General features: G+C 52.2%; 1 protein-coding gene across 2 annotated transcripts; it reads left to right on the plus strand.

Moving 5' to 3' along the window:
* The first annotated feature begins 986 nt into the window (after positions 1-986).
* vegfd (vascular endothelial growth factor D) lies at positions 987-50,307 on the plus strand. Of its 2 annotated transcripts, none has more exons than XM_070873490.1 (7): positions 987-1,690; positions 36,557-36,749; positions 36,844-37,034; positions 39,649-39,791; positions 42,509-42,600; positions 42,702-42,843; positions 50,078-50,307. In XM_070873490.1, exons 1-7 carry the CDS (start codon positions 1,598-1,600, stop codon positions 50,226-50,228), a joined length of 1,005 nt encoding a protein of 334 aa, XP_070729591.1. In that variant the 5' UTR covers positions 987-1,597; the 3' UTR covers positions 50,229-50,307. The 2 variants fall into 2 exon arrangements, with proteins under 2 accessions (XP_070729591.1, XP_070729592.1); XM_070873491.1 differs by having other exon boundaries at positions 36,560-36,749.
* The last annotated feature ends 21,553 nt before the right edge of the window (positions 50,308-71,860 follow it).

The raw sequence follows: 71,860 nt of genomic DNA on the forward strand, positions 1-71,860 counted from the left end.
GGGTGATGTGGGTCACTGGATTCACTGTGAGGGTCAATCCTTGCTACAATGGGCACTGGATTCATTGTAAGGGTCAATCCTTGCTACACTGGGCACTGGATTCACTGTGAGGGTCGATCTTTCTGCACTGGGCGATGTGGGTCACTGGATTCACCATGTGGGTCAATCCTTGCTGCACTGGACACTGGATTCACTGCGAGGGTCAAACCTTGCTGCACTGGGCAATGTGGGTCACTGGATTCACTGCGAGGGTCAATCCTTGCTGCACTGGGTGATGTGGGTCACTGGATTCACTGCGAGGGTCAAACCTTGCTGCACTGGGTGATGTGGGTCACTGGATTCACTGCGAGGGTCAATCCTTGCTACACTGGGCACTGGATTCATTGTAAGGGTCAATCCTTGCTACACTGGGCACTGGATTCACTGTGAGGGTCGATCCTTCTGCACTGGGCGATGTGGGTCACTGGATTCACCATGTGGGTCAATCCTTGCTGCACTGGACACTGGATTCACTGTGTGGGTTGATCCTTGCTGCACTGGGCACTGGATTCACTGTGAGGATCGATGCTTGCTGCACTGGGCACTGGATTCACCATGTGGGTCAATCCTTGCTGCACTGGGCACTGGGTTCATTGTGTGGGTCGACCCTTGCTGCACTGGGCACTGGATTCACTGTGAGGAGTCGATCCTTGCTGCACTGGGCGATGTGGGTCACTGGATTCACTGTCTGGGTCGACCCTTGCTGCACTGGGCACTGGATTCACTGTGAGGATCGATGCTTGCTGCACTAGGCACTGGGTTCATTGTGTGGGTCGACCCTTGTTGCACTGGGCACTGGATTCACTGTGAGGAGTCGATCCTTGCTGCAGACAAGCACTGGTTTGATGTTTGGGTTATTTTTTGGGAGCAGTGCTGCTGCTGGGAGTGGTGTCGAGAAGGGCTTGGGTTGGAAGCCGGCCATGATTTGATTGCAGTCTCGGCCTGAGGTCTGGAACCCATTTAAACCATATGCTGCTGCAGTTTCTAATGAAGTTCCTGGAAGAGAAGATTTGAGACCAAGTTAGAGTCCAGCTGCCTGCAATCCACAAATCCGGTTTGTGAGAACCCAGTCTCCCAGCGCTAGCTTCAGAATGGAAGAGAGAAGTCACATTTAGTCCGAATCCTTTTCTGAGGAAAATGCAACGGAATCTCAAAGTTTGAGCAAGCCCAGGAGTAAATGCTCTCAGCAGTAGAGCAGCGACTGTCTGTTTCACACGACTAATACTGGCTGCACATGTTTGGTTCGGAATTTCTCTTTGGCACATGTTTACCGGGGACTACATCTGACAAGAAAACCAGCTGTGATGTTTAACTCCAGCCTTTCATCAATGGTTCAGTAAAACAGTTGGGTACTGGAGTGTATAACAAATCTCCTTTCTGGCTAACGATGATATGGTTACAGATTGCTGCAGAATTTCAGTAATTGGACTTAAAGTCAGAAGATCTGTGATTGTAGGTAGAGCAATGTGATGCTGAACTGTGATCGATTGAGCCTCTGTGTAAAACCAGCGAGCCTGAGCACAAAGCAACAGCAAGCTCTGCCGATCAAAGGGCCAGAATGAAAACGCATTATGGTGTTTGTCTGCACGTTCTCATGGTGTCCCTTCTCCAGCTGTTACAGGGGAACTACTCTGAGCACCACCCCAGACTGGTAGGTGAACTTGCATGTGTTGCTCGCTAAGTAAATGACTCCAATAACTTAAGTGGCTCGAGGAGCCGTATGGCCTACTCCTTCCTGTTTCTATTTCTTATGTTCTTATATAAGTGGACTGTTGCCAATGAATGTGATCTCATTGCAAGCATATATTTTAAAACCTGGAGGTAATGAAATGACCATTTGTTGTCTAAGTGCACGTGATGCTTTCTCATTTTAATACAGAAGAAAAGAAAGTGAATTTGTATTGTTTCCTATGTTTGGTGCAGGGCTCACAGAGAGCTGAGTGAGTCTGTCCAGGGCATAGCTGAGTTATAAAAAGGCAAGCTGACCATAATGCGGGTTCCCTTATTACATTTCTGCTGACTTTTTCCACTAATCAATAGAGGAAAACATGCCACACAGACCAAAACGAGGCACAGAATACAAGAGCAGGGAGGTTATGCTTGAACTGTTTAAAACACTAGTTAGGCCACAGCTAGAGTACTGTGTACAGTTCTGGTAGGGATCTGGAACTCACTGCCTGAAAGGGTGTTAGAGGCAGAAATCCTCACCACATTTAAAAAGTACTTGGATGTGCACCTGAAGTGCCGTAACCTGCAGGGCTACGGACCGAGAGCTGGAAAGTGGGATTAGGCTGGGTAGCTCTTGGTCGGTCGACGCGGACACGATGGGCCGAAATGGCCTCCTTCCGTGCTGTAAATGTCTATGGGGCCGAAATTGATGGCTGTACCACCCACTGCCGCCCACTGCCGCCCACTGCCACCGAGTTCCGCCGACATTCCTCCTTGAGTTCCATCCGGTGTCACTTTCGGGGCGGTCTGGAGAGGGGAGAGCCACCAGGAAGCGCCCGCTGACGTCAGCGGGCGGCCGAGTGGTGCAAGTGAGCTCAAATCGAGAAGTCAGGTTGGCGCGGGCGGAAGTCGGCGGGGCTCGGCGGGAGTCGGTGGAAGTTGGCAGGACTCGGCGGGAGTCGGCGGGAGTTGGCGGGACTCGGCGGGAGTCGGCGGGGCTCGGCGGGAGTCGGTGGAAGTTGGCAGGACTCGGCAGGACTCGGCGGGAGTCGGCGGGAGTCGGCGGGAGTCGGCGGGAGTTGGTGGGACTCGGCGGGACTCGGCGGGAGTCGGCGGGACTCGGCGGGAGTCGGCGGGACTCGGCGGGAGTCGGCGGGACTCGGCGGGACTCGGCGGGAGTCGGCGGGAGTTGGTGGGACTCGGCGGGAGTTGGTGGGACTCGGCGGGACTCTGTGGGACTCTGTGGGACTCTGTGGGACTCTGTGGGACTCTGTGGGACTCGGCGGGACTCTGTGGGACTCGGCGGGACTCTGTGGGACTCTGTGGGACTCTGTGGGACTCTGTGGGACTCGGCGGGACTCTGTGGGACTCTGTGGGACTCTGTGGGACTCGGCGGGAGTCGGCGGGAGTCGGCGGGACTCGGCGGGACTCGGCGGGAGTCGGCGGGACTCTGTGGGACTCTGTGGGACTCGGCGGGACTCGGCGGGACTCTGTGGGACTCTGTGGGACTCTGTGGGACTCTGTGGGACTCGGCGGGACTCGGCGGGACTCGGCGGGAGTCGGCGGGACTCGGCGGGACTCGGCGGGAGTCGGCGGGACTCTGTGGGACTCTGTGGGACTCGGCGGGACTTGGCCGGACTCGGCGGGAGTCGGCGGGACTCTGTGGGACTCTGTGGGACTCGGCGGGACTCTGTGGGACTCTGTGGGACTCTGTGGGACTCGGCGGGACTCTGTGGGACTCTGTGGGACTCTGTGGGACTCGGCGGGACTCTGTGGGACTCTGTGGGACTCTGTGGGACTCTGTGGGACTCTGTGGGACTCGGCGGGACTCGGCGGGACTCTGTGGGACTCTGTGGGACTCTGTGGGACTCGGCGGGACTCTGTGGGACTCGGCGGGACTCGGCGGGACTCTGCGGGACTCTGTGGGACTCTGTGGGACTCGGCGGGACTCTGTGGGACTCTGTGGGACTCTGTGGGACTCTGTGGGACTCGGCGGGACTCTGTGGGACTCTGTGGGACTCTGTGGGACTCTGTGGGACTCGGCGGGACTCTGTGGGACTCTGTGGGACTCTGTGGGACTCGGCGGGACTCGGCGGGACTCTGTGGGACTCTGTGGGACTCTGTGGGACTCGGCAGGACTCGGCGGGACTCTGTGGGACTCTGTGGGACTCTGTGGGACTCTGTGGGACTCTGTGGGACTCTGTGGGACTCGACGGGACTCTGTGGGACTCTGTGGGACTCTGTGGGACTCGGCGGGACTCGGCGGGACTCTGTGGGACTCTGTGGGACTCGGCGGGACTCGGCGGGACTCTGTAGGACTCTAGTGGGACTCGGCGGGACTCGGCGGGAGTTGGCGGGACTCTGTGGGACTCGGCGGGACTCTGTGGGACTCGGCGGGACTCTGTGGGACTCGGCGGGAGTTGGCGGGACTCTGTGGGACTCGGCGGGACTCTGTGGGACTCGGCGGGACTCTGTGGGACTCGGCGGGACTCGGCGGGAGTTGGCTGGACTCTGTGGGACTTGGCGGGACTCTGTAGGACTCTGTGGGACTCGGCGGGACTCTGTGGGACTCGGCGGGAGTTGGCGGGACTCTGTGGGACTCGGCGGGACTCTGTGGGACTCTGTGGGACTCGGCGGGACTCTGTGGGACTCGGCGGGACTCGGCGGGACTATGTGGGACTCGGCGGGACTCGGCGGGAGTCTGTGGGACTCGGCGGGACTCAGCGGGACTCTGTGGGACTCGGCGGGACTCTGTGGGACTCTGTGGGACTCTGTGGGACTCGGCGGGACTCTGTGGGACTCTGTGGGACTCGGCGGGAGTCGGCGGGACTCTGTGGGACTCTGTGGGACTCTGTGGGACTCGGCGGGAGTCGGCGGGGACTCTGTGGGACTCGGCGGGACTCTGTGGGACTCGGCGGGACTCTGTGGGACTCGGCGGGAGTCGGCGGGACTCTGTGGGACTCGGCGGGACTCTGTGGGACTCTGTGGGACTCGGCGGGAGTCGGCGGGACTCTGTGGGACTCTGTGGGACTCTGTGGGACTCGGCGGGACTCTGTGGGACTCTGTGGGACTCTGTGGGACTCTGTGGGACTCGGCGGGAGTCGGCGGGACTCTGTGGGACTCGGCGGGACTCTGTGGGACTCGGCGGGACTCTGTGGGACTCTGTGGGACTCGGCGGGAGTCGGCGGGACTCTGTGGGACTCTGTGGGACTCTGTGGGACTCGGCGGGAGTCGGCGGGACTCTGTGGGACTCTGTGGGACTCTGTGGGACTTGGCGGGACTCTGTGGGACTCGGCGGGAGTCGGCGGGACTCGGCGGGAGTCGGCGGGACTCGGCGGGAGTCGGCGGGAGTCGGCGGGAGTCGGTGGGAGTCGGTGGGACTCTGTGGGACTCGGCGGGACTCTGTGGGACTCGGCGGGAGTCGGCGGGACTCGGCGGGAGTCGGCGGGACTTGGTGGGAGTCGGCGGGAGTCGGCGGGACTTGGCGGGAGTCGGCGGGACTTGGCGGGATTCGGCGGGACTTGGTGGGAGTCGGCGGGAGTCGGCGGGACTTGGCGGGAGTCGGCGGGACTTGGCGGGATTCGGCGGGAGTCGGCGGGACTCGGCGGGATTCGGCGGGACTCGGCGGGACTTGGTGGGAGTCGGCGGGAGTCGGCGGGACTTGGCGGGAGTCGGCGGGACTTGGCGGGAGTCGGCGGGACTTGGCGGGATTCGGCGGGAGTCGGCGGGACTCGGCGGGATTCGGCGGGACTCGGCGGGACTTGGTGGGAGTCGGCGGGAGTCGGCGGGACTTGGCGGGAGTCGGCGGGAGTCGGCGGGACTCTGTGGGACTCGGCGGGAGCCGGCGGGAGTTGTCGGGAGTCGGCGCCAGGCTGGGGAAGGACCGCCGTGAGGAGGCTGCTCTGTCCCTGATGGTAAGGATGAAGACCTGCAAGAAAAGGTCAGTAAAGATTTTGTTTTAATTTTCTTTACAGCGACTTTCCTGGATTGGGTCCCCTGTCGGTGTTCCGATGGTTTTTTTTTGATGATTTTTATTTGCTGCTCTTTGACCCTCCGTGGGCCTGACTCCATCCTCGGCGGCACTTGGGCGGCAAGTGCCTCTGCTGCTGAGAATGAGAGCTCCCGCCCAGTGCCGTCCAGAGTGACGGCGTAAGTCCCTCTTTTGCTGCCGGCCGCCCTGTCAAAGGATCTTTTGCCAAAAAACCCACGCAGAGTACTGTCGGGTACCTCCTCAGCCATCGGCAGACCTTTGGGTGGCCCTTGGCCTTGAAACACATGTGAACGCATCCTTTTTTGGCATGGAAGCAAGTCATCCTCATTTGGAGGGACTGCCTATGACTATGACTTGGCCTTCACTGATTTGGGCCCCTGTGATTCTACTGTAAAACTTTGACAAGTTGCATCCTCTGTGCTGAGTTACATGATGTCACCTGGGTAGCAGACAAGATACTGCATCAGCCTCAGGGCCATGGCTTGGGGTTGAGAAGTGCCACTCCCAATTCTATCCACTGACCCATTTCTCAGTGTGTGCGTGCATGGCCATTGGCTGGGGATGGGCCGGGGCCAGCTCACAATGCCCACCGTTATCCAATAGGGGGTTGCCACATGAACAATGGCTCAAGGGGGAAGCTGTGGAGTCAGGGGAGCCAGGAAGGACATTGCTGAGGAAGGGTAACAAATCTTTGAGCATTTGTTTTGATATATAGTACAAATGTAAGGTGCTTTATCCTGCCTTTTCTGAAACCAGTTTATTAGAATTGTTCTCTTCACCATTATACTTGAACCCATGTTGTGGGGACCTCCAGGTGAGAGGAGACAGAACTAGATTATTCTCCGAAACAACTGTATTCCCATCATAGTCTATTGTTATGCATCACAAACCAGCTGATTATCTGTGTGACTCACTCACCTGGCATTGTGTCAGCTAAAAACACACCGACCTACAAGAACACAAACTGGGCTTTCCATACAAGATCACAAACTAGACTATCCCTTGCCAGTTTACAGCCAGTCCTATATGTTCTAAAACTATTTCGGGCAGTTGTTCATTATTTAGGAGTCAGCTGTGGCTCAGTGGGCAGCACTCTCGCCTCTGAGTCAGAAGGTTGTGGGTTCAAGTCCCACTCCAGGGCCTTGCATATTTAATCTAGGCTGACACCTCTCTACCTCTGTTAAAACGCTCCTTAAGAACTACCTCTGGTCATCTGCCGTAATATCTGCTTATGCGGCTTGGTGTCCAATCGTGTTTGAGAACGTTCCTGTGAAGCACTGCGGGAGGTTTTGTTGCATTAAAGGCGCTATATAAATACAAGCTGTTGTTATATTACTCCCACTGTTCTGTTTTTTCTGTCTGATGCAGGCGTTCACACGTCTCAGTAAAACAGCGAGGGCATCAATGCAATGTGGCTGTCACCAGAGCAAGAAGGGGCGGGCTTATTTTAATGGTTTTTGAGTATTATTCCTCACTGAATATTTCCCAGCAGGAACTCTGCATCATATTAGAATGAATTCTTGTTATTGTTGGACCAGACTTATGTTCACGTTACCAGGGTGAAAATGATTGTAGCTGGAATTGTATAACTTTTGGCAGATTTTAAAATGCTAATGATTCTAAAGTTAGTATTTGTAACACCCCATGAGAGATTGGCAGTTTGTCCTGAGTTATGGTCACATTTGAGCTGCTGGTTAAGATTGTCCAAAAATTGGCTCAGAGGCAGGAAGCAAAGGGTTGATGGGTGTTTTTGTGACTGGAAGGCTGTTTCCAGTAGGGTTCCACAGGGCTCAGTGTTGGGTCCCTTGCTTTTTGTGGTATACTTCAATTATCTAGACTTGAATGTAGGGGGTATGATTAAGAAGTTTGCAGATTAAGAAGTTAAAATAGGCTGTGTGGTTGATAATGAAGAAGAAATCTGTAGACTGCAGGAAGATATCAATGTACTGGTCAGGTAGGCAGAACAGTGGCAAATGGAATTCAATCCGGAGACGTGTGAGGTAATGCACTTTTGGAAGGGCTAACAAGGCAAGGGAATACACATTAAATGGTAGGACACTGAGAAGTGTAGAGGAACAAAGGGACCTTGGAGTGCAGGTCCACAGATCCCTGAAGGTAGCAGGCCAGGTAGATAAGGTGGTTAAGAAGGCATACGGAATATTTACCTTTATTAGTTGAGACATAGAATATAAGAGCAGGGAGGTTATGCTTGAACTGTATAAAACACTGGTTAGGCCGCAGCTAGAGTACTGCGTGCAGTTCTGGTCACCACATTACAGGATTGCACTGGAGAGGGTACAGAGGAGATTTACGAGGAAGTTGCCAGGACTGGAGAATTTTAACTATGAGGAAAGATTGGATAGGCTGGGTCTGTTTTCTTTGGAACAGAGGAGGCTGAGGGGAGACCTGATTGAGGTGTATAAAATTATGAGGGGCCTGGATATAGTGGATAGGAAGGATCCAGTTCCCTTAACAGAGGGGTTAACAACCAGGGGGTATTGATTTAAAGTAATTGGGGGGAGGTTTAGAGGGGATTTGAGGGGAAATTTCTTCACCCAGAGAGTGGTGGGGGTCTGGAACTCACTGCCTGAAAGGGTGGTAGAGGCAGAAACCCTCACCACATTTAAAAAGTACTTGGATGTGCACCTAAAGTGCCGTAACCTACAGGGCTACGGACCGAGAGCTGGAAAGCGGGATTAGGCTGGGTAGCTCTTGGTCGGCCGGCGTGGACTCGATGGGCCGAAATGGCCTCCTTCCGTGCTGCAAATGTCTGATTGTATGATGGGGTTATAGTATTGTCGCTCTCCCTCTCCCCATTGAATTCTTCGCATAGATCCATTACAAACAGCAGAGAGAAGATTCTTTCACCCCCTCAGTCAGGTTTGAATTTGAGCTGAGGTCGTGTGGGTGAACAAGAGTGTGTGAACCCACTGGGCCCTGTAGATTTCATGGGAATCGTGAGTTAACCTTAATTCTCCACTTGCGAATATGACCAAGCTTTTGAGATTCCCGACTAACAGTAAGTACAGTCAGGGTGCAGTTTACAGGCTGACAAGACTCCAAGAGCTGGTGAATAATCTGGTGTTAAACTGACCCCTGTTGGTATAACGAGAAAGTGAGACAGAAGTGAATCTGCCTCTGATGTACAGACTTTGTTTGGCTCACAAGAGTTTATTCTTAAACAAATCATAAAAATCTCTTATTACAAAGTTCACAGAAGCAATGAATGCAGTAATTGGGGATTTTGCTCGAATTGGATGAAATGGATGTTTGGAGTGAGAGGCACAACGTCCGATTAATGCTGCCCTCTGCTGCCTGAGAATATATGTCAGACGAGTTCCGGAATTGCAGAGAGCGTGACATACCTTCTCTAAACCTGTAATGACTCAAGAGTCTGGTTACTGTAAACTCACTTAGTGAAAACTTAACCATCTTTATTCCAGCCCAAGAGTGCCAACGTGACAAAGACACCCAGCTTATTTACAGGTGACCAAGCACACATGCCACAGGCGCACAGCCCGATGACCTCCGACCTCGGCGCCTTCTGGTGTCTGATGACCCCCAAGCATAAATACATAACAACATCCTCCTTTTAAAATCTTAACAACAGTCTTTTTACAAATTAAGATGGGGCTTTCCTTTCACGAGTTGATCGTCTCAGTTCAACTTTGGCTCTGGGCGAGCATTCTGAGTCCGTTGAGACTGAGGGCTGAGTTAACGGATCTGATGGGAGTGGTCATGACCATATCAGAGACTGAAGGTTCAGAGTCAGTAATGTCAGCAGAGTCCTCTGATGAGTGAACAATGGTTGGTTGGTCACTGACTGCATCTTCCTCACTCGGTTCCAGTTCATCCGTGTGCCGTAGTTTAACCTGTTCAAGGTGTTTCCTGCATGTTTGCCCATTCTTGAGCACGACAATAAACACTCTGTTACCCTCCTTGGCTGCAACAGTGCCAGCGATCCACTTTGGACCTTGACCATAGTTCAGTACATAAACCAGATCGTTGACCGAGATGTCACGTGACACAGCAACACAATCATGACACCATTGCTGACTTTGACGTCTGTTTTCAACACGATTATTCAAATCAGGATGAACAAGAGAAAGCCTGGTCTTCAGATTTCTCTTCATCGGTAGTTCAGCAGGAGGAACCCCAGTAAGCGTATGAGGTCTTGAGAGTTAGACGTTTCATACTTTGCTTGATCATTTGAACGGCACACTCTGCTTGACTATTAAAAGCAGGCTTGAATGGAGCTGATCTCACATGTCTGATGCCATTGAGTTTCATGAACTCCTGGTATTCAAGACTTGTGAAGCAAGATCCGTTGTCACTCACAACAATGTCAGGCAAACCATGAGTAGCAAACATGACACGAAGGCTCTCAATGGTAGCTGTAGATGTGCTGGATGACATAATAACACACTCTATCCACTTAGCATATGCATCCACTATGACAAAAAACATCTTTCCTAAGAACGGGCCTGCAAAATCGAGGTGGATCCTCGACCATGGTTTGGATGGTCACGACCAAAGACTCAGCAGAGATTCTGCTGGTAATTTATTTAGCTGCATGCAAGTATTGCACTGATGCACACATGATTCCAGATCAGAGTCAATTCCAGGCCGCCATATATGAGACCTAGCAATGGACAATACCAGGATGAGTGCTATGAAGTTCACATACAAATTTTTCTCTACCTTTCTTAGGCATGATTACACGATTACCCCACAGTAAACAGTCTGACTGAATGGACATCCTTGCGACGGTTGTAAGGTTTGGTCTCCTCACACATCTCCATAGGTATGACAGACCAATCACCTCTGAGTGCACACTGTTTCACAACCGATAAAATAGGGTCATGGCTGGTCCAGATCCTAACTTGTTGAGCAGTGACACTCTCAAAAGCCCCCATTACTAACAGTAGATCTGCAGGTTGAGGCATCTCCATATCAGGTGTGGGTAAGGGCAGACGACTCAGTGCATCAGCACAATTCTCAGTGCCAGGTCTACGACGGATGACATAATCATAGGCAGACAATGTCAGCGCCCACCTTTGAATACGGGACAATGCATTGGTATTAATACCTTTGTTTTCCGCAAACAATGAAATGAGTGGCTTTGATCCGTTTCTAGTTCAAAACAAAGACCAAACAGTTACTGGCACATTTTTTTTTACCCCATATACACAGGCCAAAGCTTCTTTCTCCACCATACTGTAAGCTCTTTCCGCTTTAGACAGACTTCTCGAAGCATACGCAACAGGTTGCAGCTTGCCTGATTCATTTGCTTGTTGGAGTATGCAGCCAACCCCATATGATGAAGTATTACAGGCCAATACAAGACGCTTACACGGATCATAATGAACAAGCAACTTGTTTGAACATAGCAGATTCTTAGCTTTCTCAAAGGCTCTATTTTGAGACGCACCCCAGACCCAGTTGTCGCCTTTTCTTAGAAACACATGTAGTGGCTCTAGCAAAGTGCTCAATCTGGGTAAGAAATGATCGAAGTAGTTGAGTAGACCCAGGAACAAATGCAGCTCCATCACATTCTGAGGCCTGGGTGCATTTTTGATGGCCTCGGTTTTCGAATCAGTGGGCCTGATGCCATCAGCAGCAATCTTTCTCCTGAGGAATTCGACTTCAGGTGCCATGAATACACACTTCGAGCATTTCAGCCTGAGTCCCACTTTGTCCAGACGCTGTAGGACTTCTTCAAGATTGTTCAGACGTTCAGCAGTGTCGCGACCTGTGACCAGAATGTCATCTTGAAACATGACAGTTCCAGGAACGGACTTCAGTAAACTCTCCATATTCCTCTGAAATATGGCTGCAGCTGAACGAATCTCAAAAGGACACCTGTTGTAGATGAACAGTCCTTTATGGGTGTTGATGCAGGTGAGTTTCTTTGAAGTGTCGACAAGCTCCTGGGTCATATAGGCCGACATCAGATCCAATTTCGTGAATGACTTTCCACCAGCTAGCATGGCGAACAGGTCATCAGACTTCGGTAACGGATACTGATCCTGTTTCGAAAATCGGTTAATCGTAACTTTGTAGTCTCCACAAATCCTGACAGTGCCATCATTCTTCAACACAGGAACAATGGGACTAGCCCACTCATTAAACTCGACCGGTGATATGATCCCTTCACGCTGCAGTCTATCAAGCTCAATTTCAACCTTCTCGCTCATCATGTATGGAACAGACTGAGCTTTGTGATAGACAGGCCTTGCATTGGAGTCCAGGTGAATCTGCACCTTGACTCCTGTAAAATTGCCAATGCCCGGTTCAAACAAAGAAGGAAACTTTTTCAATACTTGAGCACATGACGTGTCATCCACCGAGGACATCTTAACATCATTCCAGTTCAGCTTGATTTTCTCGAGCTAATTCCTGCTGAACAGCATTGGACCATTACCTGTAGCTCGTGAACCACACCGTCATATGACACCTCGATTGCTGCACTGCCGAGCACCGGTATGAGTTCCTTAGTGCAAGTACACAACCTGGCATTGACTGGACTCAGCTTCGGTTTCTCAGTCTTAGTGTCCCACAGCTTGTCGAATGCCCTTTGGCTGATTATTGACTAGCTCGCACCCGTGTCCAGCTCCATTGATACAGGCACGCCATTCAGCTTCACATTAATGACTATCGGCTAGCTCTTGCTCAGGAATGAATACAGTCAATTCACTTCCTCCTTGGATTGCGTATCCAGGCCATCTCTGAACTAGTCCTCATCAAACACGTAGTGAGCCGCACCACGCTTGCTCCGTTGTGGATACATCCTGTGAAGGTGCCCCACTTTCGAACATCCATTGCATGAGTATTGTCTAAACCGACACTGATGAGGCCAATGATTGCCTTCACAACGCCAACAGGGTGAAATCTGGTTCAAACCAGTTTGGCGGGCTCTGAGCAGCGGCAGGTTTCGCGTAAGCAGCTCAGCCCGAAGACGACGCCATCTTGTTTACAGTACTTGCCATGGAACTCCAACTCGTTGATGATATCTGCCTCAAATTATCATCCGTCGTCACGCATGCCTGGGCAGTCGCGATGGCCTTTTTCAAATCCAGCGTCTCTGCAGCCAACAGCTTCCTGAGGATCACATCATGGCTGATGCCTATCACGAAGACATCATGCAGCATGTCTTCCAGCATGTTCCTGAACTTACACGGCTCAGCAAGATGTCGCAGGTCGGCGACAACTCCCGACACGTCCTGGCCTTCAGCATGAACATGCGTGCAGGAACGGTAGCGTGATATGATGATCTCTTTTGGCTTCAGATGGTTACCCACCAACGTACACAATTCCTCGTACCCTTTTTCTGCTGGACGTATAGGCGAGAGAAGATTCTTCATGAAACCGTAAATTTTCGGACCACAAATGGTGAGGAGAGCTGCCTTGCGCGTAACTGCGTAGGCCTCTGCCTCCATGCCGTTGGCCACAAAATACTGATCCAGGCGGTCGACAAAATCTGCCCAATCCTCATCCTCCACGAATCTCTCCATGATTCCAAAAGTGCCCATTGTGCATGCGAAGGTTCTTAAATTACCTTGTCGCCAATTGTAATGACTCAAGAGCCTGGTTACTGTAAACTCACTCAGGTGCAACCTGATGCATCTTTATTCCAACCCAAGAGTGCCAGCGTGACAAAGACAACTAGCTTATATACAGGTAACCAAGCACATATGCCACATGCGTACAGCCCGATGACCTCCGACCGCACTGCCTCTAGTGTCTGGTGACCCCCAAACATTAATACATAACAAAACCTCACACCACAACCACTGACGTCACAATACCAACCCTGTGCTTCCCAGCCAGATGGCAGGTTTCCAGGGTTAGCGGGAATCAGTTGGTGCAGTAGAGGTGAAAGTCCACGTGTGCGTTAGAGCCAGCACGTGTGTGCTAGAGCCAACACATGTGCGTTAGTGTGTATCAATATGTCGTCATTTTGTACACTGGCAGTGACAGAGTATTGCCTCTTTTCCTCCACGTTCCTAAACTTATTTTTGGGAATATTCCTGTTTAACACACATGTTAATGGAAAGTCTTGGATTAAGGGTTTGTGGATCGTTACACCTCAATTAAAGGCAAACACACAAATGTTCTCATGATTGGCATTAAACCACCACACCACACTGCAGAGACACTGCAAAGGGTGCCAATCCCCGTGCTGGTGACACCTGGGTGTGCACCTAGCACTCTCTCACCATGTCTACCCCTGGGCTCCCTCTCACCATGTCTACCCCTGGGCACTCTCTCACCATGTCTACCCCTGGGCTCCCTCTCACCATGTCTACCCCTGGGCACTCTCTCACCATGTTTACTCCTGTGCACTCTCGTCCCATGTCTACCCCTGGGCTCCCTCTCACCATGTCTACCCCTGGGCACTCTCTCACCATGTCTACCCCTGGGCTCCCTCTCACCATGTCTACCCCTGGGCACTCTCTCACCATGTTTACTCCTGTGCACTCTCTCACCATGTCTACCCCTGGGCTCCCTCTCACCATGTCTACCCCTGGGCACTCTCTCACCATGTTTACTCCTGTGCACTCTCTCACCATGTCTACCCCTGTTACTGGGCACTCTCTCACCATGTCTACCCCTGGGCACTCTCTCACCATGTCTACCCCTGGGCTCCCTCTCACCATGTCTACCCCTGGGCACTCTCTCACCATGTTTACTCCTGTGCACTCTCTCACCATGTCTACCCCGGGCACTCTCTCACCATGTCTACCCCTGGGCACTGTCTCACCATGTCTACCCCTGGGCACTCTCTCACCATGTCTACCCCTGTTACTGGGCACTCTCTCACCATGTCTACCCCTGGGCACTCTCTCACCATGTCTACCCCTGGGCTCCCTCTCACCATGTTTACCGCTGTGCACTCTCTCACCATGTCTACCCCTGTGCACTCTCTCACCATGTCTACCCCTGGGCACTGTCTCACCATGTCTACCCCTGGGCACTCTCTCACCATGTCTACCCCTGGGCACTGTCCCACCATGTCTACCCCTGAGCACTCTCTCACCATGTCTACCCCTGGGCACTCTCTCACCATGTCTACCCCTGGGCACTCTCTCACCATGTCTACCCGTGAGCACTGTCTCACCAGGTCTACCCCAGGCACTCTCTCACCATGTCTACCGCTGGGCTCTCTCTCACCATGTCTACCCCTGCGCACTCTCTCACCATGTCTACCCCTGTTACTGGGCACTCTCTCACCATGTCTACCTCTGGGCACTCTCTCACCATGTCTACCCCTGGGCACTCTCTCACCATGTATACCCTTGGGCACTCTCTCACCATGTCTACCCCTGGGCTCCCTCTCACCATGTTTATCCCTGTGCACTCTCTCACCATATCTACCCCTGGGCTCCCTCTCACCATGTCTACCGTTGGGCTCTCTCTCACCATGTCTACCCCTGGGCTCCCTCTCACCATGCCTACCCTGGGCTCCCTCTCACCATGTTTACCCCTGGGCTCTCTCTCACCATATCTACCCCTGGGCTCTCTCACCATGTCTACCCCTGGGCTCTCTCTCATCATGTCTACCCCTGGGCTCTCTTTAACCTGTCTACCCCTGGGCTCTCTCACCATGTCTACCCCTGGGCTCTCTCTCACCATGTCTTCCCCTGGGTTCTCTCTCACCATGGATAGAGAATTGGTTGGCACACAGGAAGCAGAGAGTCGGGATAAACGGGTCCTTTTCTGAATGGCAAGCAGTGACTAGTGAGGTGCCGCAGGGCTCAGTGCAGGGACCCCAGCTATTTACAATATACATCAATGATTTGGATGAAGGAATTGAGTATAATATCTCCAAGTTTGCAGATCACACTAAGCTGGGTGGCGGTGTGAGCTGTGAGGAGGACGCTAAGAGGCTACAGGGTGATTTGGACAGGTTAGGTGAGTGGGCAAATGCATGGCAGATGCAGTATAATGTGGATAAATGTGAGGTTATCCACTTTGGGTGCAAAAACGCAAAGACAGAATATTTTATGAATGGTGGCAGATTAGGAAAAGGGGAGGTGCAATGAGACCTGGGTGTCATGGTTCATCAGTCATTGAAAGTTGCCATACACGTACAGCAGGCGGTGAAGAAGGCAAATGATATGTTGGCCTTCATAGCTAGGGGATTTGAGTATAGGAACAGGGAGGTCTTACTGCAGTTGTACAGGGCCTTGGTGAGGCCACACCTGGAATATTGTGTTCAGTTTTGGTCTCCTAATCTGAGGAAGGACTTTCTTGCGATTGAGGGAGTGCAGCGAAGGTTCACCAGACTGATTCCTGGGATGGCTGGACTGACATATGAGGAGAGACTGGATCAACTGGGCCCTTATACATTGGAGTTTAGAAGGAGGAGAGGGGATCTCATGGAAACATACAAGATTCTGACGGGAATGGACAAGTTCGATGCGGGTAGATTGTTCCCGATGTTGGGAAAGTCCAGATCCAGGCGACATTCTTAGGATAAGGGGTAGGCCATTTAGGACTGAGATGAGGTGAAACTTCTTCACTCAGAGAGTTGTTAACTTGTGGCATTCCCTGCCGCAGAGAGTTATTGATGCCAGTTCATTGGATATATTCAAGAGGGTGTTAGCTTACGGCTAAATGGATCAAGGGGTGTGGAGAGAAAGCAGGAAAGGGGTACTGAGGGAATGATCAGCCATGATCTTATCGAATTGTGGTGCAGGCTCGAAGGGCCGAATGTTTTTATATTTCTATATTTCTATGTTTCTATCTCTACCCCTGGGCACTCTCTCCCCATATCTACCCCAGTTACTGAGAACTCTCTCACCATGTCTACCCCTGTAACTCGGCACTCTCTCACCATGTCTACCCCTGGGCACTCTCTCACCATATCTACCCCAGTTACTGAGAACTCTCTCACCATGTCTACCCCTGTAACTCGGCACTCTCTCACCATGTCTACCCCTGGGCACTCTCTCACCATATCTACCCCAGTTACTGAGAACTCTCTCACGATATCTGCCCCTGTTACTGGGCACTCTCTCACCATGTCTACCCCTGTAACTGGGCTCTCTCTCGCCATGTCTACCACTGGGTACTCTCTCACCATGTCTACCCCTGGGCACTCTCTCACCATGTCGATTCCTGTTCCTGGGCACTGTATCATCATGTCTACCCCTGGGCACTCACTCACCATGCCTACCCCTGGGCATGCTCTCACCATGTCTACCCCTGGGCACTCTCTTACCATGTCTACCCCTGTTACTGGGCTCTCTCTCACCATGTCTATCCCGGGGCACTTTCTCACCATGTCTACCCCTGTTACTGGGCTCTCTCTCACCATGTCTACCGCTGGGCTCTCCCTCAACATGTCTACCCCTGGGCACTCTCTCACCATATCTACCTCTGGGCACTCTCTCACCATGTCTACCCATGAGCTCCCTCTCACCATGTTTACCCCTGGGCTCTCTCTCACCATGTCTAACCCTGGGCACTCTCTCACCATGTCTACCCCTGGGCACTCTCTCACCATGTCTACCCCTGGGCACTCTCTCACCATGTCTACCCCTGTAACTGGGCTCTCTCTCATGATGTCTACCCCTGGACACTCTCTCACCATGTCTACCCCTGGGCACTCTCTCACCATGTCTACCCCTGGGCACCCTCTCACCATGTCTACCCCTGGACACTCTCTCACCATGTCTACCCCTGTTACAGAGCGCTATCTCACCATGTCTACCCGTGTGCACTCTCTCACCATGTCTACCCCTGGGCTCCCTCTCACCATGTCTACCCCTGGGCACTCTCTCACCATGTCTACCCCTGGGCACTCTCTCACCATGTCTACACCTGGGCTCCCTCTCACCATGTTTACCCCTGTGCACTCTCTCACCATGTCTATCCCTGGGCACTCTCTCGCCATGTCTACCCCTGGGCACTCTCTCGCCATGTCTACCCTGAGCACTCTCTCATCATGTCTACCCCTGGGCACTCTCTCACCATGTCTACCCCTGGGCACTCTCTCACCATGTCTACTCATGGGCACTCTCTCACCATGTCTACCCCTGGGCTCTCTCTCACCATGTCTACCCCTGGGCTCTCTCTCACCATGTCTACCCCTGGGTACTCTCTCACCATGTCTACCCCTGGGCACTCTCTCACCATGTCTACCCCTTGGCTCCCTCTCACCATGTTTACCCCTGTGCACTCTCTCACCATATCTACCCCTGGGCTCCCTCTCACCATGTGTAATCCTGGGCTCCCTCTCATCATGTCTACCCCTGTGCACTCTCTCACCATGTCTACCCCTGGGCACTCTCTCGCCATGTCTACCCTGAGCACTTTCTCAACATGTCTACCCCTGGGCACTCTCTCACCATGTCTACCCCTGGGCACTCTCTCACCATGTCTACCCATGGGCTCTCTCTCACCATGTCTACCCCGGGCACTCTCTCACCATGTCTACCCCTGGGCTCTCTCTCACCATGTCTACCCTTGGGTACTCTCTCACCATGTCTACCCCTGGGCATTCTCTCACCATGTCTACCCCTGGGCACTCTCTCACCATGTCTACCCCTGGGCACTCTCTCACCATGTCTACCCCTTGGCTCCCTCTCACCATGTTTATCCCTGTGCACTCTCTCACCATATCTACTCCTGGGCTCCCTCTCACCATGTGTAATCCTGGGCTCCCTCTCACCATGTCTACCCCTGTGCACTCTCTCACCATGTCTACCCCTGGGCACTCTCTCACCATGTCTACCCTTGGGCTCTCTCTCACCATGTCTAACCCTGGGCTCTCTCTCACCATGTCTACCCCTGGGCACTCTCTCACCATGTCTACCCCTGGGCACTCACTCACCATGTCTACCCTTGGGCACTCTCTCACCATGTCTACCCCTGGGCTCTCTCTCACCATGTCTAACCCTGGGCTCTCTCTCACCATGTCTACCCCTGGGTACTCTCTCACCATATCTACCCCTGGGCTCCCTCTCACCATGTGTAATCCTGGGCTCCCTCTCACCGTGTCTACCCCTGTGCACTCTCTCACCATGTCTACCCCTGGGCACTCTCTCACCATGTCTAGCCCTGGGCTCTCTCTCACCATGTCTACCGCTGGGCTCTCCCTCAACATGTCTACCCCTGGGCACTCTCTCACCATATCTACCACTGGGCACTCTCTAACCATGTCTACCCCTGGGCTCTCTCTCACCATGTCTAACCCTGGGCACTCTCTCACCATGTCTACCCCTGGGCACTCTCTCACCATGTCTACCCTTGGGCACTCTCTCACCATGTCTACCCCTGTTACTGGGCACTCTCTCACCATGTCTACCCCTGGGCACTCTCTCATCATGTCTACCCCTGGGCACTCTCTCACCATGTCTACCACTTGCCTCCCTCTCACCATGTTTACCCCTGTGCACTCTCTCATCATATCTACCCCTGGGCTCCCTCTCACCATGTGTAATCCTGGGCTCCCTCTCACCATGTCTACCCCTGTGCACTCTCTCGCCATGTCTACCCCTGGGCACTCTCTCACCATGTCTACCCCTGGGCACTCTCTCACCATGTCTACCCCTTGGCTCCCTCTCACTATGTTTACCCCTGTGCACTCTCTAACCATATCTACCCCTGGGCTCCCTCTCACCATGTATAATCCTGGGCTCCCTCTCACCATGTATACTCTTGTGCACTCTCTCACCATGTCTACCCCTGGGCACTCTCTCACCATATCTACCCCTGGGCAATTTCTCACCATGTCTATCCTTGTTACTGGGCACTCTCTCACCATGTCTACCCCTGGGCACTCTCTCACCATGTCTACCCCTGAGCACTCTCTCACCATGTCTACCCCTGGGCTCCCTCTCACCATGTTTACCCCTGTGCACTCTCTCACCATGTCGAACCCTGGGCCCCCTCCCACCATGTCGACCCCTGGGCTCTCTCTCACCATGTCTACCCCTGTTCTCCCTCTCACCATGTTTAGCCCTGGGCTCCCTCTCACCATGTCTAACCCTGGGCACTCTCTCACCATGTCTACCCCGGGCACTCTCTCACCATGTCTACCCCTCGGCTCTCTTTAACCTGTCTACTCCTGGGCTCTCTCACCATGTCTACCCCTGGGCTCTACCTCACCATGTCTACCCCTGGGCTCTATCTAACCATGTCTACCCCTGGGCACTCTCTCACCATGTCTACCCCTGGGCTCTCTTTCATCATGTCTACCTCTGGGCTCTCTCACCATGTCTTCCCCTGGGCTCTCTCTCACCATGTCTACCCTTGGGCTCTCTCTCACCATGTCTACCCCTGGGCTCTCTCTCAACATGGATAGAGAACTGGTTGGCAGACAAGAAGCAGAGAGTCGGGATAAATGGGTCCTTTTCAGAATGGCAAGCAGTGACTCGTGGAGTGCCGCAGGGCTATTTACAATATACATCAATGATTTAGATGAAGGAATTCAGTGTAATATCTCCACGTTTGCAGACGACACTAAGCTGGGTGGTGGTGTGAGCTGTGAGGGGGACGCTAAGAGGCTGCAGGGTGATTTGGACAGGTTAGGTGAGTGGGCAGATGCATGGCAGATGCAGTATAATGTGGATAAATGTGAGGTTATCCACTTTGGGGACAAAAAACGCGAAGACAGAATATTTTATAAATGGTGGCAGATTAGGAAAAGGGGAGGTGCAATGAGACCTGGGTGTCATGGTTCATCAGTCATTGAAAGTTGGCATACAGGTACAGCAGGCGGTGAAGAAGGCAAATGGTATGTTGGCCTTCATAGCTAGGGGATTTGAGTATAGGAGCAGGGATGTCTTACTGCACTTGTACAGGGCCTTGGTGAGGCCTCACCTGGAATATTGTGTTCAGTTTTGGTCTCCTAGTCTGAGGAAGGACTTTCTTGCGATTGAGGGAGTGCAGCGAAGGTTCACTAGACTGATTCCTGGGATGGCTGGACTGACATATGAGGAGAGACATGTCTACCCCTGGGCACTCTCTCACCATGTCTACCCCTGGGCACAGTCTCACCATATCTACCCCGGGCTCTCTCTCACCATGTCTACCCCTGGGCACTCTCTCACCAGGTCTACCCCTGTTATTGGGCACTCTCTCACCATGTCTACCCCTGGGCACTCTCTCACCATGTCTACCCCTTGGCTCCCTCTCACCATGTTTACCCCTGTGCACTCTCTCACCATATCTACCCCTGGGCTCCCTCTCACCATGTGTAATCCTGGGCTCCCTTTCACCATGTCTACCCCTGGGCACTCTCTCACCATGTCTACCCCTGGGCACTCTCTCACCATGTCTAACCCTGGGCACTCTCTCACCATGTCTACCCCTGGGCACTCTCTCACCATGTCTACCCTTGGGCACTCTCTCACCATGTCTACACCTGTTACTTGGCACTCTCTCACCATGTCTACCCCTGGGCACTCTCTCACCATGTCTACCCCTGGGCACTCTCTCACCATGTCTACCCCTTGCCTCCCTCTCACCATGTTTACCCCTGTGCACTCTCTCATCATATCTACCCCTGGGCTCCCTCTCACCATGTGTAATCCTGGGCTCCCTCTCACCATGTCTACCCCTGTGCACTCTCTCGCCATGTCTACCCCTGGGCACTCTCTCACCATGTCTACCCCTGGGCACTCTCTCACCATGTCTACCCCTGGGCACTCTCTCACCATGTCTACCCCTGTAACTGGGCTCTCTCTCACCATGTCTACCCCTGGACACTCTCTCACCATGTCTACCCCTGGGCACTCTCTCACCATGTCAACCCCTGGGCACTCTCTCACCATGTCTATCCCTGTTCCTGGGCACACTCTCACCATGTGAAGAGAAAAAGATTAGTGGAGACCAATGTAGGTCGCTTGCAGTCAGAGTCAGGTGAATTTATAAAGGGAAACAAAGAAATGGCAGACCAATTGAACAAATACTTTTGTTCTTTCTTCACTAAGGAAGACACAAATAACCTTCTTGAAATACTAGGGGACCAAGGGTCTAGCGAGAAGCAGAAACTGAAGGAAATCCTTATTAGTCAGGAAATTGTGTCAGGGAAATTGATGGGATTGAAGGCCGATAAATTCCCAGGGCCTGATAGTCTGCATCCCAGAGTACTTAAGGAAGTGGCCCTAGAACTAGTGGATGCATTGGTGGTCATTTTCCAACATTCTATCGATTCTGGATCAGTTCCTATGGATTGGAGGGTAGCTAATGTAACCCCACTTTTAAAAAAAGGAGGGAGAGAGAAAACGGTTAGCCTGACGTCGGTAGTGGGGAAAATGTTTGAATCAATTATTAAAGATGTAATAGCAGCGCATTTGGAAAGCAGTGACGGGATCGGTCCAAGTCAGCATGGATTTATGAAAGGGAAATCATGCTTGACAAATCTTCTAGAATTTTTTGAAGATATAACTAGTAGAGTGGACAAGGGAGAACCAGTGGATGTGGTGTATTTGGACTTTAAAAATGCTTTTGACAAGGTCCCACACAAGAGATTGGTGTGCAAAATTAAAGCACATGGTATTGGGAGTAATGTATTGACGTGGATAGAGAACTGGTTGGCAGACAGGAAGCAAAGAGTAGGAATAAACGGGTCCTTTTCAGAATGGCAGGCAATGACTAGTGGGGTACCACAGGGCTCAGTGCTGGGACCCCAGCTATTTACAATATGCATTAATGATTTAGACAAAGGAATTGAATGTAATATCTCCAAGTTTGCAGATGACACTAAGCTGGGGGGCAATGTGAGCTGTGAGAAGGATGCTAAAAGGCTGCAGGGTGACTTGGACAGGTTAGGTGAATGGACAAATGCATGGCAGATGCAGTATAATGTAGATAAATGTGAGGTTATCTACTTTGGTGGCAAAATATTATCTGAATGGTGACAGATTAGGAAAAGGGGAGGTGCACCGAGACCTGGGTGTCATGGTACATCAGTCATTGAAAGTTGGCATGCAGGTCCAGCAGGCAGTGAAGCAGGCAAATGGCATGTTGGCCTTCGTAGTGAGAGGTTTTGAGTATAGGAGCAGGGAGGTCTTACTGCAGTCGTACAGGGCCTTGGTGAGGCCACACCTTCAATATTGTGTACAGTTTTGGTCTCCTAATCTGAGGAAGGACATTCTTGCTATTGAAGGAGTGCAGCGAAGGTTCACCAGACTGATTCCCGGGATGACAGAACTGACATATGAGGAAAGATTGGATCGACTAGGCTTATATTCACTGGAAGTTAGAAGAATGAGAGGGGATCTCATAGAAACATATAAAATTCTGACGGGATTGGACTGGTTAGATGCAGGAAGAATGTTCCCGATGTTGGGGAAGTCCAGAACCAAGAGTCACAGTCTAAGGGTAAGGGGTAAGTCATTTAGGACCGAGATGAGGAGAAACTTCTTCACTCAGAGAATGGTGTAACTGTGGAATTCTCCACCACAGAAAGTTGTTGAGGACAGTTCGTTAGATATATTCAATTAGGGTTAGGGTTAGGGTTAGGGTTAGGGTTAGGGTGTGGAGTTAGATGTGGCCGTTACGGCTAAAGGGATCAAGGGGTATGGAGAGAAAGCAGGAATGGGGTACTAAAGATGCAAAAATGATCAGCCATTGAATAGTGCAGGCTCGAAGGGCAGAATGGCCTACTCCTGCACCTATTTTCTATGTTTCTATGTCTACCCCTGTTACTGGGCACTCTCTCACCATGTCTACCCCTGGGCACTCTCTCACCATGTCTACCCCTGGGCTCCCTCTCACCATGTCTACCCCTGGGCACTCTCTCAACATGTCTACCCCTGGGCTCTCTCACCATGTCTACCCCTGGGCACTCTCTCACCATGTCTACCCCTGGGCACTCTCTCACCATGTCTACCCCTGTTACTGGGCACTCTCTCACCATATCTACCCCTGGGCTCTCTCTCACCATGTCTACCCCTGGGCACTCTCTCACCATGTCTACCCCTGGGCTCCTTCTCACCATGTCTACCCCTGGGCAATCTCTCAACATGTCTACCCCTGGGCTCTCTCACCATGTCTACCCCGGGCTCTCTCTCACCATGTCTACCCCTGGGCTCTCTCTCACCATGTCTACCCCTGGGCTCTCTCTCACCATGTCTACCCCTGGGCTCTCTCTCACCATGTCTACCCCTGGGCTCTCTCTCACCATGTCTACCCCTGGGCTCTCTCTCACCTTGTCGACTCCTGGGCACTCTCTCACCATGTCTACCCCTGGGCTCCCTCTCACCATGTTTACCCCTGGGCTCTTTCTCGCCATGTCTACCCCTGGGCTCTCTCTCGCCATGTCTACCCCTGGGCACTCTCTCACCATGTCTACCTCTGGGCACTCTCTCACCATGACTACCCCTGGGCACTCTCTCACCATGTCTACCCCTGGGCACTCTCTCACCATGTCTACTTCTGGGCACTCTCTCACCATATCTACCCCTGGGCACTCTCTCACAATGTCTACCCCTGGGCTCCCTCTCACCATATCTACCCCTGGGCTACCTCTCACCATGTCTACCCCTGGGCTCCCTCTCATCATATCTACCCTTGGGCAATCTCTCACAATGTCTACCTCTGGGCACTCTCTCACCATATCTACCCCTGGGCACTCTCTCACCATGTCTACCTCTGGGCACTCTCTCACCATATCTACCCCTGGGCACTCTCTCACCATGTCTACCTCTGGGCACTCTCTCACCATATCCAACCCTGGGCTCCCTCTCACCATGTCTACCCCTGGGCACTCTCTCACCATGTCTACCCCTGAGCACTCTCTCACCATGTCTACCCCTGGACACTCTCTCACCATGTCTACCCTTGGGCTCTCTCTCACCATGTCTACCCCTGTTGCATTGCCCATCAGAATTTGCATCATGATTGGGCCCACATCTGCTCTAATGCTGTAGCCTCTTTATTCCTTCTTGGAAGTCACGGGCTCCAAGCTCCGTGCCAAGCCCTGTGCAATGTTGAATCCGGACTCCTCCACACTTCTTGACACTGACAAGAGGTTCTCTGGCAGGCCTGCCATTGCACCAAGTATTTCAATGTGTACATCCATCACGCTCCTTCTGTAGTGTCATCGAGTTCCTCATCTAGTACGGTGCAGCAGATCATTGTGTGTGATCTTGATCTTTGGTCAGCTGGCACCTGTCCTACCCTTTCTCCCTGGCCTGGCTGCAGCCCGCTCATCATCATAGGCAGTCCTTCGGAATCAAGGAAGACTTGCTTCCACTCCCAAAGTGAGTCCCTTGGTGGCTGAACAGTCCAATACGAGAGCCACAGACCCTGTCACAGGTGGAACAGACATTCGTCGGGGGAAGGGGTGGGTGGGACTGATTTGCCACACACTCCTTCCGCTGCCTGCGCCTGGCCTCTTCATGCTCGCAGCGCTGAGATTCCAAGAGCTCAACGCCCTCCCGGATGCACTTTCTCCACCTAGGGCAGTCTTGGGCCAGGGTCTCCCAGGTGTCAGTGGTGATGTCTCACTTCACGAGGGAGGCTTTGAGGGTGTCCTTGTAATGTTTCTGCTGCCCACCTTTGGCTCATTTGCCATGAAGGAGCTCCACATAGAGCAATTGCTTAAGGAGTCTCGTGTCTGGCATGCGAACTATGTGGCCTGCCCAGCGAAGCTGATCGAGTGTGGTCAGTGCTTCAATACTGGGGATGTTGGCCTGGTCGAGGAGACTGATGTTGGTGTGTCTGTCCTCCCAGGGGATTTGCAGGATCTTGCGGGGACATCGTTGGTAATATATCTCCAGTGACTTGAGGTGTCTTCTGTACAAGCCCACTCATACCCGGTGACTCACAACAGATCTGTATACTATGTTCTTAAGTTCCTGCATTGCCATTTTCCGAGCTGGTACCTCTGAGTGTCAGATTATGTGATGGTGTCTCCTCTTCTCCAATGTGTTTGTCTGATGTGCCTGCCCTGGTTGAGCAGCTGACATTGTGTGTGAGGTGTGAGGTGTGGGTGTGAGTCTTGCAGCAGTAGTAAGTATGTGAGGGTGAAGTGAAGCTATGTTTGTGAGGTCTAAGTGGTGATTGCTGGAGATTGTTGGTAGGTGAGTGATGGGGTAGAGTTGATTGAGCAGTGTTTGAGGCTATTACTGCAGTGGATGGGATATGGAATTTGAAGGTGCATTCACTGACCTTGACCACTCGTGTGAGGTCATTAAACTTCTTCCGGCACTGGATTCAAGTCCTGGGGGCATTTCACAACAAACTCAGGCCGGCGAGTTACCCGCTCAGAATTCACCCCTGTCCCAACACCTGCAGTCCTACCAGAGGTGATCTGTGTGTGACTGGGGGCCTGCCTAAAGCAAGCAAGGGCATTACAGATTTATGCAAATCAGGGTCCTATTACATCAATTCCAGCCTGATTACCCTTTAACCTGGGCTTAAGCAGAGCGGCTTTTCCACCAGGTGAAAGCAGTCTGGCAGTTGTCGGGAAAGACCAAAAGGCCAAGAAGCTAAGTCAGAAACTTTCCTTTGTGGGTCAGATGGAACAGGAATCCTCCTGTGGCCTCCACAAGGAAAGTTGTCGTCTACCCTGCTCTAATCTCGCCTCCTTCCCTCTTCCGAGACTCCTGTCAAACCCCCTCCTCGCTGCGTACCTACAAACCCGCGGTTGGCATGGGCCTGCCCCACCTTCACCTTTCTTTGCTTCGTTCCTGGGATGTGAGCATCGCTGGCAAGGCTGGCATTTATTGCCCATTCCTAATCGCCCTTATGAACGTCATGGTGAGCCGCCTTCTTGAACCACTGCAGTCCGTGTGGTGATTGTTGTGTATAGAAGAACTCCACGAGGCTGAGTACTGTGAGCTAAACTTAGTGTGACCTTAGTCTTCTTTATTACAACTCCAGAGTGCCTAAACAACATGGCAGTCAACCTTTTATACTGGCCCTGCACATCTGTGTAGGTGACCATTAGGACTCCAACAGTCACGCCCTCTGGTGGCAAGTATTACATAGTTACATACATAACATCACTCCCCCCAAAGTACCCAAAAAAGGTTTGAAAATGTTGAAATATATTTTAAATATTATTAAGCTTTGTAATTGCTGCCGAAGTTTGTTATTCCAATATGGAGCCACATCTTTGCTTGCTTTGTAACATTGATATTCATATTCGAATCCTCCAGAGCCTTCTGAAAGTTACCTCACAGAAGCTGCTTTGGGATTAAAGCAGGGGAGATTGCAAGAAATTAGATTTGGGAAACCAATCTTATGTTGTCGAACCCTACTGTGGTCAACACTGTTAATATGAAAGATAGTCTTTATCTGTGAGGAGAAGGATTGATTGCAGCTCCGTGCCGAGGCTGTTTGGTGACAGTCCAACAGTTGGACTAGTTGCATGAATGTCGAAGTGAAGATGTGAGGACTCAATGGGAAGTGCTGACCTGACATTTTAGTTTTGTGATACAGACTCTGATCCAGGTTCATTGTTATTAAGATAGTTAGTGAAGAGTTCCATTCTTTGTTATTTTGTGAATGGAGAAGTTGTGAGCTAAAAGTTGTAACCTGGTGGATTTCTACTGCAGTAATAAGCTTTATTTGTCACGGAATCTGGTACTTCTCCCATGCTCCGCGGAACGAGAAAATTATGAGGCAGCTCATAGCATTTCATGTGAGAAGATGACAATAAATGGACTCTGCTCGACTTTGGTCAATGCTGCATTAAACAATAGTGAATGTGTAAGGAACGAGGGTTTGTGCTCACTTCCGAGAAAGATCTGGTGAGCACCTGAGAATGGTAAAGACAGCCCTCTGTACATCGGCAATGTAACCTCTTCACTGATTACTTTCTGTAGCTCTTCCAGTAAAAGCATTTCCATTCACTGCAATGCACATGTTATTTTATATATAAGAAATCAAACCCTACTTCAGATCAAATTTTACAGACAATGTTTTACAATTAGTCAAACTAAAGCTGTACGAAAAAATTGTGCAAAACAGATCAAATTTTAACATATAAACCAGGCAAAGGTTACACAGCCAGATAGGGAATGGGTGACCATTAGGAAGGGCAAGGGAAGGAAGGTAGTGCAGGGGTCCCCTCCCTCCAAAACAGATACACCATTTTGGATACTGTTGGGGGGATGACTATCAGGGGAAGGCAGCAGCAGCCAAGTCCATGGCACCGTGGGTGGCTCTGCTGCACAGGAGGGCAGGAAAAAGAGTGGGAGAACAATAGTTATAGGGGATTTGATTGTAAGGGGAATAGATAGGCGTTTCTGCGGCCAGAAACGAGACTCCGGGATGGTATGTTGCCTCCCTGATGCAAGGGTCAAGGATGTCTCGGAGCGGCTGCAGTGCATTCTGGAGGGGGAGGGGGAACAGCCAGCTGTCGTGGTGTATATAGGTACCAACAATATAGGTAAAAAACGGGATGAGGTCCTACAAGCTGAATTTAGGGAGCTAGGCGTTAAATTAAAAAGTAGGACCTCAAAGATAGTAATCTCAGGATTGCTACCAGTGCCACATGCTAGTCAGAGTAGGAATTGTAAGATAGCTCAGATGCATATGTGGCTTGAGGAATGGTGCAAGGAGGAGGGATTCAAATTCCTGGGACATTGGAACTGGTTCTGCGGGAGGTGGGACCGGTACAAACTGGACGGTCTGCACCTGGGCAGGACCGTAACCAATGTCCTAGGGGGAGTGTTTGTGAGTGCTATTGGGGAGGGGTTAAACTAATATGGCAGGGGGATGGGAACCTATGCAGGGAGACAGAGGGAAGTAAAAAGGGGGGAGAAGCAAAAAGTGGGAAGGAGAAAAGCAAGAGTGGAGGGCAGAGAAATCAAGGGCAAAAATCAAAAAGGGCCACATTACAACATAACTCTAAAAGGACAAAGAGTGTTAAAAAAACAAGCCTGAAGGCTCTGAGTCTCAATGCAAGGAGCATTCGTAATAAGGTGGACGAATTAACTGCTGTTAACAGATATGATGTAATGGCTCCAGGGTAACCAAGGCTGGGAACTCAACATCCAGGGGTATTCAATATTCAGGAAGGATAGACAGGAAGGGAAAGTAGGTGGAATAGCGTTACTGGTTAAAGAGGAGGTTAACGCAATAGTAAGGAAGGACATTAGCTTGGATGATGTGGAATCTATATGGGTAGAGCTGCGAAACACCAAAGGGCAGAAAACATTAGTGGGAGTTGTGTACAGACCACCAAATAGTCGTAGGGAGATTGGGGATGGCATCAAACAGGAAATTAGGGACGCGTGCACTAAGGGTACAGCAGTTATCATGGATGACTTTAACCTATATATTGATTGGGCTAACCAAACTGGTAGCAATACTGTGGAGGAGGATTTCCTGGAGTTTATAAGGGATGGTTTTCTCGACCAATATGTTGAGGAACCAACTAGAGAGCAGGCCATCCTAGACTGGGTCTTGTGTAACGAGAGAGGATTAATTAGCAATTTGGTTGTGCGTGGCCCCTTGGGGAAGAGTGACCATAATATGGTAGAATTCTTCATTAAGATGGAGAGTGACACAGTTAATTCAGAGGCTAAGGTCCTGAACTTAAAGAAAGGAAACTTCGATGGTATGAGACATGATTTGGCTAGGATAGACTGGAGAATGATACATAAAGGGTTGACAGTGGATCGGCAATGGCAGACATTTAAAGATCACATGGATGAACTACAACAATTGTATATCCCTGTGTGGCATAAAAATAAAACAGGAAAGTGACTCAATCGTGGCTAACAAGGGAAATTAGGGATAGTGTTAAATCCAAAGAAGAGGCATATCAATTGGCCAGAAAAAGCAGCAAACCTGAGGACTGGGAGAAATTTAGAATTCAGCAGAGGAGGACTAAAGGTTTAATTAAGAGGGGGAAATAGAGTATGAGAGTAAGCTTGCAGGGAACATAAAAACTGGCTGCAAAAGCTTCTATAGATATGTGAAGAGAAAAAGATTAGTGAAGGCAAATGTAGGTCCCTTGCAGTCAGAATCAGAATGGGGAACAATGAAATGGCAGACAAATTGAACAAATACTTTGGTTCTGTCTTCACTAAGGAAGACACAAATAACCTCCTGAAAATACTAGGGGACTGAGGGTCTAGCGAGAAGGAGGAACTGAGGGAAATCCTTATTAGTCAGGAAATGGTGTTCGGGAAACTGATGGGACTTGAAGGCCAATAAATCCCCAGGGCTTAACAGTCTGCATCCCAAAGTACTTAAGGAAGTGGCCCTAGAAATAGTAGATGCATTGCTGGTCATTTTCCAAAATTCCATGGACTCTGGATCAGTTCCTATGGATTGGAGGGTAGCTAATGTAACCCCACTTTTTAAAAAAGGAGGGAGAGAGAAAACAGAGAATTATAGACCGGTCAGCCTGATATTGGTGATGGGGAAAATGCTGGAATCAATTATTAAAGATGTGACAGGATCCGTCCAAGTCAGCATGGATTTATGAAAGGGAAATCATGCTTGACAAATCTTCTAGAATTTTTTGAGGATGTAACGAGTAGAGTGGATAAGGGAGAGCCAGTGGATGCGGTGTATTTGGACTTTCAAAAGGCTTTTGACAAGATCCCACACAAGATATTAGTGTGCAAAATTAAGGCACATGGTACTGGGGGTAATGTACTGACGTGGATAGTGAATTGGTTGGCAGACAGGAAGCAAAGAGTGGGAATAAACGGGTCCTTTTCAGAATGGCAGGCAGTGACTAGTGGAGTGCCACAGGGCTCAGTGCTGGGACCCCAGCTATTTACAATGTACATTAATGATTTAGACGAAGGAATTGAATGTAATATCTCCAAGTTTGCAGATGACACTAAGCTGGGTGGCAGCATGAGCTGTGAGGAGGATGCTAAGAGGGTGCAGGGTGACTTGGACAGGTTAGGTGAATGGGCAAACGCATGGCAGATGCAGTATAATGTGGATAAATGTGTGGTTATCCACTTTGTTGGCAAAAACAGGAAGGCAGATTATTATCTGAATGGTGACAGATTAGTAAAAGAGGAGGTGCAATGAGACCTAGGTGTCATGGTACATCAGTCACTGAAGGTAGGCATGCAGATACAGCAGGCGGTAAAGAAAGCAAATGGCATGCTGGCCTTCATAGTGAGAGGATTTGAGTGTAGGAGCAGGGAGGTCTTACTGCAGTTGTACAGGGCTTTGGTGAGGTCACACCTTGAGTATTGTGTTCAGTTTTGGTCTCCTAATCTGACGAAGGACATTCTTGCTATTGAGGGAGTGCAGCGAAGGTTCACCAGACTGATTCCCGGGATGGCGGGACTGACATCTGACAAAAGACTGGATCGACTAGGTTCATATTCACTGGAATTTAGAAGAATAAGAGGGGATTTCATAGAAACATATAAAATTATGACGGGACTGGACAGGTTAGATAGAGGAAGAATGTTCCCAATGTTGGGGAAGTCCAGAACCAGGGGTCACAATCTAAGGATAAGGGGTAAGCCATTTAGGACCGAGATGAGGAGAAACTTTTTCACTCAGAGAGTTGTGAACCTGTGGAATTCTCTACCACAGAAAGTTGTTGAGCCCAGTTCGTTGGATATATTCAAAAGGGAGTTAGATGTGGCACTTACGGCTAAAGGGATCAGCGGGTATGGAGAGAAAGCAGGAATGGGGTACTGAAGTTGCATGATCAGCCATGATCATATTGAATGGTGGTGCAGGCTTGAAGGGCCGAATGGCCTACTCCTGCACCTATTTTCTATGTTTCTGTTTCTATGTTTCTATGTAAAATCAATGTAGCATTGAGGGTTGGAGTTACAATTTTCCAGTTGGTTTAGCAGTAATGTGTGCAAGCTCATCCCATTGCACTGTCGTGTTCTTTGAATACACAACACAGAATCACATGATTGCTAATAAGGCAATTTAGAGAGTTTGCCTCTCCATGTGCTTTTAGGTTATTCACTGCCTTTGATATATGATAAAACAGTTAGCTGAGATTCAGAATTCATGGTTCTTTGGTCATTTTTGGTAGAGCGGCCCTTGCAGACCGATGGCTCAGGTGGTAGCCAATGTCGACATGTTTGCAAAATAGATTCTGGTGTTACATCTTCTTCCCAAGTTCGTGGCTGAGGCTTGGGAACAAAGAAAAGGCAGCAAGACAGTGCTAACTGCTCAGTTTGTGTACGGTGCAGGATGGGAACCTTTGTTGTGGTGAGGAGGAATGAGTTGCAGGTTACCATGCAAATGATTTGTCTCTCTTCATTGTGTTATCACAAAGCAAAAATCAGCATCTCTTAATGCCAGTTTCAGAATGATTCCAACCTGGCCCTCATAAATGACCTGATCTAATTGTTCTATTGTGCACAATTAACTGGGCAGTCATCGAATACACGCACGGCTTCGACAGAAAGTACATTGGAAATGAGGGCAATTGGATTTTGTTAAGATCAAGGTTTTCATCGCCACAAGATATTGAGCAATTATGTGGCATTTGCTTTTATCTCAATGTTGTATTTCAGTTATTAGTCATTGTGATTATTTTTATCCTTGGATATTTTGTGGTTCCGTTATCTGATCTAAACATGGGAGATATCATGAGTAACTCTTTGTTGTCTTAAGGAACCACAAAATTGCTAGAAATTTAAACTTTAGTCTTTAAAAAAAGTGAACACAGAAAGATGGAGCACTGGATAGTCAGGTGTGGGCTCACTCACATCACTCCCCACATGGCAACTTCCTGGAGTAAGGCAGGCCAGGGGGTGAGGGGCGGGGGGGCGGTGAGGGGCGAGGGGGGTGAGGGGCAAGGGGGGTGAGGGGCAAGGGGGGGTGAGGGGCGAGGGACAAGGGGGGGTGAGGGGCGAGGGGGGGTGAGGGGCAGGCCAGGAGGTGAGGGGCAGGGGGTGGGGTGAGGGGCGAGGGGGATGAGGGGCGAGGGGGTGAGGGGCAGGGGGGGTGAGGGGCAGGGCAGAGGGTGAGGGGCGAGGGGAGTGAGGGGCAAGGGGGGAGAGGGGCAGGGCAGGGGGTGAGGGGCGAGGGGGATTTGCTGAGATGTGCCTTCGACATGTGTTTCTGCAGAGAGAAGAAAAGAGTGGAAGCTGCTAGACAGTAGACAAGTAAATCATATATAAAAATTCGTGGGGGAATCTAGAACTAGGGGACATAGTCTCAGAATAAGGGGCCAACCATTTAAAACTGAGATGAGGAGGAATTTCTTCTCTCCGAGGGTTGTGAATCTGTGAAATTCTCTGCCCCAGAGAGCTGTGGAGGCTGGTTCATTGAATATATTTAAGGTGGAGATAGACAGATTTTTGAACGATAAGGGAGTGAAGGGTTATGGGGAGCGAGCGGGGAAGTGGAGCTGAGTCCATCATCAGATCAGCCATGATCTTATTAAATGGCGGAGCAGGCTCGAGGGACCGAATGGCCGACTCCTGCTCCTATGCGCAATGCGGTGGAGGAGGATTTCCTGGAGTGTATTAGGGATGGTTTTCTAGACCAATATGTCGAGGAACCAACTCGAGGGCTGGCCATCCTAGACTGGGTGATGTGTAATGAGAAGGGACTAATTAGCAATCTTGTTGTGCAAGGCCCCTTGGGGAAGAGTGACCATAATATGGCAGAATTCTTTATTAAGATGGAGAGTGACACAGTTAATTCAGAAACTAGGGTCCTGAACTTAAGGAAAGCCAACTTCGACGGCATGAGGCGTGAATTGGCTAGAATAGACTGGCAAATGATATTTAAAGGGTTGACAGTGGATAGGTAATGGCAGACATTTATAGATCACATGGATGAACTTCAACAATTGTACATCCCTGTCTGGAGTAAAAATAAAACGGGGAAGGTGGCTCAACTGTGGCTAACAAGGGAAATTAGGGATAGTGTTAAATCCAAGGAAGAGGCATATAAATTGGCCAGAAAAAGCAGCAAACCTGAGGACTGAGAGAATTTTGTAATACAGCAGAGGAGGGCTAAGGGTTTAATTAAGAGGGGGGAAAATAGAGTATGAGAGGAAGCTTGCAGGGAACATAAAAACTGACTGCAAAAGCTTCTATAGATATGTGAAGAGAAAAAGATTAGTGAAGAGAAACATAGGTCCCTTGCAGTTGAATTCGGGTGAATTTATAATGGGGAACAAAGAAATGGAAGACCAATTGAACAAATACTTCGGTTCTGTCTTCACGAAGGAAGACACAAATAACCTTCCGAATGTACTAGGGGACCGAGGGTCTAGTGAGAAGGAGGAACTGAAGGATATCCTTATTAGGCGGGAAATTGTGTTAGGGAATTTGATGGGATTGAAGGCCGATAAATCCCCGGGGCCTGATAGTCTGCATCTCAGAGTACTAAAGGAAGTGGCTCTAGAAATAGTGAATGCATTGGTGATCATTTTCCAACAGTCTATCAACTCTGGATCCGTTCCTATGGACTGGAGGGTAGCTAATGTAACACCACTTTTTAAAAAAGGAGGCAGAGAGAAAACGGGTAATTATAGACCGGTTAGCCTGCCATCAGTAGTGGGGAAAATGTTGGAATCAATTATTAAGGATGAAATAGCAGCGCATTTGGAAAGCAGTGATAGGATCGGACCGAGTCAGCATGGATTTATGAAAGGGAAATCATGCTTGACAAATCTTCTGGAATTTTTTGAGGATGTAACTAGCAGAGGTGGACAAGGGAGAACCAGTGGATGTGGTGTATTTGGACTTTCAAAAGGCCTTTGACAAGGTCTCACACAAGAGATTGGTGTGCAAAATCAAAGCGCATGGTATTGGGGGTAATGTACTGGCGTGGATAGAGAACTGGTTGGCAGACAGGAAGTAGAGAGTCGGGATAAATGGGTCCTTTTCAGAATGGCAGGCAGTGACTAGTGGAGTGCCGCAGGGCTCAGTGCTGGGACCCCAGCTCTTTACAATATACATTAACGATTTAGATGAAGGAATTGAGTGTAATATCTCCAAGTTTGCAGACGACACTAAACTGGGTGGCAGTGTGAGTTGTGAGGGGGATGCTAAGAGGCTGCAGGGTGATTTGGACAGGTTAGGTGAGTGGGCAAATGCATGGCAGATGCAGTATAATGTGGATAAATGTGAGGTTATCCATATTGGGGGCAAAAACACGAAGGCAGAATATTATCTGAATGGTAGCAGATTCGGAAAAGGGGAGGTGCAACGAGATCTGGGTGTCATGATTCATCAGTCATTGAAAGTTGGCATGCAGGTACAGCAGGCGATGAAGAAGGCAAATGGTATGTTGGCCTTCATAGCTAGGGGATTTGAGGATAGGAGCAGGGATGTCTTACTGCAGTTGTACAGCGCCTTAGTGAGGCCTCACCTGGAATATTGTGTTCAGTTTTGGTCTCCTAATCTAAGGAAGGACGTTCTTGCTATTGAGGGAGTGCAGCGAAGGTTCACCAGACTGATTCCAGGGATGGCTGGACTGACATATGAGGAGTGATTGGATCAACTGGGTCTTTATTCACTGGAGTTTAGAAGGATGAGAGAGGATCTCATAGAAACGCATAAGGTTCTGACGGGACTGGACAGGTTAGATGCGGGAAGAATGTTCCCGATATTGGGGATGTCCAGAACCAGGGGACACAGTCTTAGGATAATGGGTAGAAATTGTTAGATCTCTTTATTTCCAATGAAATATGAACTCCGATTGTAGTTTTAATGTAACTTTATTTCTGGCAGACAGCAACAAGCTTCTGGCTTTAAGCCAGGTCTTTGTCCTTCTGAGACCACATGGTTAAAATGGCTGTACTTATACCTGGATCAATTTACAGAAAAGAACTCGCCTTCATTGACCTTATTGGCTCAATTAATAGTCTTTTAACCTTTTCATTGGCTCACTACCCAAGGGTCCTAAAATGTCAAGTTGATTGATGACTTAATGCAACATGCTACCACTCACGTAGCATCTCTGACTTGTTGTCTGTGAATTTTCACAGCCTGTCTAAATGCAGCCTGTTTGAATTTTCTATCAGTAAGCCATTTAGGACTGAGATGAGGAGAAACTTCTTCACTCAGAGAGTTGTTAACCTGTGGAATTCCCTACTGCAGAGAGTTGTTGATGCCAGTTCGTTGGATATATTCAAGAGGGAGTTAGATATGGCCCTTACGGCTAAAGGGATCAAGGGGTATGGAGAGAAAGCAGGAATGGGGTACTAAGGGAATGATCAGCCATGATCTTATTGAATGGCGGTGCAAGCTCAAAGGGCCAAATGGCCGACTCCTGCACCTATTTACTATGTTTCTATGTTTCTATTTCTTATGTTCTTATGAGTCACTATTGTGTATCTCTGACCAGAAGCAGCTAACACACCTTTAGCAGCTGAGAGACAGTGTATTGAATGGGAGGTACCTTAGGAGACAACTCAAAAATATTGGGGCAAATTGAAGAAAACGGTTTCTCTTCCTGAAGACATTGCCAGTCATGGTCCTGGTGCTGAGTGTGTCTGTACCATGCCCAAGATACCAATATTCCTGGTCCTGGTGCTGTGTGTGTCTCTGCCATGCCTAAGATACCAATATTCATTGGTGCGTCTTCACAATGAATGTCAGCAGGGTGAGCTGATTCTTCAACTGCAGTGTACGCACAGTTCCAGCAGGAATGTCTGGGTAGTGAGGAAGGGCAGGGACCCTGGCTGATGTTCCCTTCACCAATCCAGGGCAGTGCTACTGGTGCCACTGAATCTGAAGAAACACATTCAGATCAAACCTCAGGCCTTGCCAGTCTGTGTGGGTCAGACACTCACTGGATAAACTCACTGAGCAAAAAGTTACTTTCCAAACAGGAATGTTTTAATCAATGAACATGTTTATTTAGTTTACTAGGTGATATGCGTTTATTAAAGAAGTTGTAAAGCTGAGACAGTGGGTTGCATTGCTGAATAAGCAGCTCATTCGCTGTGTTGTTTCTGGTTCCGTTCCCTTTCAGAAGCAGAGGAAAGAAAGTTTGGAGCAACAGATCAGGGCGGCTTCCAATGTGAGGGAATTACTCTCAATTATTAACTCATCAGATTGGAAACGGTGGAAATGCCATCAAAAATTCAAATACCTGGCAGGCTTTGACACACGATCACGATCAACCAGGTTCGCTTCTCCATACTACGGCGCAGAAACTCTCAAATGTAAGCTTATTTATTTCCAAACCTCTTCTTTTATATATTTACAATAAGCGTGGGAAGTTCCATTTACAGCATAGTTTATATGTTTTCAATGTAGCTATCGATGATGAATGGCAGAGGACTCAGTGTGTCCCCAGGGAATCCTGTGTTGATGTTGCAAAGGAACTTGGACGAAGCACCAATACCTTCTTCAAACCTCCGTGTGTGTCCGTATTCCGATGTGGCGGATGCTGCAATGAAGAAAGTCTGGTCTGCAGGAACATGAGCACTTCCTACATCCGCAAAGAGGTGGTGCAACTTCTTTGGCTTTTCTGTGCAGTTTAGTTTAAAGTAAATCTTGTTTACACTGGAAAGTTAATTGGTTACCTTCAGTACATGAAAACTGACCCATCCTTCAGAATGAGCCTGCTTGCTCCTTTCCAGTTAATGCTTTAATTGCATATGGTTTCATTATAAAGCTCTGGTTAGACCCCGTGTGGACACTGTGTTCAGTCCTGGGCACTGCCCCTCAGGAAGGATATATCAGTCTCAGAGAGGGAGCACCACAGGTTCACCAGACTGATACCTGGGCTAAAAGGGTTCAATTATGAGGACAGATTGCACAGACTAGGCTTCTATTCCCTTGAATATCGAAGATAAAGGGGTAATAACTTTTATTTAAATAGCGCCTTTAACGTAGTAAAACGTCCCAAGGCGCTTCACAGCAGTGTTACAGACAAACAGATACATGTGACACCGAGCCACAAAAGACATTTTTGCAGATGACCAAAAGCTTGTTTAAAGAGGTAGGTTTTAAGGAGCGTCTTAAAGGAGGATAGAGAGGTAGAGAGGCGGAGAGGTTTAGGGAGGGAGTTCCAGAGCTTGGGGCCCAGACAACAGAAGGCACGGCCACCGATGGTGGAGCAGTTATAATCAGGGATGCTCAAGAGGCCAAGATTTCAGGAACGCAAATATCTTGTGAGGTTGTGGGGCTGAAGGAGATTACAGAGATAGGGAGGGGCAAGGCCATGGAGTGATTTGCAAACAAGGATGAGAATTTTGAAATCGAGGCGTTGCTTAACCAGGAGCCAATGTAGGTCAGCGAGCACAGGGGGTGATGGGTGAGCAGGACTCGGTGCGAGTTAGGACACGGGGCAGTGAGCACGGAGGGTGATGGGTGAGTGGGACTTGGTGCGAGTTAGTACATGGGGCAGCAAGCACAGGGGGTGATGGGTGAATGGGACTTGGGGCGAATTAGGACGCGGGGCAATGAGCACAGGGGGTGATGGGTGAGTGGGACTTGGTGCGAGTTAGGGCACAGGACAGCGAGCACAGGGGGTGATGGGTGAGCTGGACTGGTTGCGAGTTAGGACACGGGGCAGTTAGCACAGGGGTTGATGGGTGAGTGGGACTTGGTGCGAGTTAGTACACGGGTTGCTGAGTTTTGGATGACCTCAAGTTTACAGAGTGTGGAATATGGGAGGCCGGCCAGGAATGAGTTGGAATAGTCAAGTCTAGAGGCAACAAAGGCATGAATGAAGTTTTCAGCAGCAGAAAAGCTGAGGCAGGGGCAGAGGCAGGCAATGTTATGGAGGTGGAAAAAGGCGGTTTTAGTTATGCCACGGATTTCAGGGTCAAATATGACCCCTAGGTTGCGAACAGTCTTGTTCACCCTCAGATTAATGCTAGGGAGAGGGATGGAGTCAGTGGTTAGGGAACGCAGTTTGTGGTGGAGACCAAAGATAATGGCTTCGGTCTTCCCAATATTTAATTGGAGAAAATTTCTGTTCCTTCAGTGCCGGATAAGCAGTCTGACAATTTAGATACAGTGGAGGAGTTGAAAGAAGTGGTGGTGAGGTAGAGCTGGGTGTGGTCAGCATACATGCGGAAACTGACTCCGTGTTTTCGGATGATATCCTCAAGGGACAACATATAGATGAGAAATAAGAAGGAACACCAGAGGTAACGATGCGGGAGTGGGAAGAGAAGCCGTTGAAGGTGATTCTCTGGCTACGATTAGATGGATAAGAATGGAACCAGGCGAGTGCAGTCCCACCCAGTGGAGAGGCGTTGGAGGAGGATGGAGTGGTCAACCATGTCAAAGGCTGTAGACAGGTCCAGGAGGATGAGGAGGGAGAGTTTACCTTTGTGACTACAAAGGATGTCATTTGTGACTTTGATGTGGTACTGTGGCAGGGGCAGAAACCGAATTGAAGGGATTCAAACATTGAATTCATGGAAAGATGGTCACGGATCTGGGAGGCGACAACATGTTCAAGTACTTTGGACATGTACGTTTAAGATAATTAGATAGAGAGAGATTATTTGCATTGCCAAAGTTCCCTGAATTCTCCACTGATGTAATCTGACATTGTCGCATTCACTAACATCTGATAAATTAGCAGAGCAGCAGAATGTTGCATGTTCCTGCTCAACTGCAATTAGACCCATTGGTGTGAACATTTAGTTTGAGATCATGCAATCAATGGTAATAACTGGGTTCATGTGTTTGTATGAAGTTCATGTATCTGTTATCGTAACGGTGTTAACCCTTTTATAAATTAATCTCTTCATTAAAATCGCAGACACAGAGATTTTATCTGAAACTATTAACAGGTTTGTTACTAATATTGCACAACTGGATTTCAACCTCTAAGTTTGCAGCAGTGATAAAGGAGGGGAGGGCATTCTGATCCAACCATGGAACCACTTCAGATCATTAGTTTAAAACAAGGAATGAATATGGAATACCAAATCTGAACACTGCGAATGCTGGGAATCTGAAACACAGCAAATGCTGGAAATACTCAGCGGGTCAGGCAGCATCTGTGGAGAGAGAAAGCGAGTTAACGTTTCAGGTCGCTGACCTTTCGTCAGAATGAATATTGAAACTGTCTCACTAATATTTCACTTGTATCTTTAGCTCTTTGAGATTGCCATCCCCCTGACCAATATACCAGAGCTCTTGACTATCAGAGTGGCGAACCACACTTCTTGTAAATGCATCTCCAGTCGACATGCATACTCCATCATTCGAAGATCAATCCTCACACATGAAGAATACAGGTAAATGAAATCCCCCCCAGACATGCTTCGGGCCGGGAATGCAATAGCCAGCATGTAATTGGACCAAACACTACTCAAATCCAGCATTTCTATTGCACTTGCAAACATTAAGATGAAAGTATTTGCTCAGTGTTAGAGTGTGGGTTCCCCTGCAGTTGCACACACTGTAAGGTCCCAACCACAGCCAGGCAGGCTGGGTCAGGTGCTGAACTCACGCAAGATGCAAACCCAGCTGGCTCAGAGGAAGGCAAGCAAAATGGAGGGCGACTTATTCCCGAGGCATATTGCACTCAAAGCTGCAGTACATGACATCACTGATCTGACAGAACGCCTGTTTTACCAGCACATGCAGCAGGTAGTTTCACATTGGACCAAAAGTTGCGGTCGGATATTTCCTCCGACCACAAAAGAAAAATCCGAAAGTACCTGGTGATGCCGCTCCAACCAAGACTTTGGGTCCCAGCCCTAGATGTGCAGCCCAGCGCAAAGGTCCGACATCCCAGGAGCGTATGTGTATCCTGGGATCATGTGGGACTGCACCACCAATCACAATGTAGTATTCTCATTGTCCGCTCCAGTCGTCCTGGTTAACCCTTGCCACTGGACCAAGACCTCGCTCTGTCAGGCCCGTGTGGTGGCTGGTGTGCAACGGCCACCCCAGGTTAAAAAATCCACGCACAGGTATCTTCCACACCCTCAACTGGAGTTCAGGACTGGAACATTGGGTCCTTCATTGAAACATCTGTGAACTCATGTAGAAGCAAGTCATCCTCGTTCGAGGGACTGCCTATAATGATGATCATTGCTAGTACGAGCTCCGATTCCCATTGCTACCAATGAGAATACCCCTAAACACAAACCAATCCACACATAAATAAAAAGAACACTTCACTTTTTTTTAAAGTAATAGAAATTAAATTAAATTCAATGTTTTATAAAAAAAATATGTTTTTGAAATGTTTTTAAGAATGTTTTAATAGCGTTAACCATAAACTTACCTTCATGGGCAGGGTTTTTAATATAAAAATAAGTAATAAAATGTATTTTTTCTATCTTTTAAAGCTCTTACCAAGCATAAGCGTATTAAGAACATTCACTGGGCAAGAGTTGGGTAAATAGCCCAAATCTCTGCACACGAAGACCCTTTTCCCAGGGAGGTGCATGACCAGTCAAAAGAAATATTGTCAGAGCGCAAGTGCCAGATTTCGGTGCATGGCTTCACACGCCTAAACCAGCAACTTGCGAGGCCCCTTCGAGTGCGTGCACACATCGTTCACCCCGGAGAGGCCGCAATTTACCGCGCACTCCCTCAGTTTTCACTGGCTGCAGCATGACTGTAACTGATGCAAAGTACACTTTCAACACTGCCTTAGTGTTAGCAAAAGCTGTTTAATAACATGAAAACATTGAAATGGCTTTTGGACGCGGCTGTTCACTCTGCCTGACCACAGACATTGTTCAGAGCGGGGGATTTTAAACCCAAACAACAGCAAGGTTGGGGGTCCAGTGGGAGGTTAAAGTATTAACAAACTGAATCTCGACCCCAACCCTGCCACTTCCAGCTTTAAGAAGGCGGGACAGGGGCAGCCAAGTCGCTGCCAGGAGCTGGCCTGGCACTTTCAATATGATCATGAGGCCTGAAGCTGCTGCCTTAACCTGGTGTGCAGGTTCCACTGTGGTTGGCCAAGGGTCCCGGGATTCCCGGCAGCGAGGCAAGGTCAGGCTTGGAGAGTGATCCTTCTGGGCCGAGAGGGGCAGGAGTGCTTCCTCCCAGCCCCCCAAACTCACCCAACCACCAACCCCCCTCATGCACCCCTGGGGTTGGGCCTCTGGCCCAGCATTTCCTTTCCAACGGGGTGCCAGCCTGCAAATCAGGCTGACTTCTGGGCAGGGAACCTATCCGTGAGGTCACACACATGCTAAAACTCCAGTGTGTGGCGGCGGGGCAAGAATTCCAAAGTATCTTAAATCTCAAGGTTCCAGCTTGATTGAATGGTGAAAGGCTGTGGATTCGAGCCCCACTCCAGAGACTGAGCACAGAATCTAGCTGACACTTCGGTCCAGTTGTGAGGGAGTGCCGCACCGTTGGAGGTGCTGCCTTTCAGCGGAGACATGAACAGAGGCGCTGTAAGCCTGTGCAGGGGAATGTAAACAATGGTCTTGCTTTTTCAAAGTGGGCATGGAGTTCTCCAGGTGCTGGACAATATTCATCACTGATCCAACACCAACAAAACAGGTTCATTGTTTATTCTAATCAGCTGTTTCTGGCAACCTGCTGTACAGAAATTAGCTCCCATTTTTGCCGACAAAATGACTGTGATTGCTGTTGAGAAGTAATTCGTTGGCTGTGCAAAGAAGCTACAGCAATTTAAATGTGCCGTGTTAGCTAGGAATCTAAAGCTTGTTATCCTGTAGTCCGAGCAGCCACATTCAGTGCGCAGATACAAAGCTCAAATTAAGGTCATAATTCTCACCAACTCATCAGAATTGCAATTTGTTTGGAATTCAAGAACTGGACTTTCAAAAGGCAATGTAACATAATGTGTAGCTGTTTATATTTGCTACGTTCAGTGTGAGAGCTGTGCCTTTTACAAACAAAGAACACCTAGCACATGTTGTATCTGGTTCATGTAGGGGTTCTATGTTGTAGAGAGACTACACCAGTGTACGTTTACAGCAGGGCACCAGGACTAACATGCTGCTGCTGTATCTTCCAGCTGTCTACACGATGAGAATCATTGCTCCAGGGGCCTGGTGTGGGACAAGCAGAAATGCCACTGTGTGACTTCGCCCGACCAAAGAGAAGATGGTGATAGACTCCTTGTTTTAAAATGTTGTTTCAAATTTCAAACATTACAAAATAGATAGCTGTGAGCCGCACTTTCTCAAATGTGTTTCTTTTCCGTCCAGAACTCTCTCCCATTGCAGAACTGGCCATCTGTGGGCCCTACATGCAGTTCGACGAGGATCTGTGTGATTGCGTTTGCAGAAACATGGAAAACCATGAAACATGCTCGCAGAAACAGAAAGCGTTTGACCCAGATTCCTGCAGGTGGGAATATCCATAATAACATTCATGTGATACACTGTGAGACGGTTAAATAAAAACAGAAAGATTAGCAAACTGTTTGAAGCCTCCATTTTATATCCTGTAATACTGATTCTTAATAATACTTCTAATGTCACACTTACATGACGAGAGAATGTTCTGTGGTTATATTTATCTATAGCCCTATTACATAGATGCCTTTGCCTGTGGGATAACTGTCAGAGCCAGAAGTCTGAGGAACAGCAGTGATCATCCTCATAAGCAGTCCCTCGGATTGGAGGAAGACTTGCTTCCACTCTTAACATGAGTCCTTAGGTGATTGAACAGTCCAATGCGAGAGCCACAGTCCCTGTCAAAGGTGGGGCAGATAGTGGTTGAGGGAAAGGGTGGGTGGGACTGGTTTGCCGCATGCTCCTTCCGCTGCTTGCGCTTGTATTCTGCATGCTCTCGGCGATGAGACTCGAGGTGCTCAGCGCCCTCCTGGATGCGTTTCCTCCACTTAGGGTGGTCTTTGGCCAGGGTCGCCCAGGTGTCAGTGGGGATGTTGCACTTTATCAGGGAGGCTTTGAGGGTGTCCTTGTAACTTTTATGCTGCCCACCTTTGGCTCGTTTGCCGTGAAGGAATTCTGAGTAGAGCGCTTGCTTTGGGAGTCTCGTGTCTGGCATGCGAACTATGTGGCCTGCCCAGCGGAGTTGATCAAGTGTGGTCAGTGCTATGATGCTGGGGATGTTGGCCTGGTCGAGGACGCTGATGTTGGTGCGTCTGTCCTCCCAGGGGATTTGTAGAATCTTGTGGAGACATCGTTGGTGATATTTCTCCACTGATTTGAGGTGTCTACTGTACATGGTCCATGTCTCTGAGCCATACAGGAGGACGGGTATTACTACAGCCCTGTAGACCATGAGCTTGGTGGCAGTTTTGAGCACCTGGTCTTCAAACACTCTTTTCCTCAGGGGGCCGAAGGCTGCACTGGTGCACTGCCTGCATGTCGTTGTGGAGCAGGTGGAGGATGGTGACAAACCCCCACAGACCCCCACGGTTGACAGTGTCAAAGGCCTTTGGAAGGTCAAAGATGGCCATGTATAAGGGCTGGTGCTGTTCCCTGCATTTTTCCTGCAGCTGTTGCGCTGCAAAAATCATGCAGTGCAGGATGGATAAACCACACCTGCAGGACTCGCTCCAGCCTTGCTCCATCTGCCCAACTTTCATTTGACCTATTTGCCAGATGCAAATACTGGCTGTTTGTACACTGGCAGTCCGAACGCTGGCAGTCCGAACACTGCTTGTTTGACCCATCACAGGGTCAGGCCTCCTTACTGTTTAACTGGTGCCAAACGGGCCTTCCACAGCAGCTCAGTGCTTCATCGTAGTGGTAAAGCTGCTGGCTGCAGCAAGCCCGCAGTGAAAACCTCACTCCTCCCCCCCGCACCACCCCTCCCCCCAGCCTCACTCCACACCCCTACCAGCATTGCCATCCCCCAGCCTCACTCCACCCCAACATCACCCCAACATCACCCCACCCCCCAGCTTCTCTTCCTCCGCAGACATCGCCACCAACCCACCCCCCGCCCCCCAACCTGCAGGGTTAGAAACATAGAAACATAGAAAATAGGTGCAGGAGTAGGCCATTCGGCCCTTCTAGCCTGCACCGCCATTCAATGAGTTCATGGCTGAACATGCAACCTCAGTACCCCATTCCTGCTTTCTCACCATACCCCTTGATTCCCCTAGTAGTAAGGACTTCATCTAACTCCTTTTTGAATATATTTAGTGAATTGGCCTCAACAACTTTCTGTGGTAGAGAATTCCACAGGTTCACCACTCTCTGGGTGAAGAAATTCCTCCTCATCTCGGTCCTAAATGGCTTCCCTCTTATCCTTAGACTGTGTCCCCTGGTTCTGGACTTCCCCAACATTGGGAACATTCTTCCTGCATCTAACCTGTCTAACCCCGTCAGAATTTTAAACGTTTCTATGAGGTCCCCTCTCATTCTTCTGAACTCCAGTGAATACAAGCCCAGTTGATCCAATCTTTCTTGATAGGTCAGTCCCGCCATCCCGGGAATCAGTCTGGTGAACCTTCGCTGCACTCCCTCAATAGCAAGAATGTCCTTCCTCAGGTTAGGAGACCAAAACTGTACACAATACTCCAGGTGTGGCCTCACCAAGGCCCTGTACAACTGTAGCAACACCTCCCTGCCCTTGTACTCAAATCCCCTCGCTATGAAGGCCAACATGCCATTTGCTATGGACCTAGAGCTGGTAATTGGGATTAGACTGGATGCCCTTTTGTTGGACAGCGCAGATATAATGGTAAGTACTGCAGGGAATAGAATACGGCCAGGGTGATTTCCTGGACTAGTGTCGATCGCCTGGATGGGTCGGAGAGGAATTTTCCCAGATTTTTTTCTCCCTAAATTGGCCTGGGTTTTTATCTGGTTTTTGCCTCTCCCAGGAGATCACATGGCTCCAATTGAGGTGGAGTGTAGAATGTTTTAGTATAAGGGGTGTCGCAATTGTGGTGAGGCGGACTGGTTGGGCTGGGTGCTCTTTGCCTTTCTGTCATTGTTCATAGGTTTATATATAACCTTTAGGGCTGCTGACCAAGGGCCGTGTGGCTATTTGTCAGTCGGCGCGGACACGATGGGCCGGAATGGCCTCCTGCGCTGTAAATTTCTATGTTTCTATGCACAGAAATAATCCTCAGTAAAGATAAAGGACATGCAATCTTCCCGGGTCTTCTGTAATACTATTTTCTGGGTAACATGAAGTTTCTGGGTGAAATTTCAATTGATAATTTCAGCTAAACAGATGGTATCAAATGTGATTCTCTTTTACTTGGTACTTGTGTTGACCTTTTCCTAAAATTATCGACAGGTGATATTTCATCTCCTTGGTCACTAACCCTATGTCAGTCCAGTGTCAATTACTGACAGCTAGAGTCATAGAAATTTACAGCACGGAAGGAAGCCATTTCGGCCCATCGTGTCCATGCCGGTCGACTAAGAGCTATCCAGCCTAATCCCACTGTCCAGCTCTCGGTCCGTAACCCTGTAGGTTACGGCACTTCAGGTGCACATCCAAGTACTTTTAAAATGTGGTGAGGGTTTCTGCCTCTACCACCCTTTCAGGCAGTGAGTTCCAGACCCCCACTACTCTCTGGGTGAATAAATTTCCCCTCAAATCCCCTCTAAACCTCCCCCCAATTACTTTAAATCTATGACCCTTGGTTGTTGACCCCTCTGCAAAGGGATATAGGCCCTTTCTATCCACTATATCTAAGCCTCTCATAAGTTTCTACACCTCAATGAGGTCTCCCCTCAGCCTCCTCTGCTCCAATGAAAATAAATCCAGCCCATCTAATCTGTCCTCATAGATTAGATTCTCCACTCCCGGCAACATCCTCGTAAATCTCCTCTATACCCTCTCCAGTGCAATCCGGTAATGCGGTGACCAGAACTGCATGCAGTACTCCAGCTGTGGCTTAACCAGTGTTTTATACAATTCAAGCATAAGCCCCTCCCCCCACATCTCTTGTATTCTACGCCTCAACTAATAAAGGCAAGCATTCCGTATGCCTTCTTAACCACCTTATCTACCTGGCCTGCTACTTTCAGGGATCTGTGGACATGCACTCCAAGGTCCCTTTGTTCCTCTACACTTCTCAGTGTTGTACCATTTAATGTACCTTGCCTTGCTAGACCTCCCCAAGTGCATTACCTCACACTTCTCTGGATTGAATTCCATTTGCCACTGTTCTGTCCACCTGACCAGTTGATTGATATCTTCCTGCAGTCTGCAGCTTTCTTCTTCATTATCAACCACACGGCCTATTTTCGTATCATCTGCAAACTTCTTAATCATATTCAAGTCTAGATCATTGATGAATATTACAAAAAGCAAGGGAGCTTTTGTGGAACCCATTGGAAACAGCCTTCCAGTCACAAAAACACCCATCAACCATTACCCTTTGCTTCCTGCCTCTGAGCCAATTTTGGATCCAACTTGCCACTTTGCCCTGGATTCCATGGGCTTTTACGTCTGTAACCAGTCTGCCATGTGGGACCTTATCAAAAGCTTTGCTAAATCCATATACACTACATCATATGCTTTGCCTTCATTGCCACTCCTCGAAAAATTCATTCAAGTTAGTCAGACACGACCTTCCCTTAACAAATCCATGCTGACTGCCCCTGATTAATCCGTATCTTTCCAAGTGAAGATTTATCCTGTCTTTCAGGATTTTTTCCAATAATTTTCCCACCACTGAGATTAAACTGACTGGCCTGTAATTACTCAGTCTATCCCTTTCACCCTTCTTAAACAAACATACCACATTCGCAGTCCTCCAGCACCACACCTGAAACCAGACAGGATTGGAAAATGATGGTCAGAGCCTCTGATATTTCCTCTTTTGCTTCGCTTAACAGCCTGGGATACATTTCTTCACTTTCAAAGCTGCTAAACCTCTTAATACTTCCTCTCTCACTATGTTTATTTTATCTAATATTTCACACTTCTTAACTGATAAGAGATTAAGGGGTTATGAAGGTTGGCATGCAGGTACAGCAGACAGTTAAGAAAGCAAATGGCATGTTGGCCTTCATAGCGAGGGGATTTGAGTACAGGGGCAAGGAGGTGTTGCTACAGTTGTACAGGGCCTTGGTGAGGCCACACCTGGAGTATTGTGTACAGTTTTGGTCTCCTAACTTGAGGAAGGACGTTCTTGCTATTGAGGGAGTGCAGCGAAGGTTCACCAGACTGATTCCCGGGATGGCGGGGCTGACAAATCAAGAAAGACTGGATCAACTGGGCTTGTATTCACTGGAGTTCAGACAAATGAGAGGGGATCTCATAGAAACGTTTAAAATTCTGACAGGTTTAGACAGGGTAGATGCAGGAAGAATGTTCCCAATGTTGGGGAAGTCCAGAACCAGGGGTCACAGCCTAAGGATAAGGGGTAAGCCATTTAGGACCGAGATGAGGAGAAACTTCTGCACCCAGAGAGTGGTGAACCTGTGGAATTCTCTACCACAGAAAGTTGTTGAGGCCAATTCACTAAATATATTCAAGAAGGAGTTAGATGTAGTCCTTACTACTAGGGGGATCAAGGGGTATGGCGAGAAAGCAGGAATGGGATACTGAAGTTGCATTTTCAGCCATGAACTCATTGAATGGCAGTGCAGGCTCGAAGGGCCGAATGGCCTACTCCTGCACCTATTTTCCATGTTTCTATGTCTATGTTTCTATGAGGAGTGAGCAGGGAAGCGGACCTGAGTCCATGATTGGATCAGCCATGATCGGATTAGAAAGATAGAAAATAGGAGCAGTAGTAGGCCATTCGGCCCTTCGAATCTGCAACGTCATTTAATATGATCATGGCTGATCCTCTATCTCAACGCCATATTTCTCCCCAAATCCTTTGATGCCTTTGTTTCTAGAAATCTATCTATCTCCCTCTTAAATATATTCAGTGACTTGGACTCCACAGCCTTCTGTGGTAGAGAATCCCACAGGTTCACCACCCTCTGAGTGAAAACATTTCTCATCTCGGTCCTAAATTTCCTACCCCATATCCTGAAACTGTGATCCCTTGTTCTAGACTTCCCAGCCAGGAGAAACATCCTCCCCGCATCCAGTCTGTCCAACCCAGTCAGAATTGTATATGTTTCAATGAGATCCCCTCTCATTCTTCTAAACTCTGGTGAATACAGGCCTAGTCGACCCAATCTCTCCTCATACGACAGTCCTGTCATCCCAGGAATCAGTCTGGTGAACCTTCGCTGCACTCCCTCTATGGCAAGTATATTCTTTCTTTGGTATGGAGACCAAAACTGCACACAATACTCCAGGTGTGGTCTCACCAAGGCCCTGTATAACTGTAGTAAGACATCCTTGCTCCTGTACTCAAACCCTCTTGCAATGAAGGCCAACATACCATTTGCCTCCCTAACTGCTTGCTTCACCTACATGTTTGCTTTCAATGACTGGTGTACAAGGACACCCAGGTCCCTCTGTACATCAACACTTCCCAAGCCATCACCATTTAGATAATACTTTGTCCTTATGTTTTTCCTACCAAAGTGGATAACTTCATATTTATCCACGTTATACTGCATCTGCCATGTGTTTGCCCACTCACTCAACCTATTAAATCGCCTTGCAGTGTCTTTGCATCCTCCTCACAACCCCTAGTTTTGTGTCATCAGCAAACTTGGAAATATTTCATTTGGTTCCCTCAACCAAACCATTTATACATATTGTGAATAGCTGGGGCCCAAGCACTGATCCCTGTGGCATCCCACTAGTCACCGCCCGCCACCCCGAAAAAGACCCGTTTATTCCTACTCTCGGTTTCCTGTCAGTTAACCAATTTTCAATCCAAGCCAATACATTACCCCCAATCCTATGTGCTTTAATTTTGCACAATAACCTCTTATGTCAGGCTTTATCAAAGGTCTTCTGAAAATCCAAATACACTACATCCACTGATTCTCCCTTATCTATTCTATCAGTTACATCCTGAAAAATCTCCAGTAGGTTTGTGAAGCACGATTTTCTTTCATAAATCCATGTTGACTTTGTTTAATCCCGTTGATATTATCTAAGTGTGCCGTTATCACATCCTTTATCATAGACTCCAGCATTTTCCCTACTACTGATGTGAGGCTAACTAGTCTGTAGTTCCCCGTTTTCTCTCTCCCTCCTTTTTTAAATAGTGGGGTTACATTTGCCACCCTCCAATCTGCAGGAACTGTTCCATAATCTATAGAATTTTGGATGATGCCAACCAATGCGTCTACTATTTCCATGGCTACCTCTTTTAGTACTCTGGGATGCAGATCATCAGGCCCTGGGGATTTAACTGCCCTCAGTCCCATTAGTTTCTCCAGCACTATTTTCTTACTAATAATCATTTCCTTTAATTCTTCTTGCTCACTAGACCCTTGATTCACTAGAATTTCTGGATTGTTATTTGTGTCCTCTTCTGTGAAGACAGAACCAAAGTATTTATTTAATTGTTCTGCCATTTCCTTGTTCCCCATTACAAATTCTCCCGTTTCTGTCTGTAAATGGCGGAGCAGGCTCGCGGGGCCATATGGCCCACTCCTGCTCCTATTCCTTATGTTCTTCTCCTCGATAGTAGTGTCTGCATCGTCCCTCTCTTTTGTGAAAACAGATGCAAAGTATTCATTAAGAGCCTGTTTAAGCTGCTGTGCCTCTGTTCTTGTTACAGTTGTGTGGACAGAGCAGCCTGTCTATACCACACGAGGTCGTGCATTGTGGGGATGGTCTTCAATGAGAAGCATTGTAAGTGTGTGTGGAAGAACAACAGTGACCCTGTGTACAGAGAGAAGACAACTGACAATCCTGGATTTGGATTTTAACAAAAGTGCTAGTTCTATATTTCTGGCCTTGTTTTAAATTATTGATATTGTAGAATTATGTAAAATATTAAACCACTTAGCAGTCACTGACGTCTTATGTCTGTCATTTCCAGAATGTGAGGATATTATCTACGTAATAAATGTCTGTACAAATTCTCTGTTGAATGCACTATACATTGCAGCATTCTAACACTCAATGCACATTTTTTTCTCTTCCATTATACTTTGCCCATTTATTTCCTCTTTTGCATCTAACCCATTCCAATGCCCCGCTGAACAAGTACTTGGCAGCTTGTTCCAGTGCCAGGGCTAGTCTGAAAAGTGACATTCAGAGTTGCGCGATTATTGATTATGCACGAGGAAAGGTCAAGGCTCATATTGCGGAATCACACACAGGTTGAAAGGAGTGAAAGAAATGAGGTAGCTCGGGATTCATTGGCACCACGCTTTGAGCTTTCAAAGCCTGAAGATTGTAGAGGAGGAAAATTCTAGGCGAGGAATGAATTGGAGTAAAAGACCATATAGGAGTCTTGACTTCACGAGTGAGGATAACAACATCTTCAGGGTACCGTGTCTCCAAACATAACCTTGGCCAAAATGGCTTTGGCTTAATCAGGTTTGTCTCTGATATACAACGCTCTCAAATTAAGATGCTTCACCTACCATCCCTCAACCCAAGACCCTTAACAGACACTTTTATTTGAATAATTCCAGTCTCTGGACCTAGCTACAAATTCATATCAAAATTGTGAAAAATTACATTTGTATATGTAACTTGAAAGCAAATGGATTGTCTTCGATCACACTTCTCTCCTTCCCAGGAAGCATTCTGCCTAATGGCCACCTGTGCTTGACAGCATGGCTGAGATCAGGCTAAACATTGGTTCACTGATGCAACTTTCTCCCCCTGTACACATTGGAGAGGGCTAGTGATGCTGAGGAGGGGGTTGGGGGAAAGAGAATGGAATCGGAGTGGAATCTGTTGTAAAATTCAAATGTGTCTTCTTAAATATATCTGTTTAATATTTAACCTATAGCCTCTCCAGAACCAAAACCGCCTACTTCCACCTCCGTAACATTCCCCATCTCCACCCTTGCCTCAGCTCATCTGCTGCTGAGACCCACATCCATGCCTGTTACCTCTAGATTCGCCCAATCCAATGCTCTCAAGGCCGGCCTTCTACCTTGCATCCTCCGTAAACGTGAGCTCCTCCAAAACTTTGCTGTCCTTTTCTTAACTCGCACTAAGTCCCATTCACCCATCACCCCTGTGCCCGCTGACCGACATTCTCGTCCTCGTTTTCAAATCCCTCCATGGCCCCGTGCCTCCCGATGCCTGTAACCTCCTCCAGTTCTACAAGTCTCCGAGATCTCTGCAATCTTCAAATTCTGCCCTCTTGCGCATCACTGATTTCCATCACTCCACCATTGATGGCCGTGCCTTCAGCTGCCTCAGCGTCAACTCTTAAATCCCCACCCTAAACCTCTCTGTCTCTCTTCTCCTTTAAGATGCTCCTTAAAACCTACCTGCTCGGTGTCAAATGTTGCCTGTTTTAAGCTCCTGTGAAGCACCTTGGGATATTTTATTACTTTAAAAGGCACGATATTTCCTACATTACAACAGTGACTACACTCTAAAAGTACTTCATTGGCTGTAAAGTGTTTTGAGACGTCCGGTGATCGTGAAAGGCGCTATATAAATCCAAGTCTTTCTTTCAATATGAGTGCAAATTGTTGTTGTACAGTAAATTAGTACATATTTGCACAAAATGTCACTATTTGTGGGACCTTGCTGTGTGCAAAATACTGCTTTCAGTTAAGGACAGGTGAATATTACAAGCCTGGTAAAGATACAACTGTGTGACTGCTTCACACGTGGCAGCTGTTCAGCGTCTGTGAATATAGCCAGGTAGCTGAGAGCCGTTGACTGCACATACTGCACCATGTGAGAGTGAGCTCCAGGGCGCATCGTGGCTCCTCACTAACCAGGTGTCCAGGAAGTGTCAGCGGCTGCTTGAGCCCAGGGTTTCTGAGCTTGAGGAGCAGCTGGAGTCACTGCAGGGCAGACGGGAGGCTGAGAATTTCCTGGATCACACGTTCCAGGAGGTGATCACCACGCACCTACTGAGAGTTCAGGATAGTAAGTGGGTGGCCATCCGGCAGGCAGTGCAGGAATCCTCCGGGAGGTGTGGCACTCACAAACCGGATTTCTGCGTCGACACTTCCGCGGGGTGCACATCCATGGCATCGTGGGGCACGTGGTTGCACAGTGAGGTGTAGCAATGTAGGGTTCATAAGGGATTGAGTTGGGGGATAGACAGGCATCTCTGCAAACACTGACATGAGTCTCGCCTGGTGTTATCTTCCTGGTGCCAGGGTAAAGGACATCACTGAGAGGGTGCAGGACATTCTGCGGGGAAGGGGAACAGACAGAAGTTGTGGTCCATGTTGGATCCAATGACAGAGGAAGGAATAGGGTTGAGGTCTTCCACACAGAGTTTCAGGGGTTAAGGAGGGAACTAACAAGCAGGACCTGAAGGGTGGTAATCTCTGGATCACTCCCAGTGCCATGTGCGAGTGAGTATCGGGACAGAAACATTAACCTGCTTTATGTGTGGCTGGATGGAGGGCTGCAGATTCCTGGGGCTTTGGGGCCAGTTCTAAGCAGGAGGGATCTGTTCAAGATGGACAGGGTGCAGCTGAAGGCCAGTCATTGTAATATCGGTGGGGGAGGAACTTCTAGAGACCATAATCTGGGACAAAATTAATTGGCACTTGGAAAAAAAATGGCTTAATTAATGGGCCTGAAATTCCAGCCTCCCTGGGTCCGTACAGAGAGTGTACGGACCCGGGAAGGCATCGCAAAAGCCGGTATTGGGCGTGCGATACACATGTACTGAAAACCGGCTTTTCCAATCTGTCAAGCTCGCATCTCGGGAGCGAGGACATTCCCACAGCAGAGATTGGGCTATATGCCCAAAGAATGTCCTTCAAACTCTAGCACCTGGTAAAAGCAGGCGCAAGGCCTATTTTTTTTTAACAGCGTAAAAGTTTTAAAACATAAAAATAAAATTTAAAACCACATTTTTCTGTTAAAAACCCTGCCCACTAAGCTAAGTTTATTTTAAACCCTAATTACAAAACTTTAAAAATTCAAAAAAATATATATTTTTTCAAACACATTTATTAACTTTAATTAAAAGAATGTTAATTATGTGATTTTTTTAATTGATGTTTGAGGGGAGGGGTGTTTCTCAAATCCAAATAATGAGAACTCCAACTTACGGACTTCCCATTATAGAATACTTGACCTTGATTGGCTGTCCAGTGCCATGTGACTCCAGCTTCTCTGAGCAGCTGCAAGATGTGAACGTGCTGTGATGCTCAGGGCCCGGGGTCGCTGTGTCTGTGGGAAGTCCAGCACCGCTCAACACGGATTTGTTAAAGGCAAACCGTGTCTGACAAACTTGATTTGAGGTCTTCGATGAAATAACGGAGGGTTGATGGCAGTGCAGCCTAAGCTATGTATAATGACATGCAAAAGGTATTTGCTAAAGAGTTACATAATTGATTTATTAGCAAAATTAAGGATTGACGGCAGTAGAAGAGAGCAAGCAGAGAGTAGTGGTGAACGGCTGTTTTTCAGACTGGATGAAGTATACAGTGGTCTTCCCCAGGGGTCGGTTTTAGGACCACTGAGTATATATTAATGAGCTGGACTTGGGTATAGGCAGCACAATTGCAAAGTTTGCAAATGACTCAAAACTTGGAAATGCAGTAAGCAGTGAGGATAGTGAGACACTTCAGGACACAGATAGACTGGTGAAATGGGCAGACACGTGGCACCTGTTGTGTTTTCCCTCCAAAATGATCGCAGTCCATTCCAAGCCTGACCTTTGGCAGCTTCAACATATCGGTGTAAGAGCGAAAAACCTTAATTAGGGGTAAAGTAATTCGGTATAATTAAAAGAAAGAAAGACAGAGTAAGGTTTAAAATGTCTTCATGGTAGAATAGCTGAGCTCCACATCCCAGCAATTAGGCAGAACATAGATGGTCAGACAAATTCTCTGAGGAGATAACATTTATGTAGACAGCTCACTGAAATAATGAGAAGAGACCACGATGTTCCAATCACACAAGATAACAGACACAAGGCCTCTTTGAAATGCTTACAGACAGGTGGTCTGCCAAGGACGCAGCCTGAAAGTTAGTATGGGAACATGCTCACAGAAAAGTAACACATGACCTATGGGGGGGGCGTTCCTGTAGCAACAGTGATGTACCAACAGAATGATTAGAAATTACTGTAACCAATAAAATTAATGTAACAGTAACCAATGACATTGCTGAAAGTATATTAACCAATGTATTAGTAGTAGGTGGGCAGGGACTGGTGGCAAATAACCAATGGAACACTTCCCCGTGTAGTTCCACCATTTTGACTGTATAAGAATGTAACTGCGCAGCTTATCCCATGAGATCGGCGTTGAGAGCACTCAGTAACGGTAATGATTAGACTGGATCTCCCTTGATTAATCAGGTTTTAACAACTCTTTTCTCTATAAAAGACCTTTCGAGAGAGTGCTATATTTTTAATACTCCACAACACCGGGACAACCCGGTATAACCAGTGATGACAATCACACTTTGCCCGTTTGTCCTGCCACTGCCTTACTGCTGGTGGATGGAACTGAGAAACACGCTCCATTACTGAACTCACACTCTGCTCCAAGTGACAGTGCTTTGAGTTGTAACGGCACTTAAAGTGCTAAACTGTTAAGTGCACAGAGCTGAATGCTGGAGGGTAAGGGGGAATTTTGTAAACAAATACAAATTGTCTTTCGTCACTAAACATCTGTGTTTGTAAACTTTCCTCACCTGGTTATCAGAACTTCGACAGCACCTCCCAAACTCACAACCTGGGTTAGACAGATTTTTGAGCGATAAGGGAGTCAAGGGTTATGGGGAGCGGACAGGGAAGTGGAACTGAGGCCAAGATCCGATCAGCCATGATCGTATTAAATGGCGGAGCAAGCTCGAGGGGCCAAATGGCCAACTCCTGCTCCTATTTCTTATGTTCCTTTTACTTTTTGTGTTTTCATTTACAGTCTATATTGGTTGTGCCCCTTTAAAAAAGGGCATATGCTTGACTTTGAATTGCCAATTGCCAGTGTGCTCCAGGGCCAAGGGGTATGAGAGCCATCTCTGGGCTTGCCTACAAATCTCACACACACACACACACACCTCGGGCACTGGTAATATGCTATTGTAAAATGTATTGAATCATAGAACGGTTACAGCACATTCGGCCCGTCGAGCCGGCTCTCTGCAAGAGCTAGTCCTACTCCCCCACCCTTTCCCCATAGCCCTGCTAATTCCCTTCCTCCAGGTACTTATCCAATTCCCTTTTGAAAGCCACGATTGACTCTGCCTCCACCACCCTCTCAGGCAGCACATTCCAGATCCTAACCACTCGCTGTGTAAAAAGGTTTTTCCTCATGTCGCCTTTGGTTCTTCTGCCAATTGCCTTAAACCTGTGTCCTCTGGTTCTCCGCCCTTCCACCAATGGGAACAGTTTCTCTCTATCTACTCTGTCTAGACACCTTATGATTTTGAACACCTCGATCAAATCTCTCTGCTGTGAGGAAAACAATCGAGCGTGCTGACGGACACCGCGTGCTCCATCTCCAGGGGCATCAGGGTGTGAACAAAGAGAGGCAGTCAGTCGGGCCGAACGACCCCCTCGATTGTCTGCTGCCTGGACCTGTTGATAGCCACCTTGGCCAGGGCTGAACCACATCTGGGGCCAACAATCAGCAAGGCAGGGTGTTGTGGGTTCAAGTCCCAAGCAAGACTAAAAGGTGATCAAGCAAAAAGTCAAAGAGCCTACCCGGCTGGGGCACAACGGCGCCGACTGTCCAACCATGTAAACACTTTGTTAAACACCGTGTGTGTATGACCATTATATATATGTGTAGCATCGTAAAGATAGAAAGACTTGCATTGAAATAGCGCCTTTCGTGACCACCGCTCGTCTCAAAGCACTTTACAGCCAATGAAAGACTTTTGAGTGCAGTCACTGTTGTAATGTGGGAAACGCGGCAGCCAATTTGTGCACAGCAAAATCCCACACACAGCAATGTGACAATGAGCAGATAATCTGTTTTTGTCATGTTGATTGAGGGATAAATATTGGCCCAGGACACCGGGGCTAATTCCCCTGCTCTTCTTCGAAATAGTGCCATGGGATCTTTTGCATCCACTTGAGAGGGCAGACGGGGCCTCAGTTTAACGTCTCATCCAAAAGACGGCCCCTCTGACAGTGCAGCACTCCCTCAGTGCTGTCCCTCCGACAGTGCGGCGCTCCCTCAGTGCTGCCCCTCCGACAGTGCGGCGCTACCTCAGTGCTGCCCCTCCGACAGTGCGGCGCTCCCTCAGTGCTGCCCCTCCGACAGTGCGGCGCTCCCTCAGTACTGCCCCTCCGACAGTGCGGCGCTCCCTCAGTACTATCCCACCGACAGTGCAGCACTCCTTCAGTACTACCCCTCCGACAGTGCGGTGCTCCCTCAGTACTGCCCCTCCGACAGTGCCTCGCTCCCTCAGTACTGCCCCTCCGACAGTGCGGCGTTCCCTCAGTACTGCCCCTCCGACAGTGCAGCACTCCCTCAGTACTGCCCCTCCGACAGTGCGGCGCTCCCTCAGTACTCCCCCTCCGACAGTGCAGCACTCCCTCACTACTGCCCTTCCGACAGTGCGGCGCTCCCTCAGTACTGCCCCCCCGACAGTGCGGCGCTCCCTCAGTACTGCCCCCCCGACAGTGCGGCGCTCCCTCAGTACTGCCCCTCCGACAGTGCGGCGCTCCCTCAGTACTACCCCTCGGACAGTGCGACGCTCCCTCAGTACTACCCCTCCGACAGTGCGACGCTCCCTCAGTACTGCCCCTCCGACAGTGCAGTATTCCCTCAGTACTGCCCCTCCGACAGTGCAGTATTCCCTCAGTACTTACCCCTCCGACAGTGCGGCGCTCCCTCAGTACTGCCCCTCCGACAGTGTCGTGCTCCCTCAGTACTACCCCTCCGACAGTGCGACGCTCCCTCAGTACTACCCCTCCGACAATGCGGCGCTCCCTCAATACTTTCCCCTCCGTCAGTGCGGCGCTCCCTTAGTACTGCCCCTCCGACAGTGTCGTGCTCCCTCAGTACTACCCCTCCGACAGTGCGGCGCTCCCTCAGTACTACCCCTCCGACAGTGCGACGCTCCCTCAGTACTGCCCCTCCGACAGTGCGACGCTCCCTCAGCACTACCCCTCCGACAGTGCGGCGCTCCCTCAGTACTACCCCTCCGACAGTGCAGCACTCCCTCAGTACTACCCCTCCGACAGTGCAGCACTCCCTCAGGACTGCCCCTCCGACAGTGCAGCACTCCCTCAGTACTACCCCTCCGACAGTGCGACGCTCCCTCAGTACTACCCCTCCGACAGTGCGGCGCTCCCTCAGTACTACCCCTCCGACAGTGCAGTGCTCCCTCAGTACTGCCCCTCCGACAGTACGTCGCTCCCTCAGTACTAACCCTCCGACAGTGCGGCGCTCCCTCAGTACTGCACCTCCGACAGTGCAGTGCTCCCTCAGTACTTACCCCTCCGACAGTGCGGCGCTCTCTCAGTACTGCCCCTCCGACAGTGCGGCGCTCCCTCAGTACTGCCCCTCCGACAGTGCGGCGCTCCCTCAGTACTGCCCCTCCGACAGTGCGGCGCTCCCTCAGTACTGCCCCTCCGACAGTGCGGCGCTCCCTCAGTACTGCCCCTCCGACAGTGCGGCGTTCCCTCAGTACTGCCCCTCCGACAGTGCGTCACTCCCTCAGTACTGCCCCTCCGACAGTGCAGCACTCCCTCAGTACTGCCCCTCCGACAATGCGGCGCTCCCTCACTACTGCCCTTCCGACAGTGCGGTACTCCCTCAGTACTACCCCTCCGACAGTACAATGCTCCCTCAGTTCTGCCCCTCCGACAGTGTAGTGCTCCCTCAGTACTGCCCCTCCGACTGTACGATGCTCCCTCAGTACTGCCCCTCCGACAGTGCGGTGCTCCCTCAGTACTGCCCCTCCGACAGTGCGGTGCTCCCTCAATACTGCCCCTCCGACAGTATGATGCTCCCTCAGTACTGCCCCTCCGACAGTGCGGTGCTCCCTCAATATTGCCCCTCCGACAGTGTCGTGCTCCCTCAGTACTGCCCCTCCGACAGTACGATGCTCCCTCAGTACTGCCCCTCCGACAGTACGATGCTCCCTCAGTACTGCCCCTCCGACAGTACAATGCTCCCTCAGTACTGCCCCTCCGACAGTGTAGTGCTCCCTCAGTACTGCCCCTCCGACAGTGCGGCGCTCCCTCAGTCCTGCCCCTCCGACAGTGCGGCGCTCCCTCAGTCCTGCCCCTCCGACAGTGCGGCGCTCCCTCAGTACTGCCCCTCCGACAGTGCGGCGCTCCCTCAGTACTGCCCCTCCGACAGTGCGGCGCTCCCTCAGTACTACCCCTCCGACAGTGCGATGCTCCCTCAGTACTGCCCCTCCGACAGTGCGGCGCTCCCTCAGTACTACCCCTCCGACAGTGCGACGCTCTCTCAGTACTACCCCTCCGACAGTGCGACGCTCCCTCAGTACTGCCCCTCAGACAGTACGATGCTCCCTCAGTACTGCCCCTCCAACAGTGCGGCGCTCCCTCAGTACTACCCCTCCGACAGTGCGGCGCTCCCTCAGTACTACCCCTCCGACAGTGCGACGCTCCCTCAGTACTACCCCTCCGACAGTGCAGTGCTCCCTCAGTACTGCCCCTCCAATAGTGCAGTGCTCCCTCAGTACTGCTCCTCCGACAGTGCGGCGCTCCCTCAGTACTACCCCTCCGACAGTGCGGCGCTCCCTCAGTACTACCCCTCCGACAGTGCGACGCTCCCTCAGTACTGCCCCTCAGACAGTACGATGCTCCCTCAGTACTACCCCTCCGACAGTGCGACGCTCCCTCAGTACTACCCCTCCGACAGTGCGACGCTCCCTCAGTACTGCCCCTCCGACAGTGCGGCGCTCCCTCAGAATTCCCCTGCGACAGTGCGGCGCTCCCTCAGTTCTGCCCCTCCGACAGTGCGGCGTTCCCTCAGTACTGCCCCTCCGACAGTGCGGCGCTCCCTCAGAATTCCCCTGCGACAGTGCGGCGCTCCCTCAGTACTGCACCTCCGACAGTGCGGCGCTCCCTCAGTACTACCCCTCCGACAGTGCGACGCTCCCTCAGTACTACCCCTCCGACAGTGCGACGCTCCCTCAGTACTGCCCCTCCGACAGTGCGGCGCTCGCTCAATACTGCCCCACCGACAGTGCGGCGCTCCCTCAGTACTGCCCCTCCGACAGTGCTGTGCTCCCTCAGTCCTCACCCCTCCGACAGTGCGGCGATCCCTCAGTACTGCCCCTCCGACAGTGCGACGCTCCCTCAGTACTGCCCCTCCGATAGTGCGGCGCTCCCTCAGTACTGCCCCTCCGACAGTGCGGCGCTCCCTCAGTACTGCCCCTCCGACAGTGTGGTGCTCCCTCAGTACTGCCCCTCCGACAGTACGATGCTCCCTCAGTACTGCCCCTCCGACAGTGCGGTGCTCCCTCAATACTGCCCCTCTGACAGTGTCGTGCTCCCTCAGTACTGCCCCTCCGACAGTACGATGCTCCCTCAGTACTGCCCCTCCGACAGTACGATGCTCCATCAGTACTGCCCCTCCGACAGTGCGGTGCTCCCTCAGTACTGCCCCTCCGACAGTGCGGTGCTCCCTCAGTACTGCCCCTCCGACAGTGTAGCGCTCCCTCAGTACTGCCCCTCCGACAGTACGATGCTCCCTCAGTACTGCCCCTCCGACAGTGCGGTGCTCCCTCAATACTGCCCCTCCGACAGTGTCGTGCTCCCTCAGTACTGCCCCTCCGACAGTCCGATGCTCCCTCAGTACTGCCCCTCCGACAGTACGATGCTCCATCAGTACTGCCCCTCCGACAGTACGATGCTCCCTCAGTACTGCCCCTCCTACAGTGTTTTGCTCCCTCAGTACTGCCCCTCCGACAGTACGATGCTCCCTCAGTACTGCCCCTCCGACAGTGTAGCGCTCCCTCAGTACTGCCCCTCCGACAGTAAGATGCTCCCTCAGTACTGCCCCTCCGACAGTGCGGTGCTCCCTCAGTACTGCCCCTCCGATAGTGCGGTGCTCCCTCAGTACTGCCCCTCCGACAGTGTGGTGCTCCCTCAGTACTGCCCCTCCGACAGTACGGTGCTCCCTCAGTACTGCCCCTCCGACAGTGTAGCGCTCCCTCAGTACTGCCCCTCCGACAGTGCGACGCTCCCTCAGCACTGCCCCTCAGTACTTACCCCTCCGACAGTGCGGCGCTCCCTCAGTACTGCCCCTCCGACAGTGCGGTGCTCCCTCAGTACTGCCCCTCCGACAGTGTGGTGCTCCCTCAGTACTGCCCCTCCGACAGTACGGTGCTCCCTCAGTACTGCCCCTCCGACAGTGCGGCGCTCCCTCACTACTGCCCCTCCGACAGTGCGGCGATCCCTCAGTACTGCCCCTCCGACAGTGTGGTGCTCCCTCAGTACTGCCCCTCCGACAGTGCGGCGTTCCCTCAGTACTGCCCCTCCGACAGTGCGGCGCTCCCTCAGAATTCCCCTGCAACAGTGCGGCGCTCGCTCAGTTCTGCCCCTCCGACAGTGCGGCGCTCCCTCAGTCCTGCCCCCCCGACAGTGCCGTGCTCCCTCAGTACTGCCCCTCCGACAGTGCGGCGCTCCCTCAGTACTTCCCCTCCGATAGTGCGGTGCTCCCTCACTACTGCCCCTCCGACAGTGCGGCGATCCCTCAGTACTGCCCCTCCGACAGTGTGGTGCTCCCTCAGTACTGCCCCTCCGACAGTGCGGCGTTCCCTCAGTACTGCCCCTCCGACAGTGCAGCGCTCCCTCAGAATTCCCCTGCAACAGTGCGGCGCTCCCTCAGTTCTGCCCCTCCGACAGTGCGGCGCTCCCTCAGTCCTGCCCCCCCGACAGTGCCGTGCTCCCTCAGTACTGCCCCTCCGACAGTGCGGCGCTCCCTCAGTACTACCCCTCCGACAGTGCGACGCTCCCTCAGTACTGCCCCTCCGACAGTGCGGCGCTCGTTCAGTACTGCCCCACCGACAGTGCGGCGTTCCCTCAGTACTGCCCCTCCGACAGTGCAGTGCTCCCTCAGTCCTTACCCCTCCGACAGTGCGACACTTCCTCAGTACTGCCCCTCCGACAGTGCGACGCTCCCTCAGTACTGCCCCTCCGATAGTGAGGCGCTCCCTCAGTACTGCCCCTCCGACAGTGCGACGCCCCCTCAGTACTACCCCTCCGACAGTGCGACGCTCCCTCAGTAATGCCCCTCCGACAGTGCGGCGTTCCCTCAGCACTGCCCCTCCGACAGTGCGGCGCTCCCTCAGCACTGCCCCTCCGACAGTGTGGTGCTCCCTCAGTACTGCCCCTCCGACAGTACGATGCTCCCTCAGTACTGCCCCTCCGACAGTGCGGTGCTCCCTCAATACTGCCCCTCCGACAGTGTCGTGCTCCCTCAGTACTGCCCCTCCGACAGTACGATGCTCCCTCAGTACTGCCCCTCCGACAGTACGATGCTCCATCAGTACTGCCCCTCCGACAGTACGATGCTCCCTCAGTACTGCCCCTCCGACAGTACGATGCTCCCTCAGTACTGCCCCTCCGACAGTGTAGTGCTCCCTCAGTACTGCCCCTCCGACAGTACAATGCTCCCTCAGTACTGCCCCTCCGACAGTGTAGTGCTCCCTCAGTACTGCCCCTCCGACAGTATGATGCTCCCACAGTACTGCCCCTCCGACAGTGTAGTGCTCCCTCACGACTGCCCCTCAGACAGTACGATGCTCCCTCAGTACTGCCCCTCCTAAAGTGCGGTGCTCCCTCAGTACTGCCCCTCCGCCAGTGCGGTGCTCCCTCAGTACTGCCCCTCCGACAGTGTAGCGCTCCCTCAGTACTGCCCCTCCGACAGTACGATGCTCCCTCAGTACTGCCCCTCCGACAGTGCGGTGCTCCCTCAGTACTGCCCCTCCGACAGTGCGGCGCTCGCTCAGTACTGCCCCACCGACAGTGCGGCGCTCCCTCAGTACTGCCCCTCCGACAGTGCGGCGCTCCCTCAGTACTACCCCTCCGACAGTGCGGCGCTCCCTCAGTACTGCCCCTCCGACAGTGCGGCGCTCGCTCAGTACTGCCCCACCGACAGTGAGGCGCTCCCTCAGTACTGCCCCTCCGACAGTGCAGTGCTCCCTCAGTCCTTACCCCTCCGACAGTGCGGCGCTCCCTCAGTACTGCCCCTCCGACAGTGCGACGCTCCCTCAGTACTACCCCTCCGACAGTGCGGCGCTCCCTCAGTACTACCCCTCCGACAGTGCGACGCTCCCTCAGTACTGCCCCTCCGACAGTGCGACGCTCCCTCAGTACTGCCCCTCCGATCGTGCGGCGCTCCCTCAGTACTGCCCCTCCGACAGTGCGACGCTCCCTCAGTCCTACCCCTCCGACAGTGCGGCGCTCCCTCAGTACTACCCCTCCGACAGTGCGACGCTCCCTCAGTACTGCCCCTCCGACAGTGCAGCACTCCCTCAGTACTGCCCCTCCGACAGTGCGACGCTCCCTCAGTACTACCCCTCCGACAATGCGGCGCTCCCTCAGTACTACCCCTCCGACAGTGCGGCGTTCCCTCAGTACTGCCCCTCCGACAGTGTCGTGCTCCCTCAGTACTACCCCTTCGACAGTGCGACGCTCCCTCAGTACTACCCCTCCGACAGTGCGTCGCTCCCTCAGTACTGCCCCTCAGACAGTGCTGCACTCCCTCAGTACTGCCCCTCCGACAGTGCGGGGCTCCCTCAGTACTGCCCCTCCGACAGTGCGGTGCTCCCTCAGTACTGCCCCTCCGACAGTGCGGCGCTCCCTCAGTACTGCCCCTCCGACAGTGCGGTGCTCCCTCAGTACTACCCCTCCGACAGTGCGACGCTCCCTCAGTCCTACCCCTCCGACATTGCGACGCTCCCTCAGTACTGCCCCTCCGACAGTGCGGTGCTCCCTCAGTACTACCCCTCCGACAGTGCGACGCTCCCTCAGTCCTACCCCTCCGACATTGCGACGCTCCCTCAGTACTGCCCCTCCGACAGTACGACGCTCCCTCAGTACTGCCCCTCCGACAGTGCAGCGCTCCCTCAGTACTACCCCTCCGACAGTACGATGCTCCCTCAGTACTGCCCCTCCGACAGTGCAGTGCTCCCACAGTACTACCCCTCCGACAGTACGATGCTCCCTCAGTACTGCCCCTCCGACAGTGCAGCGCTCCCTCAGTACTGCCCCTCCGACAGTGCAGCACTCCCTCAGTACTGCCCCTCCGACAGTGCGACGCTCCCTCAGTACTTACCCCTCCTACAGTGCGGCGCTCCCTCAGTACTGCCCCTCCGACAGTGTCGTGCTCCCTCAGTACTACCCCTCCGACAGTGCGGCGCTCCCTCAGTACTGCCCCTCCGACAGTGCAGTGCTCCCACAGTACTACCCCTCCGACAGTACGATGCTCCCTCAGTACTGCCCCTCTGACAGTGCGGCGCTCCCTCAGTACTGCCCCTCCGACAGTACGACGCTCCCTCAGTACTGCCCCTCCGACAGTGCGGCGCTCCCTCAGTACTGCCCCTCCGACAGTGCGGTGCTCCCTCAGTACTACCCCTCCGACAGTGCGACGCTCCCTCAGTCCTACCCCTCCGACATTGCGACGCTCCCTCAGTACTGCCCCTCCGACAGTGCGACGCTCCCTCAGTACTTACCCCTCCTACAGTGCGGCGCTCCCTCAGTACTGCCCCTCCGACAGTGTCGTGCTCCCTCAGTACTACCCCTCCGACAGTGCGGCGCTCCCTCAGTACTGCCCCTCCGACAGTGCAGTGCTCCCACAGTACTACCCCTCCGACAGTACGATGCTCCCTCAGTACTGCCCCTCCGACAGTGCAGCGCTCCCTCAGTACTGCCCCTCCGACAGTGCAGCGCTCCCTCAGTACTGCCCCTCCGACAGTGCAGCACTCCCTCAGTACTACCCCTCCGACAGTGCGGCGCTCCCTCAGTACTCCCCCTCCGACAGTGCGGCGCTCCCTCAGTACTCCCCCTCCGACAGTGCGACGCTCCCTCAGTACTGCCCCTCTGACAGTGCGGCGCTCCCTCAGTACTGCCCCTCCGACAGTGCCGTGCTCCCTCAGTACTGCCCCTCCGACAGTGCGGCGCTCCCTCAGTACTGCCCCTCCGACAGTGCGGCGCTCCCTCAGTACTGCCCCTCCGACAGAGCGACACTCCCTCAGTACTACCCCTCCGACAGTGCGACGCTCCCTCAGTACTGCCCCTCCGACAGTGCAGTGCTCCCTCAGTCCTTACCCCTCCGACAGTGCGACGCTCCCTCAGTACTGCCCCTCCGACAGTGCAGTGCTCCCTCAGTCCTTACCCCTCCGACAGAGCGACTCTCCCTCAGTACTACCCCTCCGACAGTGCGACGCTCCCTCAGTACTGCCCCTCCGACAGTGCGACGCCCCCTCAGTACTACCCCTCCGACAGTGCGGCGCTCCCTCAGTACTACCCCTCCGACAGTGCGACGCTCCCTCAGTACTGCCCCTCCGATAGTGCGGCGCTCCCTCAGTACTGCCCCTCCGACAGTGCGACGCTCCCTCAGTACTACCCCTCCGACAGTGCAGCACTCCCTCAGTACTGCCCCTCCGACAGTGCGACGCTCCCTCAGTACTACCCCTCCGACAGTGCTTCGCTCCCTCAGTACTGCCCCTCCGACAGTGCGGCGCTCCCTCAGTACTGCCCCTCCGACAGTGCGGCGCTCCCTCAGTACTGCCCCTCCGACAGTGCGGCGCTCCCTCAGTACTGCCCCTCCGACAGAGCGACACTCCCTCAGTACTACCCCTCCGACAGTGCGACGCTCCCTCAGTACTGCCCCTCCGACAGTGCAGTGCTCCCTCAGTCCTTACCCCTCCGACAGTGCGGCGCTCCCTCAGTACTGCCCCTCCGACAGTGCGACGCTCCCTCAGTACTACCCCTCCGACAGGGCGGCGCTCCCTCAGTACTACCACTCCGACAGTGCGACGCTCCCTCAGTACTGCCCCTCCGATAGTGCGGCGCTCCCTCAGTACTGCCCCTCCGACAGTGCGGCGCTCCCTCAGTACGACCCCTCCGACAGTGCGACGCTCCCTCAGTACTGCCCCTCCGACAGTGCGGCGTTCCCTCAGTACTGCCCCTCCGACAGTGCGGCGCTCCCTCAGAATTCCCCTGTGACACTGCGGCGCTCCCTCAGTTCTGCCCCTCCGACAGTGCGGCGCTCCCTCAGTACTACCCCTCCGACAGTGCGACGCTCCCTCAGTACTGCCCCTCCGACAGTGCGGCGCTCGCTCAGTACTGCCCCACCGACAGTGCGGCGCTCCCTCAGTACTGCCCCTCCGACAGTGCAGTGCTCCCTCAGTCCTTACCCCTCCGACAGTGCGGCGATCCCTCAGTACTGCCCCTCCGACAGTGCGACGCTTCCTCAGTACTACCCCCCGACAGTGCGACGCTCCCTCAGTACTGCCCCTCCGACAGTGCGGCGCTCCCTCAGTACTGCCCCTCCGACAGTGCGGCGCTCCCTCAGTACTGCCCCTCGGACAGTGCGACGCTCCCTCAGGACTACCCCTCCGACAGTGCGACGCTCCCTCAGTACTGCCCCTCCGACAGTGCGGCGCTCCCTCAGTACTGCCCCTCCGACAGTGCGGCGCTCCCTCAGCACTGCCCCTCCGACAGTGTGGTGCTCCCTCAGTACTGCCCCTCCGACAGTACGATGCTCCCTCAGTACTGCCCCTCTGACAGTGCGGTGCTCCCTCAATACTGCCCCTCCGACAGTGACGTGCTCCCTCAGTACTGCCCCTCCGACAGTACGATGCTCCCTCAGTACTGCCCCTCCGACAGTACGATGCTCCATCAGTACTGCCCCTCCGACAGTACAATGCTCCCTCAGTACTGCCCCTCCGACAGTGTTTTGCTCCCTCAGTACTGCCCCTCCGACAGTACGATGCTCCCTCAGTACTGCCCCTCCGACAGTGCGGTGCTCCCTCAGTACTGCCCCTCCGACAGTGCGGTGCTCCCTCAGTACTGCCCCTCCGACAGTACGATGCTCCCTCAGTACTGCCCCTCCGACAGTACGATGCTCCATCAGTACTGCCCCTCCGACAGTACAATGCTCCCTCAGTACTGCCCCTCCGACAGTGTTTTGCTCCCTCAGTACTGCCCCTCCGACAGTACGATGCTCCCTCAGTACTGCCCCTCCGACAGTGCGGTGCTCCCTCAGTACTGCCCCTCCGACAGTGCGGTGCTCCCTCAGTACTGCCCCTCCGACAGTGTAGATCTCCCTCAGTACTGCCCCTCCGACAGTACGATGCTCCCTCAGTACTGCCCCTCCGACAGTGCGGTGCTCCCTCAGTACTGCCCCTCCGACAGTGTGGTGCTCCCTCAGTACTGCGCCTCCGACAGTGCTGTGCTCCCTCAGTCCTGCCCCTCCGACAGTGTAGCGCTCCCTCAGTACTGCCCCTCCGACAGTGCGACGCTCCCTCAGTACTGCCCCTCAGTACTTACCCCTCCGACAGTGCGGCGCTCCCTCAGTACTGCCCCTCCGACAGTGCGGTGCTCCCTCAGTACTTCCCCTCCGACAGTGCGATGCTCCCTCACTACTGCCCCTCCGACAGTGCGGCGCTCCCTCAGTACTGCCCCTCCGACAGTGTGGTGCTCCCTCAATACTGCCCCTCCGACAGTACGATGCTCCCTCAGTACTGCCCCTCCGACAGTGCGGTGCTCCCTCAGTACTGCCCCTCCGACAGTACGACGCTCCCTCAGTACTACCCCTCCGACAGTGCGACGCTCCCTCAGTACTACCCCTCCGACAGTGCGACGCTCCCTCAGTACTGCCCCTCTGACAGTGCAGCACTCCCTCAGTACTGCCCCTCCGACCGTGCGGCGCTCCCTCAGTACTGCACCTCCGACAGTGCAGTGCTCCCTCAGTACTTGCCCCTCCGACAGTGCGGCGCACCCTCAGTACTACCCCTCCGACAGTGCGGCGCTCCCTCACTACTGCCCCTCCGACAGTACGATGCTCCCTCAGTACTGCCCCTCCGACAGTGCGACGCTCCCTCAGTACTACCCCTCCGACAGTGCTTCGCTCCCTCAGTACTGCCCCTCCGACAGTGCGGTGCTCCCTCAGTACTGCCCCTCCGACAGTGCGGCGCTCCCTCAGTACTGCCCCACCGACAGTGCGGCGCTCCCTCAGTACTGCCCCTCCGACAGTGCGGCGCTCCCTCAGTACTGCCCCTCCGACAGTGCGGCGCTCCCTCAGTACTGTCCTCCGACAGAGCGACACTCCCTCAGTACTACCCCTCCGACAGTGCGACGCTCCCTCAGTACTGCCCCTCCGACAGTGCAGTGCTCCCTCAGTCCTTACCCCTCCGACAGTGCGGCGCTCCCTCAGTACTGCCCCTCCGACAGTGCGACGCTCCCTCAGTACTACCCCTCCGACAGTGCGGCGCTCCCTCAGTACTGCCCCTCCGACAGTACAATGCTCCCTCAGTACTGCCCCTCCGACAGTGTAGTGCTCCCTCAGTACTGCCCCTCCGACAGTACGGCACTCCCTCAGTACTGCCCCTCCGACAGTGCGACGCTCCCTCAGTACTACCCCTCCGACAGTGCGGCGCTCCCTCAGTACTACCCCTCCGACAGTGCGACGCTCCCTCAGTACTGCTACTCCGACAGTGCGGCGCTCCCTCAGTACTGCCCCTCCAACAGTGCGGTGCTCCCTCAGTACTTCCCCTCCGACAGTGCGGTGCTCCCTCAGTACTGCCCCTCCGACAGTACGATGCTCCCTCAGTACTGCCCCTCCGACAGTGCGGTGCTCCCTCAATACTGCCCCTCCGACAGTGTCGTGCTCCCTCAGTACTGCCCCTCCGACAGTACGATGCTCCATCAGTACTGCCCCTCCGACAGTACAGTGCTCCCTCAGTACTGCCCCTCCGACAGTGTTTTGCTTCCTCAGTCCTGCCCCTCCGACAGTACGATGCTCCCTCAGTACTGCCCCTCCGACAGTGCGGTGCTCCCTCAGTACTGCCCCTCCGACAGTGCGGTGCTCCCTCAGTACTGCCCCTCCGACAGTGTAGCGCTCCCTCAGTACTGCCCCTCCGACAGTACGATGCTCCCTCAGTACTGCCCCTCCGACAGTGCGGTGCTCCCTCAGTACTGCCCCTCCGACAGTGTGGTGCTCCCTCAGTACTGCCTCTCCGACAGTGCTGTGCTCCCTCAGTCCTGCCCCTCCGACAGTGTAGCGCTCCCTCAGTACTGCCCCTCCGACAGTGCGACGCTCCCTGAGTACTGCCCCTCAGTACTTACCCCTCCGACAGTGCGGCGCTCCCTCAATACTGCCCCTCCGACAGTGCGGTGCTCCCTCAGTACTTCCCCTCCGACAGTGCGGTGCTCCCTCACTACTGCCCCTCCGACAGTGCGGCGCTCCCTCAGTACTGCCCCTCCGACAGTGTGGTGCTCCCTCAATACTGCCCCTCCGACAGTACGATGCTCCCTCAGTACTGCCCCTCCGACAGTGCGGTGCTCCCTCAGTACTGCCCCTCCGACAGTACGACGCTCCCTCAGTACTACCCCTCCGACAGTGCGACGCTCCCTCAGTACTACCCCTCCGACAGTGCGACGCTCCCTCAGTACTGCCCCTCTGACAGTGCAGCACTCCCTCAGTACTGCCCCTCCGACAGTGCGGCGCTCCCTCAGTACTGCACCTCCGACAGTGCAGTGCTCCCTCAGTACTTGCCCCTCCGACAGTGCGGCGCTCCCTCAGTACTACCCCTCCGACAGTGCGGCGCTCCCTCACTACTGCCCCTCCGACAGTACGATGCTCCCTCAGTACTGCCCCTCCGACAGTGCGGTGCTCCCTCAATACTGCCCCTCCGACAGTGTAGTGCTCCCTCAGTACTGCCCCTCCAACAGTACGATGCTCCCTCAGTACTGCCCCTCCGACAGTACGATGCTCCCTCAGTACTGCCCCTCCGACAGTACGATGCTCCCTCAGTACTGCCCCTCCGACAGTGTAGTGCTCCCTCAGTACTGCCCCTCCGACAGTACAATGATCCCTCAGTACTGCCCCTCCGACAGTGCGGCGCTCCCTCAGTACTGCCCCTCCGACAGTGCGACGCTCCCTCAGTACTACCCCTCCGACAGTGCGGCGCTCCCTCAGTACTACCCCTCCGACAGTGCGGCGTTCCCTCAGTACTGCCCCTCCGACAGTGTCGTGCTCCCTCAGTACTACCCCTTCGACAGTGCGACGCTCCCTCAGTACTACCCCTCCGACAGTGCGTCGCTCCCTCAGTACTGCCCCTCAGACAGTGCTGCACTCCCTCAGTACTGCCCCTCCGACAGTGCGACGCTCCCTCAGTACTTCCCCTCCGACAGTGCGACGTTCCCTCAGTACTGCCCCTCCGACTGTGCAGTGCTCCCACAGTACTTACCCCTCCTACAGTGCGGCGCTCCCTCAGTACTGCCCCTCCGACTGTGCAGTGCTCCCACAGTACTTACCCCTCCTACAGTGCGGCGCTCCCTCAGTACTGCCCCTCCGACAGTGCAGTGCTCCCACAGTACTACCCCTCCGACAGTACGATGCTCCCTCAGTACTGCCCCTCCGACAGTGCAGCGCTCCCTCAGTACTGCCCCTCCGACAGTGCAGCGCTCCCTCAGTACTGCCCCTCCGACAGTGCAGCACTCCCTCAGTACTACCCCTCCGACAGTGCGGCGCTCCCTCAGTACTCCCCCTCCGACAGTGCGGCGCTCCCTCAGTACTCCCCCTCCGACAGTGCGACGCTCCCTCAGTACTGCCCCTCTGACAGTGCGGCGCTCCCTCAGTACTGCCCCTCCGACAGTGCCGTGCTCCCTCAGTACTGCCCCTCCGACAGTGCGGCGCTCCCTCAGTACTGCCCCTCCGACAGTGCGGCGCTCCCTCAGTACTGCCCCTCCGACAGAGCGACACTCCCTCAGTACTACCCCTCCGACAGTGCGACGCTCCCTCAGTACTGCCCCTCCGACAGTGCAGTGCTCCCTCAGTCCTTACCCCTCCGACAGTGCGACGCTCCCTCAGTACTGCCCCTCCGACAGTGCAGTGCTCCCTCAGTCCTTACCCCTCCGACAGAGCGACTCTCCCTCAGTACTACCCCTCCGACAGTGCGACGCTCCCTCAGTACTGCCCCTCCGACAGTGCGACGCTCCCTCAGTACTACCCCTCCGACAGTGCGGCGCTCCCTCAGTACTACCCCTCCGACAGTGCGACGCTCCCTCAGTACTGCCCCTCCGATAGTGCGGCGCTCCCTCAGTACTGCCCCTCCGACAGTGCGACGCTCCCTCAGTACTACCCCTCCGACAGTGCAGCACTCCCTCAGTACTGCCCCTCCGACAGTGCAGCACTCCCTCAGTACTACCCCTCCGACAGTGCGACGCTCCCTCAGTACTACCCCTCCGACAGTGCTTCGCTCCCTCAGTACTGCCCCTCCGACAGTGCGGTGCTCCCTCAGTACTGCCCCTCCGACAGTGCGGCGCTCCCTCAGTACTGCCCCACCGACAGTGCGGCGCTCCCTCAGTACTGCCCCTCCGACAGTGCGGCGCTCCCTCAGTACTGCCCCTCCGACAGTGCGGCGCTCCCTCAGTACTGCCCCTCCGACAGAGCGACACTCCCTCAGTACTACCCCTCCGACAGTGCGACGCTCCCTCAGTACTGCCCCTCCGACAGTGCAGTGCTCCCTCAGTCCTTACCCCTCCGACAGTGCGGCGCTCCCTCAGTACTGCCCCTCCGACAGTGCGACGCTCCCTCAGTACTACCCCTCCGACAGGGCGGCGCTCCCTCAGTACTACCACTCCGACAGTGCGACGCTCCCTCAGTACTGCCCCTCCGACAGTGCGGCGCTCCCTCAGTACTGCCCCTCCGACAGTGCGGCGCTCCCTCAGTACGACCCCTCCGACAGTGCGACGCTCCCTCAGTACTGCCCCTCCGACAGTGCGGCGTTCCCTCAGTACTGCCCCTCCGACAGTGCGGCGCTCCCTCAGAATTCCCCTGTGACACTGCGGCGCTCCCTCAGTTCTGCCCCTCCGACAGTGCGGCGCTCCCTCAGTACTACCCCTCCGACAGTGCGACGCTCCCTCAGTACTGCCCCTCCGACAGTGCGGCGCTCGCTCAGTACTGCCCCACCGACAGTGCGGCGCTCCCTCAGTACTGCCCCTCCGACAGTGCGGCGCTCCCTCAGTACTGCCCCTCCGACAGTGCGACGCTCCCTCAGGACTACCCCTCCGACAGTGCGACGCTCCCTCAGTACTGCCCCTCCGACAGTGCGGCGCTCCCTCAGCACTGCCCCTCCGACAGTGTGGTGCTCCCTCAGTACTGCCCCTCCGACAGTACGATGCTCCCTCAGTACTGCCCCTCTGACAGTGCGGTGCTCCCTCAATACTGCCCCTCCGACAGTGACGTGCTCCCTCAGTACTGCCCCTCCGACAGTACGATGC

Source organism: Pristiophorus japonicus, unplaced genomic scaffold (assembly GCF_044704955.1).
Source record: "Pristiophorus japonicus isolate sPriJap1 unplaced genomic scaffold, sPriJap1.hap1 HAP1_SCAFFOLD_491, whole genome shotgun sequence".
In the NCBI taxonomy this organism is placed as follows: domain Eukaryota; kingdom Metazoa; phylum Chordata; class Chondrichthyes; family Pristiophoridae; genus Pristiophorus; species Pristiophorus japonicus.

Coding starts and splice junctions, on each gene's coding strand:
- vegfd (XM_070873490.1), top strand. CDS start 1,598: ATGAAAACGCATTATGGTGTTTGTCTGCACGTTCTCATGGTGTCCCTT. Junction 1,691..36,556: donor CTGAGCACCACCCCAGACTG/GTAGGTGAACTT, acceptor GTTCCCTTTCAG/AAGCAGAGGAAAGAAAGTTT. Junction 39,792..42,508: donor CTCACACATGAAGAATACAG/GTAAATGAAATC, acceptor TGTATCTTCCAG/CTGTCTACACGATGAGAATC.